The sequence below is a fragment of the Oncorhynchus tshawytscha genome, linkage group LG18 (genome assembly GCF_018296145.1).
Source record: "Oncorhynchus tshawytscha isolate Ot180627B linkage group LG18, Otsh_v2.0, whole genome shotgun sequence".
In the NCBI taxonomy this organism is placed as follows: Eukaryota; Metazoa; Chordata; class Actinopteri; order Salmoniformes; family Salmonidae; genus Oncorhynchus; species Oncorhynchus tshawytscha.
In genome coordinates, this window is record NC_056446.1 from 3,229,406 (window position 1) to 3,301,494 (window position 72,089).

The 72,089-nt window shown below is 43.0% G+C and overlaps 1 protein-coding gene and 1 pseudogene across 1 annotated transcript; one reads left to right on the forward strand and one right to left on the reverse strand.

Annotated features, from left to right (window-relative positions):
- Positions 1-12,714: 12,714 nt before the first annotated feature.
- On the forward strand, positions 12,715-24,441 carry LOC121838606. The gene is made up of 21 exons (XM_024377650.2): positions 12,715-12,823; positions 12,907-12,983; positions 17,080-17,175; positions 17,251-17,375; positions 17,600-17,743; positions 17,888-17,974; positions 18,057-18,218; positions 18,339-18,435; positions 18,664-18,881; positions 19,054-19,210; positions 19,462-19,670; positions 19,839-19,956; positions 20,115-20,317; positions 20,628-20,742; positions 20,901-21,070; positions 21,296-21,393; positions 21,470-21,600; positions 22,075-22,264; positions 23,843-23,981; positions 24,078-24,198; positions 24,281-24,441. Exons 1-21 carry the CDS (start codon positions 12,801-12,803, stop codon positions 24,358-24,360), a joined length of 2,760 nt encoding a protein of 919 aa, XP_024233418.2. The 5' UTR covers positions 12,715-12,800; the 3' UTR covers positions 24,361-24,441.
- Positions 24,442-43,313: 18,872 nt separating this feature from the next.
- Positions 43,314-54,977, reverse strand: LOC112217404 (annotated as a pseudogene).
- Between the last annotated feature and the right edge of the window lie 17,112 nt (positions 54,978-72,089).

A 72,089-nucleotide genomic window follows, 5' to 3' on the forward strand; every position in this document is an offset into this window, starting at 1 on the left:
CATTGCTTTAAGCCTCACCCTGCCACACCCACCAAATGGAAGCAAACGTACCTTAAAATCTGTTAAAGAACGTACAAGAACCTTTATGGAGAAACATGTCGTTCAGCACAAACTGTTCCGCAATGTTCCAGAATCCAATGCTATCAATTTTCAAAACATGCCTACACTGGCCCCCGTGTGAGACTAATGTAACCCACTCATTGATTTGTTGTCAAGTCTACATAGATGTGCACCGCTCACACATTTCGCTCAGCAAATAGGAGTGAAATTGGGCTCCCATAAAGATGTTCAACAATCTTGGGTAGAAGGCCAGGACATGGATTTCATCCGAATAGCTACTACTTGAGCTGTCAACCGTGAAACCTGGAACTGGGGTGTGCATGTTTTTATTGCATCTTTTGGGATTGAATTTTGAAACATACAATCTACCTGCAGTGAAGCCGCTCAACATTCACATTACATTCCAGTCATTAACAGACGCTCTCATCCAGAGCGACCCGCAGGAGTAATTGGGGTCAAGTGCCCTGCTCAAGGGCACATCCACAGATCCCCCACCCAGCCGACAAGGTCCGAACCTGCTACCTCTCAGCCACCGGCCCAACGCTCCCAACCGCCAGGCAACCTGCCGCCCCTCAACCATCCAATCCCCTTCTGAGTCACCCTCCCTGTGCAACCCATCCAAACAAGGACCAACCAACAAAAAGATCAAATAAAGCAACACAACGCAACACAAAAGACATCCAGGTCAACAATATTGAACACCGCAAGGCCAACTGTGTGTATGCATGTGTGGCACTATAAACATGTGTAACAGCCTGTGTGTGTGCTGTGTGTGTGTGCTGTGTGTGAGAGCTTGCATGGCATCAGCCCCAGGTATAGCTCCATGTAAGACACAACTCTGCCATTTCAATTTACACTACCATTTAAAAACAAAATACCCTCCTTATACGTATTTTCCATAAATTCTGGTATTTTCTCAAGCAGTACATTTGAGTTCAATCACAATATTTTTTTCTATATTTTACGGGGGATGAAATAGAAATTGAAACTAGCTCTGTATTGTCACACCCTGACCATAGTTTGCTTTGTATGTTTCTATGTTTGTTTGGTCAGGGTGTGATCTGAGTGGGCATTCTATGTTGTGTGTCTAGTTTGTCTGTTTCTGTGTTTGGCCTGATATGGTTCTCAATCAGAGGCAGGTGTTAGTCATTGTCTCTGATTGGGAACCATATTTAGGTAGCCTGGGTTTCACTGTGTGTTTGTGGGTGATTGTTCCTGTCTTTGTGTTTTGCACCAGATAGGGCTGTTTTGAGTTCTCACGTTTATTGTTTTCGTTAGTTTATTCATGTATAGCGTCGTCATTAAAGAAACATGAATAACCACCATGCTGCGTTTTGGTCCTCCTCTCCTTCACCACAAGAGAACCGTTACATGCCTGTTTAAAAAAGAGATAAGGTTTGATTGCCACTTAATTTTTGGTGAATTGAAAATCTGCATAAAGGTAAAATGGCAATTTTTAAACATGGGATGAGCTTTTACATTAACATATTTGTCATTTAGCAGATTCTCTTATCCAGAGCAATTTACAGGAGCAATTAGGACTAAGTGCCTTGTTCCAGGGAACATTGACAGATCTGTCACCTATTTGGCTCGGGGATTGGAACCAGCACTGCTAGGCTACCTGCTTCCCTTTCCTTAGTGATCCACTTGAGAACCATTTCGGTTGAAGTAAAACTTTCATAGAAGTGAAACCTTTAGTGAGAGGTTTAGTGCTTCAATATAAAAATAAATAACTCAGCCCACCCAGTTCATATTCCTTTTGTAGATAGGCAAGCTTTATCTTGTCTGACTTAGCGTCCCAGATAAGAGGGAATATTTGTTGCGTATATGATTTGAAAATCGAGTCATCATGACTAGGCAACGCCATAAGTGAGCAAACTGAGATGACTGAGTTATTCAGTGTAATTTTTCCATAAATAGACTGCTATTTATCTCTCAATGTTTTTTGTTTACAAATGTTTGTTCTATTGAAATTCATTGTGGAGAGCTCATTTATATGTTTTGTGATATGAATACCAAGTATGTCTACTTCACCTTCGGTCCATTTTATAGGTGAACGGCATGGTAATGTAAAAGTTGTCTTTTTACAGATCTAATACGTAATATGGTACACTTTTTAGTTTAGTTTATTAATTTGACCATTTAAAAAACACACATTTTTATGTGTGGTCCTCTTGAGATAAGATGGCTAGACAAGATCGAACACAGTATGGCAGTGAAATAATAAAACAGAGAAGAAGAACATCTCTCATCATTCCAGTTACATCATAGGGGTTATTCATACAGGCACAGATGACATCAAACATATTTTTACTTTATGTTTAAAGCTGCCCAGAGAGGACGTTGTTTTTATGGGCAGAGGCAACTCATTCCGTTCTGAGGCTCCAGTACACAAGAAAGTACCTTTCCCAGCATCACTCCTGAACATGTATAAGCACACATCAGCAACACCTGATCTGGTGCTGTGATTGTATGCATCCCTAACACAAGGAAAGTAATCACTTAGATATCTGGACGCAGGACCATAAATACTCCTGTAAACCAAACCTAGTCTAATCTGGGACACTCTAGCCTCAACAGGCAGCCAGTTGAGTTCCTGAAAGCAGCTCCTGCCTATGTGAGTACGTGGACTCACCTTCAATACTACCCTGATCAGCTTATTCTGGGATATCTGGCGCTTCCCCTTCATAAATGTAGGTTATCCCCCAAACCAGGAAGTACTTGCATAGTCAAAATGGCATTGAATGAGGGCAGTAGCTAGCACTTTCATGGAGTACCTATCAAGCAGCTTGGACTTTCTAGCCAAAAACGTAGTCCTGGCATTAACCTTCCCTAGCACCTTATTGGCCATGCTCACACCTCCCAAGCTTCCATCAAGGATACATCCCAAGTAGCTAACAGAGGTTTTAGTAGTCAACACCTTGCCCCCTAAATCCACACTGATTTCAGAGGACCTACTCAATTTAGGTCTGGATCCCAAAATAATTGCTTTAGTTTTCCGCAAGTGCAGAGATAGCAAATGGCTTAGAGATAATAAGCTAATGTTAGTAAGTTCTGTGCAATGTATGCTCTCCAACATAGTTTTAATTTTGTGAGACACCAGAAGCGTAGAGTCATCCGCATGAAGAAAAAGACAGCAAAAACAACCATCTTTCATTTCGTTAATATACAATAAAAACAGCACAGGTCCAAGCACTCTCCCCTGCGGAATGCCACGACTCATTGGTTTTGCCTCTGCCAGCATACTGACTATTTTGGCTGTTGCTACCTTTGCAAAAGAAAAAGAGTTTGGCTGAACCCCTAACTCTACATAATACTTTTTGACTTGGTTGCTTCCATACAAACCAGAACTGGTGGGCAGCTTGCTAACCAACTTGCTCGCAACAGAGGTAAAAAATTTGTTTTTCCATATACCATCTCCCCCGTGATGTTCAGTCCAATACTGTGTAGTTTGTTTTTGGTAGTACTACTACAGCCTAGTTCCTTAAATGATTTCCAAAGCTTTTTAGGGTCATTTTTATTCTCAATTATTTTCTCATCAAAGTAACCCCTCTTAGCTTCATCCATCCTGCTCTGTGCTTCATTTCTCTGACATTTAAATAGGACAAAATCATGCTGCTCTTGATTTTTTGTTTAAAGGCCTTATTCCTTGTGTAACAGTATAGCTTCCGTCCCTCTCCTCGCCCCAACCTGGGCTCAAACCAGGGACCCTCTGCACACAACAAGCACAGTCACTCACGAAGCATCGTTACCCATCGCGCCACAAAAGCCGCAGCCCTTGCAGAACAAGGGGAACAACTACTTCTAGGTCTCAGAGCGAGTGACGTCACCAACTGAAACACTATTAGCGTGCACCACCGCTAACTAGCTAGCCATTTCACATCAGCCACACTCACCCCCCTTTTGACCTCCTCCTTTTCCACAGCAGCCAGTGATCCAGGTCATGGCACCAATGTAACAGTATAGCTTCAGTCCCTCTCCTCGCCCCAACCTGGGCTTGAACCAGGGACCCTCTGCACACATCAACCACAGTCACTCACAAAGCATCATTACCCATCGCTCCACAAAAGCCACGGCCCGGCAGAACAAAGGGAATAACTACTTCTAGGTCTCAGTGTGAGTAACGTCACCGACTGAAACACTATTAGCGCGCACAACCGCTAACTAGCTAGCCATTTCACATCGGCCACACTTGCTTGGATAGATTCTAGAATCTCATGATTAAACCAAGGGCTAGATCTCTGCTTTAGCCTGACCCGTCTAATGGGAGCCATTACATTCACCACATCAAGGAATTAAATATTGTATACAGACTTAATTTTCTACTGTATTATTGACTGTATGTTTGTTTTACTCCATGTGTAACTCTGTGTTGTTGCATGTGTCGAACTGTTTTGCTTTATCTTGGCCAAGTCGCAATTGTAAATGAGAACTTGTTCTCAACCTGCCTACCTGGTTAATTAAAGGTGAAATAAATTTAAAAAAGGAATCTACATTTAAAGACTTCCCAGGCACTGTCTACAACTTCACTATCTAGCACAGGTGACCAGTCAATTTTACCCACTTCCTCCCTAAACTTTTCAACACAGTAGTTTTTGAGTCCTCTGATTCTAATAGTTTTGTGACACTTAAATATATCATCTTTAAAAATCCTCCTTATGCAAAATGTAATAAAAGGATCACTGATTCCATATACTATTACTCCAGTCTGCAATATTTTTTATTTTTCATACACCAATATTAAGTCAATAGTACTTTGCACTGTTTCAAATATCCTGGTGGGATCTTTTTTCATTTGGGTCAGAGCAAGTGATCTACAAAAGTGCATAAATACATTGTTTGTTGGGCTATTCTTTTTGCAGAATCAGTATTGAAATCCCCTAACATAATGATTTCCTTCAACAGGGACAACACAATTTCAAGAACTTCATAGAATGCATTCTGCTTGGGCGGCCTTTTTTATTTTGTATTTTTTTATTTCATCTTTATTTAACCAGGTAAGCTAGTTGAGAACAAGTTCTCATTTACAACTGCGACCTGGCCTGTAACACACCCACAACCAAATCGGCTTGGTTTTGGGAAGGCAGATATCCAGCCAGACAATCTCCAGATCAGCGCTTAAATCTGATGTTAAAAGCAATGTCTGATCTTACAAACGCACATATCCCTCTCACCATTCCGATCCTTCCTGACAACAGAATAATTACCAATATCAATTTCTGAGTAACAAACAGATGAATCATCCCCCATCACTTGCTTCTGGTCGCCTCCGCTCCGCTGTGGACCCCGCTTCTCCAGTGCACTCTCCACCCTCGGTAAGTCCTCTGGTCCCACTCCACCTTCAATGCTCACACACCCCATGGGTACAGCACACAGACAGCAACAGTAAGCTTCATTGACACCATGTCCAAAGCTAGGATCGCTGCATTTTAGATGAATCCACTGCGCGTATTCCAAACATACCAAAACTTTGCTGTTACTGTTTATCAAACGTTCGCAAGAGGAGCATGGGTGCATAGGCCGTTTGATGGGGTTCGTGATAAAGTGAGGTCCAGGGCATTGATGAATATCACCCGATAAGAGAAGGCATAGAGTTATTATGAGTCAACTTATAATAATTGGGTGTTAGTCCAGAGAGGCCAGAAAAGTTATCGAGATCTTCAATAAGATAATGCAGTAATCTACCTTGCGGACTTAATTTAAAACTTGAGTCATCGGCATACATGGACACCTTCATTTTTTTTGCCTTGGATTTCTAATTCCTTAAGGGTGTGATAAGTTTTTTCAAAATTGTAGCTATTTTTTTCCTTTTGACTTCCTCGAAATCATATTGCAAATGGAGATGCACAAGGTAAAAAAAAAAATTATGATAATAAAATATGACTAAAGTATATTGATACAGTTCTTATACATGTGTAATTGACACAAAAATCAAAAGAATTTCGAAAAACGGTCCAGAAAGCACTTTAAGGGTGTGATAAGTTTTTTCAAAATTTGCTAAGTTTGCTATTTTTGACTTGACTTCCTATGAAATCATATTGCAAATGGACAAAACATATGCCTTATGCACAAGTAAAAAAATATATTAAAAAATTATGATAATAACATTGGACAAAAGTATATTCATACAGTTCTTACACGTGTAATTGACAAAAAAATCGAAATAATTTCTTTTTTAAGGGGGTGATAAGTTTTTGAATTTTTTTTCAGTTTTTTCAAAATTTGTACTTTTGGATGTTGACTTGTGTTACATTTGCAATATGAAAAATCACGGTGGAGCGCACTCGCCATCTGTTGGATTTTTAAAGTGTTACACCTGGCATTTGCCATATGGCATTTGCAATCAACTTTGAATGAAACAACGCCGAATTGAGTGGTATTTGACACCGTGTTCAATAGCACCAGTCAATTTCTGACTGGTTTGTCCAGTGCCAATGACTTCCCATTCATTTTTGTACATTTCAGGGGGGTGTTCCCTTACAGTTGACCGGGGCAGCTCTAGCTCTTCAGTGAGGACATTCTTCTGCCAATGTTTGTCTATTTGTTATTTTTAACTAGGCAAGTCAGTTAAGAACAAATTCTTATTTACAATGACAGCTTAGGAACAGTGGGTTAACCTCCTTGTTCAGTGGCAGAACGATAGATTCTTACCTTGTCAGCTCAGGGATTCGATCTATCAACCTTTCGGTTACTACTCCAATGCTCTAACCACTGCCTTCTAACTGTGCTAATTTGAGAGGTTTGATGGGGTTATAGAAATGAACTATGAGAATGTTACCTCTATTCCTACATATTTCTATCTTCACACATTCTATCACCACACGGGGGGCTAGGGTCAATCTGGAGTATTTTTCCTGTCTTATCTGGTGTCCTGTGTGAATTTAAGTATGCTCTCTCAAATTCTCTCTCTCTTTTGGTCTTTCTTTCTTTCTCTCTGAGGGCCTGAGCCCTAGGACCATGCCTCAGGACTACCTGGCCTGATGACTCCTTGCTGTCCGCAGTCCACCTGGTCGTGCTGCTGCTCTAGTTTCTTTTTTTATTCTTTTTTTTCAATTTTCACCTAAAATGACGTTTTTTTAATTTTTAAATTTTTTTTATTTCACCTTTATTTAACCAGGTAGGCTAGTTGAGACCAAGTTCTCATTTGCAACTGCGACCTGGCCAAGATAAAGCATAGCAGTGTGAACAGACAACACAGAGTTACACATGGAGTAAACAATTAACAAGACAATAACACAGTAGAAAAAAAAGAGAGTCTGTGTGCAAAAGGCATGAGGAGGTAGGCGAATAATTACAATTACCCAAATCTAACTGCCTGTAGCTCAGGACCTTGAAGCAAGGATATGCATTTTCTTGACACCATTTGAAAGGAAACACTTTGAAGTTTATGGAAATGAGAAATTAATGTAGGAGAATAGGGTACCATCATCTTTGAAATGCAAGAGAAAGGCCATAATGTATTTATACAGCCCAGGTGCCATTTAGATTTTGGCCACTAGATGGCAGCAGTGCATGTGCAAAGTTGTAGACCGATCCAATGGACCATTGCCTATATGTTCAAAATGTTGTATCAAGACTGTCCAAATGTGCCTAATTGGTTTATTAATACATTTTCAAGTTCATAATTGTGCACTCTCCTCAAACAATAGCATGAGTAATATCTACTGTAAATTGGACCGTGCAGTTACATTAACAAGAATGTAAGTTTTCTGCCCATATCAGATATGTCTATGTCCTGGGAAATGTTCATGTTACTTCCAACCCCATGTTAATCGTGTTTTATTTTTGTTCATTTATAAATAATTTCCACATCTATATAATGTTCAAAAGGGGGGACTGATGGGTTCTGACTTCTAAACTTGAACATATGAAATATCCTTACTCATGTCACTGAGGGAGAGAGGGGAACGTAGAATGTTTACAATCTGTCAGAATATGTTATTGTTAGACATCAGGGATCCTATTGGAAGGAGAAGGGCCACAGTCTGGTAAAAGACAACAGGACAGCCGTGAGTTGGGGAGGAGTGAGGAATTTTGGCCGAGTTCAGGTCAGAGGAAGTGAGGAAGAACAGATATCACTAAAGTTCTGTCACCCAACAGAGGTGTACTGGCTGTTCAGATGTGTAAGGAGGATACTCAGCTTTCGGAGAAATGGTTAAATACCAGTACTTGTGTGATTCCAGCACCTTACCTTGGCCTCCACCCCACACTTGCCATATTCATGTGGTCGCCCACACCTCGCACAACGTCTCTGCCCCTTACAGATGCTAGCTGCATGTCCCACGTGCTGACTTAAAGCACCAAAGCGGTGCTGGCACAAACTCTCTAACATAAAAGCTGATGAATCCTAGATGTACTTGTTTCGGAAGATTCCCTTCAAACTCTAACAGCAGTGTAGTACTCTCTACTCCACCCTCACTTTTCTTACTGCTCATTCGCCTCACCTCAACCACTTTCCCCCCGGTCACCTCCTTCTTAAAAACCTCTACAGGATCAGTGTCCCCCCACGGGACTGTTAAGCTGATGTAGGCTAACGTGGTTAACCTTTTTGGGATAGGTGGCAGCATTTTCACTTTTGGATGAATAGCGTGCCCAGAGTGAACTGCCTCTTACTCTGTCCCAGATGCTAATTTATGCATATTATTATTAGTATTGGATAGGAAACACTCTGGAGTTTCTAAAACTGTTTGAATGATGTCTGTGAGTATAACAGAACTCATATGGCAGGCGAAAATCTGAGAAAAATCCAACCAGGAAGTGGGACATCTGAGGTTTGTAGTTTTCAAAGCTTGTCCTACCGAATACACATTGAGATGTGGATGAGGTTGCACTTCCTAGGGCTTCCACTAGATGTCAACTGTCTTTAGAAACTGGTTTGAGGATTCTACTATAAAAGAGGGGCTCAAGAGACCTCTTTGAGTCACAGGTCTGGCAGAGAGCCCCCGACAGTGTTACCTCTCGTTCCAATGCTTTTCTGAAGACAAAGGACTTCTCCGGTTGGAACATTATTGATGTTTTATGTTAAAAACATCCTAACGATTGATTCCATACATCGTTTGACATGTTTCTAATGGACTGTAACAGAACTTTTCGAGTTTTTGTCTGGACAAAATGCTTGCGCCTCATGAAGATGGATTACTGGGCTGAACACGCTAACAACAAGTGGCTATTTGGACATAAATGATGGAACTTTATGGGACAAATCAGTCATTTATTGTCGAACTGGGATTCCTTGGAGTGCCTTCTGATGAAGAGCATCAAAGGTAAGTGAATATATATGGTATTGTTTAAAACTTTGTTGATTCCAAAATGGCGGATATTCCTCTGGCTGTTTTGGGCTCTGAGCGCCGTTCTCAGATTATGCTTTTCCGTAAAGTTTTTTTGAAATCTGACACAGCGGTTGCATTAAGGAGAAGTCTCTTTAATTCTGTGAATAACACCTGTATCTTTTATCAATGTTTATTATGAATATTTCTGCAAAATCACCAGATGTTTTGGAATCAAAACATTACTGCACGTAAGGCGCCAATGTAAACTGAGATTTCTGGATATTAATATGCACATTATCGAATAAAACATACATGTATTGTGTAACATGATGTCCTATGAGTGTCATCTGATGAAGATCATCAAAGGTTAGTGATTCATTTGATCTATATTTCTGCTTTTTGTGACTCCTATCTTTGTCTGGAAAAATGGCTGTGTTTTTGTGACTTGGCTCTGACCTAACATAATCATATGTTGTGCTTTAGCTGTTAAGCATTTTTTAAATTGGACACGATGGATAGATTAACTTCTTAAGGAATAGGGGGCAGCATTTTCACTTTTGGATAAATAGCGTGCCCAATTTCAACTTCCTGCTACTCATGCCAGGAATATACGATATGCATATTATTAGTATATTTGGATAGAGAACAATCTGAAGTTTCTACAACTGTTTGAATCACGTCTGTGAGTATAACAGAACTTATGTAGCAGGCAAAACCCCGAGGACTAACCGTTCAGATTTTTTATTTTTTTGGTCTCTGTCTGTGCACTGAGCTCTCATTGGCAAATGATATTTCTTAGGAACCTGTTTTCAGTTCCTACCACTTCCACTGGATGTCACCAGTATTTGGAATTTGGTTGAGGTTATTCATTTGTGCAATGAAAAAGTAGGCGTGAGAATGCTCAAGACGTGAAAAGTAGCATGGTTTGTTGTCTTCCTGTATTGAACACAGATAGACCCGTCTACAATTTGATCGATTATTAACGTTTAAAAATACCTAAAGTTGTATTACAAAAGTTGTTTAAAATATTTTGGCAAAGTTTATAGGCAACTTTTGAAATATTTTGTAGTGACGTTGCGTTTTTTGGAAGCTGATTTTTTTTCTGGATCAAACGCATCAAATAAATGGACATTTGGATATACAGTGGGGCAAAAAAGTATTTAGTCAGCCACCAATTGTGCAAGTTCTCCCACTTAAAAAGATGAGAGAGGCCTGTAATTTTCATCATAGGTACATTTAAACTATGACAGACAAAATGAGAAGTAAAAATCCAGAAAATCACATTGTAGGATTTTTAATGAATTTAGTTGCAAATTATGGTGGAAAATAAGTATTTGGTCACCTACAAACAAGCAAGATTTCTGGCTCTCACAGACCTGTAACTTCTTCTTTAAGAGGCTCCTCTGTCCTCCACTCGTTACCTGTATTAATGACACCTGTTTGAACTTGTTATCAGTATAAGACACCTGTCCACAACCTCAAACAGTCACACTCCAAACTCCACTATGGCCAAGACCAAAGAGCTGTCAAAGGACACCAGAAACAAAATCGTAGACCTGCACCAGGCTGGGAAGACTGAATCTGCAATAGGTAAGCAGGTTGGTTTGAAGAAATCAACTATGGGAGCAATTATTAGGAAATGAAAGACATACAAGACCTCTGATAATCTCCCTCGATCTGGGGCTCCACGCAAGATCTCACCCCGTGGGGTCAAAATGATCACAAGAACGGTGAGCAAAAATCCCAGAACCACATGGGGGGACCTAGAGAATGACCTGCAGAGAGCTGGGACCAAAGTAACAAAGCCTACCATCAGTAACACACTACGCCGCCAGGGACTCAAATCCTGCAGTGCCAGACGTGTCCCCCTGCTTAAAACCTCTATGGGATAGGTGTCCCTAAACCGGGACGGTTATTGCTAACGTGCACTAATGTGACTCGAATGATGTTGTATACAACAGCCAACATTTCGGGACATAGACATGTCTATTATTAGCAGAAAGCTTAAATGATTGTTAATCTAATTGCAGTGTCCAATTAACAGTAGCTATTACAGTGCCAAAATACCATGCTATTATTTGAGGAGAGCGCACAACAACAAAACACTTTTATAACAGCAACTGGTTTGATACATTCATCTCTGAAGGTAAATAATGTACTTACATTCAGTAATCTTGCTCTGACTTGTCATACTGAGGGTCCAAGAGATAAAATGTAGCATAGCTGTGTTTGATAAAATACATTTTTATGTTCAAATGTAGGAACTGGGGTCTACAGTTTGACCCCACTGCTGTCTCTGGCTCTACACCCACCCCGCCCGGCCATCTAGATGTGTGAAAGTTAGAGTATTAACCTAAGTGTGTAAACTAAAAAATGTTATGACCATAGCATTTTTGTATGTTCTCTATAGTTAGATGTATCAACTGACCAATTGGAAAACTCCTGGCAGATTTGATACGACATATTGTGCAGTAATGTAATTCTTCACTGGATCAGTCTGAAACTTTGGACACACACTTCTGCCATCTGGTGGCCAAAATCTAAATAAGTTACAACTGGACTACTATCTGAAAGTGTGGCCTTTCTCTTGCATTTGGAACAAAAAAAAATCAGTTTTTTTTTTTAGGAGGATGCATGTTTTTGTGTTTGTACTATCTTTTACCAGATCTAATGTGTTATTCTCCTACATTAATTTCACATTTACACAAACTACAAAGTGTTTCCTTTCAAATGGTATCAAGAAAATACATATAGTTGCTTCAGGTCCTGAGCTACAGGCAGTTAGATTTGCGTATGTCATTTTAGGGGAAAATTGGAAAAAAAGGGTCCGATCCTTAATAACAGACTCAAACACAATCACGCAATAGGCTAAATACAGTTCGCTTCACAGCTTCCCCGGGAAAGACGACGTATTGTAGCAGCAAAATATGATGTGTTGGGGTGGTGCTTCGGGAGAATAGACAGAAAGAATAGATAGGTAGGGAGCAGTGGAGGCTGGTGGGAGGAGCTATAGGAGGACGGGCTCATTGGAATGGCTGGAATGGAATTAATGGAACGGAGTCAAATGTGGTTTCCATATGCTTGATACAGTTGAATGTGACATAAATTAGAATAATAAAAGGAATAATAAAAAAAGCTAGATGGAATTAAAAAGTACATTTGCAGAAATATAAAGGGAAGGCTCTCAAACACATTTACTCTACATGACAGAGAAGCATGTCAGTTCTATGTAGCACATTTCTATCTGACCGTTCTGCCATCTGATTACAGCTAACATGCTGTGAATGCGGGCTGTTAATTGCTAATGACTGTCACTTGCTGCCAGTGTGATTGGCTACCAGATAAAACACCTGGGGAGGGCCACATGCGACATCAATTACTGTGTTCCAGTGGTATAGTTTACAGCTGGGCTGCGCTTGGTTGTTGACAGTGGTGGGCCACCTACAGGCCAAAGCTCCCTTTTGATTTGGCATGATTCATGTTTTTGAATGTTTGTAAGTCTTCTGAGCTTTTCTTATGCGGTGTACTTGTTACATCTGGAAATATTAATGAGTTATATATTTTTGTGTTATCTTAGTGTGACATGGATTTTGCTAGCTGTCCCAGTCTGTGGTCTGTTCCAGAGTCCTAGTTCCAAGCCCAGTTCACATCCAGGTTAGTGCTACCTAATTTATTTTTTATTTAACCAGGTAGGCCAGTTGAGAACAAGTTCTTATTTAGAACTGCGACCTGACCAAGATCAAGCAAAGCAATGTGACAAAAACAACAGTTGTACATAAACAAATGTACAGTCAACACAATAGAAAATACGTGTATATATTTATTGTGCAAATGTAGGGAGGTAGGCAATAAATAGGCCATAGAGGTGAAGTAATTACAATTTAGCATGAATAACACTGGCATGATAGATGTGTAGATGATGTGCAAGTAGAGATACTGGGGTGCAAGAGGGTAAGTAATAATATGAGGGTGAGGTAGTTGGGTGTGCTGTTTACAGATTGGCTGTGTACATTGATTGGTAAGCTGCTCTGACAACTGATACTTAAAGTTAGAGGGAGCTGTAAGACTCAGGCTTCAGAGATTTTTGCAATTTGTTCCAGTCAAGGATTGGAAGGATAGTCAGCCAACAAGAGCGTACAGGTCGCAGTGGTGGGTAGTGTATATGGGGCTTTGGTGACAAAACGGGTGGCACTGTGATAGACTGCATCCAATTTGCTGAGTAGTGTTGGAGGCTATTTTGTAAATGATGTCGCTGAAGTTAAGGACTGGAAGGATATTCAGTTTTATGAAGGTATGTTTGGCGGCATGAGTGAAGGAGGCATTGTTGTGAAATAGGAATTTGATTCTATATTTAACTTTGGATTGGAGTTGCTTAATGTGAGTCTGGAAGGAGAGTAGTCTAACCTGACACCTAGGTAGTTGTCCACATATTCTAGGTCAGAACTGTCCAGAGTAGTGATGCTAGTTGGGCGGGAGGGTGCAAGCAGAAATCTGTTGAAGAGCATGCACTTAGTTTTACTAGCAGTTGGAGGCCACGGAAGGAGTGTTGTATGGTGTTGAAGCTCGTTTGGGGGTTTGTTAGCAGTGTCCAAAGAAGGGCCAGAAGTATACAGAATGGTGTCCTCAGCGTAGAGGTGGATTAGAGAATCACCAGCAGCAAGAGCGACATCATTGCTATATACAGAGAAAAGAGTTGTCCTGAGAACTGAACTCTGTGACACCCCCAGAGACTGCAGAGGTCTGGACAACAGTCCCTCCGATTTGACACTTAACTCTATCTGAGAAGTAGTTGGTGAGGCAGTCATTTGAGAAGCCAGAGCTATTGAGTCTGCCAATAAGAATGCGGTGATTGACAGAGTCGAAAGCCTTGGCCAGGTTGATGAATACGGCCGCACAGTATTGTCTTTTATTGATGGCGGTTATGATATCGTTTAGGACCTTGAGCATGGCTGAGGTGCACCCATGACCAGCTTGGAAATCAGTTTGCATAGTGAAGGGACTGTGGGCTTTGAAATGGTTGGTGATCTGTTTGTTGACTTGGCTTTTGTTTTTTGTTTTTTTTGAAAGGCAGGACCGGATGGATATAGGTCTATAACAGTTTTGGTCGAGTGTCTCCACCTTTTTAAGAGGGGGATGACCGCGGCAGCGTTCCAAACTTTAGGGCTCTCATACGATACCAAGGAGGTTGAATAGGGGCTGCAAAAATTTTGGCAGATAATTTGAGGTCCATATTGTTTTGCCCAGCTGATTTGCAGCTCTTTCATAATATTGGCTGTCTGGTTTTGGGTGAAGGAGAAGTGGGTGGGGGTTTGGGCAATTTGCTTCAGGGGTGCTGAGGTGTTGGCCGGCATAGGGGTTGCCAGGTGGAAAGAATGGCCAGGTGTAGAAAAATGCATATTGAAATTATCAATAATCGTAGTTTTATCAGTGGTGAGTGTTTCCTATCCTCATTGCAGTGGGCAGCTGGGAGGAGGTGCTCTTATTCTCCATTGACCTTAGTGTCCCAGATCTTTTTGGAGATAGTGCTACAAGAAGCAAATTTTTGCTTGAAAAAAGCTAGCCTTAGCGTTTCTAACCGACTGAGTATATTGGTTCCTGACTTCCCTGAAAAGTTGCATATCGTGGGGGCTATGCGATGCTAGCCCCCCCAGTTAAGTCTGGGGTGAGCTAAGGGTTATATCGGGTCTTAGTTCTACATTTTAAGAATGGGGCATGCTTATTTAAGATGGTGAGGAAAGCACTTTTGAAGAGCACCCAGGCATCCTCCACTGACGGGATGAGGTCAATATCCTTCCAGGATACCCGGGCCAGGTCAATTAGAAAGGGCTGCTCGCTGAAGTGTTTGAGGAGGGGTTTTTGTTTGAGTGTTTGACAGTGATTTAGGGGCAAGTTTTTATATCTAAGTTTGACAGTGAGGGTTTTTGTTTGACGTGGACCCACTACGGGCAATGAGGCAGTGATCACTGAGATCCTGGTTGAAGACAGCAGAGGTGTATTTAGAGGGCAAGTTGGTAAGGATTATATCTAAGAGGGTTCCCGTGTTCACGGGTTTGGGGTTGCACCTGGTAGGTTCATTAATAATTTGTGAGATTGAGGGCATCTAGCTTAGATTGTAGGATGGCTGGGATGTTAAGGATGTCCCAGCTAAGGTCACCTAACCGTACAAACTCTGAAGATGGATGGGGGGTGACCAATTCACATATAGTTTCCAGGGACCAGCTTCGGGCTGAAGGGGGTCTAACAAGCAGCAACGGTGAGAAACTTGTTTCTGGAAAGGTGTTTTTTTAAGTAGAAGCTTGACTTGTTTGGGCACAGACCTGGATAGCCTGCATAGTTCTGTCATGCTAGCTCTGTAGTAGATTAGAACTCTGCTCTCTTTGGCAGTTCTATCTTGTCGGAAATGTTATAGTTAGGGATGGACATTGGCGGCCTTCCTAAGCCAGGATTCAGACACGGCTAGGACGTACGGGTTGGCGGAGTGTGCTAAAGCAGTGAATAAATCAACTTGAGGCTTCTAATGTTAACATGCATGAAACAATGCTTTTACGGTTACAGAAGTCAACCAATGAGAGCGCCTGGGGAATGGGAGTGATGCTGGGAGCTGCAGGGCCTTCTTGGTTAACCTCTACATCACCGGAGGAGTAGGATAAAAGTATGGCTGAAGGCCAAAATAACTGGTCGTCTAGTGCATTCGGAACAGAGTAAAAGGAACAGATTTCTAGGTGTGGTAGAATGGATTCAAGGCATAATGTACCGACAAGGGTGTGGTAGGATGCGAGTACAGTGGAGGTAAGCCTAGTCATTGAGTGACGGTGAGAGGTTTTGTCTCTAAATGCTCCTTTTAAGACAGGTGAGGTCACTGCATGTGTGGGGGGTGGAACAAAAGGGCTAGCTAAGGCATATTGAGCAGGGCTGGAGGCTTTCCAGTGAAATAAGACTAACCAAAACAGCAGTAGACAAGCCATCTTGAAAATAGGGTGAGGTATGTGTAGCCGAGTGATCGTAGGGTCCAGTGAGTAACTAGGTGACCTGGAGGCATGGCAATTTCAGACAGCTAGCAGATGGGCCTCGGATGTCGCAATGGGAGAGTCTGAAGTAACCCCCTCGGACAGTTACATCGGCAGACCAGTCGTGATGGATCGGCGGGGCTCCGTGTCGGCAGCAAATGGTCCAAGTCAATTGGCAAAATGTATTGAACCCCAGGAACTGTCTGGATCTCTTCGGCTAGCCGGGAGATGGGGCCTAGCTCGAGGCTAAGTGTCGCTTGCTTCAGGACAGACGTTAGCCAAGAGTAGCCACTCGGCTAGCAGCTGGCTAGCAGCTAGCTAGCTGCGATGATCCAGAGTAAAAGTTCAGAGCTTGCAGTAGGAATCCATAGATGTAGTAGAGAAAAAGCAGTCTGATATGCTCTGGATTGATATCGAAGATGTCTGAGTCAATGGTGATGACCGCTAGCAGTGGCTAACTGACTACTAGCCGTTATCTGGCTAGCTTCTGAACGGGGTTCCAGTTCTCAAGTATAAAAAAAATATTAGGTCCATACCACATTGGGTGAGATGGGTTGCAGGAGAGCATGTTCAGTCTGTAGATTGAGATTAAAAATATATGCAAAGAAAAAATGAGACAAGACAGAAAGAACATATCTGACTGCTACCCCAAATGATCTAAGTTGTTTAATTTTTGCCTGTACTGCATCTGTACCTACTTAACACTGATCAATATGACTTACTGGCACCTTCTCTCCAAACAGATGGTGGTTTGAAGTCTGAGTGCCTTTGGAATATCATGAGGCTAACATTGGACGAAGCTCTGGCTGTGGGGAGCCAGCTAGAAATTGCTGCCATCAGTGAGTAGATTCTCCATGTTTATGTGAACGTTACACTCAAATCTGCTCTGCTCTTATCCACCACTGTGCTTTCAGATGGCACTGACATTATACCGTTGTCGCCCACCTTGGCTGCCCAGTGTGGATACAGCATGGACTCTGACCCTTGGGGGAACACAAAAGTCTTTGTGTCCTTGTTGGGCTGTTATGTTGACAACCAGGTAATCTTAAAGGGACATTGAAGTTCACATGACAACTTGAGGGGGTTTCTTGATCTGGTTATCTGGTGTCCGTTTTAACTCCTTGAATCACTAATGCGTATTCATTTAGGGACAATGTCAAAAGCTCTTGCAGCACTACCAGCGTTCTAGGTATTCAACCCCTGTTTCAGCCAGTTATGTTTAGTGCATAATGAACTTGACCCAGTACTACAATTGTTCCATAGGCGGATGAGACATTTAACCTTGGCCTGCGAATCCAAATGTATGGCGATGGCCTGTCAAAGAAGGTCCAGCATGACGTGACCGAGACATGCAGCTACTCCCGCTGGGCGTCCCGGGAAATTCTCTGTGACAGGAACTACATGGAGGTGAGGCAATCCTGATCATCCCTAGATTCAGGTGGCCATATCAATACATGGCTTTACAGTACATTTGGATTGGGGGGTGCTGGCAGGCAATGGTTGGGTTTAGAATTTACTGAGCACGCTTTGGTGACTTGCTCTGTCCCTTAGGTGTCAACCCTCATGGTCACTCCAGAAGTCCCAGTCACCATGGATGGCCAGAAAGTTCAAGAGACCTGGCAGGATGCCATCCCTGACGTATGTCTCATGAATAGATTTAGTTTGTATACAGCTGGCAAGAATGACTTGTCTGAACTGAGTTGCTATTTTCCCTTGACAGGCCGTTGCGCCAAACAGCATCTGGAAGATGACATTTCACACCCCTGACTCGAAGGTCATGGTGCTGAAGGATGCTCACCGAGCTGGCTACGGTGCAATGACTACCCCAACAAGACTGGTGTTGCGAAGCCCCTACAACATGCCGGAGACCTACGCTGAAGAAGTGAGCCTCTGCCCAAGTATCTTCTGGATCCTGGTGTATCACTTCCCTGTTAGCATGGCAGACATTTATTGGCTAGAATATGCCTGTCATGTAGAAGGATAATTTTCCTTCTCTCCCCAGGTGGCAGGAGTTCCCATGGAGGTCTTCAGTGTGTCCACTTACTACAAGCAGGTTCGCAGGCTGGCCATCATAGTTTCGGCTGCTGCCTGTCCTACAGGTATGTGTATATGCTGTTTAAATGGGACTCTCACTGTTTTCATTCCTGCTTGGAGTACTGCTGTAGCATAGGGGTTTTGTCCCAGCTTCATTTATCACACCTGACTAAACTGATTGGTGAACTCCTGGATTAGCAGTATTGGCAGGTTAGCCACTTAGCTGGGGCTACTTAGCATTGAGGATCACTAATCAATGTGCCTATGGAACTGCTCATTTGCTTCCTCTGCAGGTGGCTTGGTCTTCACTGATGAGGTGATCACCTGGTACGTGCCTCGCCGCATCCCCCCGCTGATCTCGAGCGCCTTCAAGATCCTGGAGACTCACATGGGCATCAATGGCCAGAGGTTGGACAAAACCATGATGGCCATCAGACGCTACAAGCTGTCAATCACAGAGTCTCATGTTGTCATTGAGCTTCCTGTGGGGTCACCTGATGGCTACTACAAGGTCTGACATGACTTACATCTTCATTACGGCACAACTAATAATTTGCAATGGTTAATTAGCATTTTGGACTAGTCCCTTTCAGTCAATTTTCATCTGTTTGGTGCCCACTGAACACAACCCTCTTAAGAAGACATTATTTACCTGATTTGTAATTACTTCATTCTGAGTGCAGAGTCACGCCCCAGATTATTCATACCACATAACCTACACTGTTGAACCCATGCTTGAGTTGCTGTGGAGGGCAGAAGACACACGGGCTGACACGCGATATAAAGTCCTCTTTCCCATCACTACCCCTCTGATGCCCAGACCTCCACATGTTACTGAAAGTGAGTCTGCTTCAATTGTAGTAAAGGCAGGCTGTATAGTGCTAAACTGTTTCCCAATGTCTAGTTTAAACGGGTGCTAGTCCAAGTAGGAAGTCATAGCTTGCTGGTCCCTAATACAAAAATGATGACACTGATGTAGAATATGGCATGTTGGCTCTAATTCAATTACTCTCTGCAATGTTTTGTGCATTAACACACCCCATTAAACTTAGCTGTTTAACCCATGTTGGCCTCTACCCGTTGTCTTCTAGGCAGAGTTCCTGAGCAGAAGGTGTTCAACGTCCTCTTAGGGACCTTCCTCCATGATGTGTCGCTGCTGAACATTACTTTCACTACTGGGGTGCTGACTGTCACGGAGTGCAATGCCAGAGGCTTTGACTTTCAGGAGCACCGCTTCGCCAACAGCTCAAAGACCTTCTCGCTACAAGTGCCCTTCTCAGATGAAGTTGTCCTGAAACATGTAGGTCCCTTTGGTCAAATCGATTGTAGAATGTTGTAAATATATTTATGCCAGTATAAATCTCGTAAAGTAACATTTTGGGATTTTCAGTTTAGAGTACTTGAACAGATGACATGCAGAACACTACCAACATGTAAATCTCTTTTTTTTTACTTCCACAATCTGCAGAACCCTAATCCCTTGACAACTGTCTACTTCCTCCCTCTGGTCTTCGGTCTGCTCATCCTGCCTGAACAAATCCCATTCCCCCACCCTGCAGAGCTGGAGGCCTCCCTGGAAGATGTTGGTAAGGCCACTTGGGTTAAATCTCCTCTAGCTCCCTTCAGTAGAATGACTCAAGGATGTTGGGCATCATATTGCATGCACCCAGCCAGGTGCTTCAGCTCAACTAAAGGATTAGATTATTTGTCATGACAGAACTGAATTTAAGCTTTACCCCTTTAGTTCTTCCCACGACCACTGGATTCTGTGACCAGGACAATTTCTACATTTCTGTCAAATATGGGAGCCAAGGGGATAACTTCCAGATCATGATGCTTCATGCTGGTTCATGGAGGGAGCTAGACACTGAGCTGTATAGTCTCACTGACAACAACACTCACGTCAGTATCGTAGTGCCGTACACCGCTCCTGATACAGTTTTTGAGGTATGAGGTGTCTGCTCATGTTTACTTGTAGCTCTAATACCACTACCCTTGCAAGCCAAACTTGTGTAACAATGGTGACGCATGGGGATCAGCTAACCTTTTTATTGAACTACCTAATAAGCCAGGGGTTGTCAGACTTTTGCCCCAGTTTCCAGATTTGTACATTTCCACATTGTCTTAATGTAACATGTTTTGAAGTTTAGCTTACATGGGGCCAATTAGCAGTGACTGTTCCTGACCATCAGTTTAATCTTGTCCAGCTGCTAAATCGTACTTGCCTACCCCTGAATGATTTTTTTTTTTTTTTAAGACTGTGCAGTCTGACTCTATCAGAGCCAGAGTAGACTTGTTGCTCTTGGAGACCCCTAACATGTGGCAACTCAACGACCTCTCGCTTGCCTGCTACTTCCCCTTGACCATGACTGGTTTGTTTTCAATTTTAAGTCATATGCTTTATACTTGATTAAGACTATTAGAAAGTTAAAGAGCTGATTTAAATATTACAAGAACAGCATGTTGACTTGGGTAAGGGTGCACTACCTTTTCTACACTTGCTTTGTTGAACACTTTGCTTTTATTTCAGAGTGCTACCCCAATGGCACAGTGACTGCACTGGCAGTGAAGGTGGAATCTGTTCGCAACCTAAACCCCAAATACCTGACCTTGAGTGACCAGTCATGTAAACCGGTCTTCAGCAATGACCGCTTTGCCTTCTTCTCCTTCAGCCTCAACTCCTGTGGCACCACCAGAACAGTGAGACTGTTTCTGGGCCCATAGTTGTAAAGTGTCTCAGATTAGGAGTGCTGAGCTGTGACCTGGTTTTTAATTGCAGGGGGTATTTGCGCCTATGTTAGCACTCCTGCGCTGACACAGGCCCAGTTGTCTAGACTTTACCTTTCTGTACTGTAAATGACTTGTCTAATACTGTACATGTACTGATAAGTTTGCAGCTCTAATAGGCCTCTCCTCTCTTTGTAGTTCTTTGACAATGTCATGGCGTACGAGAATGAAATCGCCATGCACCACAGCATGGGCAAACATCAAAGTAGGAAAGGTCTAATCAATCCAGACTATCGGTAAGAATGTGCCACTATGTTGTGACCACCCCTCAGTCATATGCATATCCCTCACTGGTTTGACTGCTTCTTTCAGGCACACAGTCTCCTGCTACTACCTGGTCAACGACACTGAGACCATGGCATTCCGTACTAGGCCAAGGAACAGCGACCCCAAGGCTGATCCTGGAGTGGGACAACTAGTGGTCCAAATGAGACTAGCCCAGGGTAAAACTAGACTAGTTTGGGTGCAACCCTGTCCTAATATGGGTGTTCTATTCACTGAATGTTGAGGTTAAATTTTTACCTTAAACCTAAACTTAAGTAGGCTCAATTTTTCCAACCATAGATGTCTAAATAAATCTTATGGCTGGGGGGGGTTGTTACCCCTATTCCCTGAAAGTGATGTAAAAATATTTTTGATAATTCATTAACATCTAATCACATGGCTACCCTGACTTTTTGCATTCCCCCCTTACACTACTGCTATATCTATGCATCGTCACTTTAATAACTCTACCTACTTGCACATATTACATCGACTAACCGGTGCCCCTGTACATAGCCTCGCTGCTATTTTACTGCTGCTCTTTAATTATTTGGTACTTTTATTTATTTTGTAGTTATTTTTAAAACTGCATGTTAAGTATTTGCAAGGTCTACACCTCTTGGCGCATGTGACAATCCTATTTCTGTTTTCAGAGGTTTCTTATGACTTATTCTACCAAACTGAGGACTACCCAGTGGTGAAGTACTTGCAACAGCCTCTGTATTTTGAAGTGGAGCTGATGTGGTCTACTGACCCTCGGATTGCACTGGTCTTGGAGAACTGCTGGGCAACTCTACATGAGGACAGGACCACTCTACCTAGCTGGGACCTCATTGTGAAACGGTAGCTAGCATGACTTTTGTTATACAAACTGAGACTTGTCTTGGGCAGGATAACCAAGTGACATGATTAGGGTGCAGTTACTAGGATTTAAACATTGTCTTAATTTCTTGTTGCGGGCAGTTTGCTTGTCTGCACACTGGGCAAAAAAGTAAACGTCCCATTTTCAGGGCCCTGTCTTTCAAAGAATTTGTAAAAATCCAAATCACTTCACAGATCTTCATTGCAAAGGGTTTAAACACTTTCCCCTGCTTGTTCATTGAACCCTAAACAATTAGTGAACATGCACCAGTGGAAGGGTTAAGACGCTTACAAATGTTAGACAATTAAGGTGACCATTATGAAAATGTTGGCCCCTAGAGGCCTTTCTACTGACTCTGGAAAAACACCAAAAGAGATTACCAGGGTCCCTGCTCATCTGCGTGAACGTGCCTTAGGTGTGCTGCAAGGAGGCATGAGGACTGCAAACATGGCCAGGGCAATAAATTGCGACGTCCGTACTGTGAGATGCCTAAGACGGCGCTACAGGACAGACAGCTGAACGTCCTCGCAGTGGCAGACCACGTGTAACACCTGCACAGGATTGGTACATCCGACCATCACACCTGCGGGACAGGATGGCAACCACTGCCCGAGTTACACCAAGAAAGCACAATCCCTCCATCAGTGTTCGCAGGAGGCTGAGAGAGGCTGGACTAAGGGCTTGTAGGTCTGTTTTAAGGCAGGTCCTCACCAGACATCACCGGCAACAACGTCGCCTATAGGCGCAAACCCACCATCGCTGGATAAGACAGGTCTGGCAAAGGGTGCTCTTCATTGCCGAGTCGTGGTTTTGTCTCACCAGGGGTGATGGTCAGATTCGCGTTTATTGTCACCGGAATGAGCATTACACTGAGGACTGTACTCTGGAGCGGGATAGATTTGGCGGTGGAGGGTCCATCATGGTCTGGGGCGGTGTGTCACAGCATCATCAGACTGCGCTTGTGAGATTGCCTACAATGACGTCAATGCTGTGTATTACAGGGAAGACATCCTCCTCCCTCATGTGGTACCCTTCCTGCAGGCTCACCCTGACATGACAATGCCATACTGCTCGTTCTGTGCGTGATTTCCTGCAAGACAGGAATGTCAGTTCTGCCATGGCCAGCAACGAGGACGGATCCCATTGAGAACGTCTGGGACCTGTTGGATCGGCGGGTGAGGGCTAGGGCCCCCCCCTTTGTTTAAGGACGCGCTATTCCATTTCTGTTAGTCACATGTCTGTGGAACTTGTTCAGTTTGTCTCAGTTGTTGAATCTTATGTTCATACAAATATTTACATGTTAAGTTTGCTGAAAATAAATGCAGTTTTTATATGAACCTGACAACTCACCCTGAATTCTTGCTGCTATATCAATCTCCATTCATTGTGGGGGATGGCCTATGGCTGGAGTGATGTGGATGGGTAGCCAGGCTAAAAATGATTAGAACCCAGGGTCAGTCACTACACACCAAACAGGGAGAGGCTACTTGAACTTAACCAAGAAATTGGTGTTCTGTTGCCTAACATTTAAAGCAAATGTATTCTCTTTCTCACCTCAGGTGTGAGAATCTTGATGACCGCTACATAGTCTTCCATCCAGTTGTTGCAGACGCCAGGATTCATATACCCGCTCACGTCAAACGCTTCTCAGTCAAGATGTTCACCTTCACCACGGATGAGACAGTCCTGAAAGAACAGGTAATTTAGACCAGTTGCTCTGAAGGGCTTACGTTCTTTGACGCTAGCTTGAGTCATTTAAAAACAATCTATATTAAAACTGACTCCTCTCCATAGATCTTTGTTCATTGTGATGCAGACCTCTGCGACACCACCAAACCTGATGGCATCTGCTCTGGCCAGTGTGCAAGCCCCCTTAGGGACGCAAAGCCTCTCAAACCAACTGGCTCAAGAAGAGGTATGTCCATAAGTCAACCCCCCCCCCACATTAGTATGAACTTCATCCTGTCCTCCTGACCCTTTGTATGATCTTGTTCTAGGTCGTAGAGCTGCAGACATCAGCCAGCATCAGATCTCATCTGGACCTATTCTTCTGTCTGACTCATCCAACTTTGTTTAGAAAATGTAATAAAAGTGTTCCATTTATTTGTTTATGCTTCATTGTACAATTTTAAATAAATTCCGATTGGTTTAGTCAGCACCTTTTTTAAGAACTCATTGCTTTCAAACTCTAACGTGGTGCTGAGTAATGAGCTAGCTAGTCCAGGAATAACTTGACAAATGGTGTGCCCCCTCAACAGAGGTTGTTGGGACACTGACACTTGGTCATGGCAGTGAAGCTATTTTTCAATAAAGTAATATCAAATTTATTTATATAGCCCTTCGTACATCAGCTGGTATCTCAGTGCTGTACAGAAACCCAGCCTAAAACAGCAAGCAATGCAGATGTAGAAGCACGGTGGCTAGGAAAAACTCCCTAGAAAGGCCGAAGCCTGGTTCCTCTAGGTTATGTGGGGTGGCCAGTCCTCTTCTGGCTGTGCCGGGTGGAGATTATAACAGAACATGGCCAAGATGTTCAAATGTTCATAAATGACCAGCGTGGTTGACTAAGGCAGAACAGTTGAAACTGGAGCAGCAGCACGGCCAGGTGGCCTGGGGACAGCAAGGAGTCATGTCAGGTGGTCCTGGGGCATGGTCCTAGGGCTCAGGTCCTCCGAGAGAAAGAGAATTAGAGAACGCACACTTAGATTCACACAGGACACCGAATAGGACAGGAGAGGTACTCCAGATATAACAAACTGACCCTAGCCCCCCCCGACACATTAACTACTGCAGCATAAATACTGGAGGCTGAGACAGGAGGGGTTGTAATACAATTGTATTAACATTTTAACACTGGTTCAACTCTTTCCAACATTTCAGGACCAGTGCTAACACTAACACAATACCTAAATATTCTAATTAAGACTTGACATTCTTGGTGACCCAGGTACATGGCATCAAGGCCTTCTCCCATGCACTGTAAGGCTTTGTCTCAAAGTGGTGCACAACAGTATTCCCACTGGAAGTAGGAGGGTTGCCCCTTTCACATTGCCAATGCATCCTGTGACAAACTAACCAGGGGAATGAAGTGTGTACTTTTCCCATTGGCTTCTGACATTATGCCAAATATTTGACAACTTTCTCTTGCAATGTAAATCCCTTGCTACTTAAATTTCCAGGTGTTTTTAAAGGGGCACTGCACCTGTTGACTTTGCTTTTTTGGGGGGGGGGGCTTGCTCCTGCAGAATTGCTGGCAGAAGCCAAATCTGAGTTGGCTTGGTCTCTTGGCAAGTACACACCAGTCAAACCTTGCCTACAGCTTCTTCCTCCTACTCAAACCTGCAGGTTGAGTTCAGTTACTACAGCTGTATGAGATTCCAGAGGAAGCTTTGACTAGGTCAGTAGCGTAATGTAAATGTAGTTGCTGAATGTTAAATCCTTTTACCTACATCTGGACCAGGTCTCTTAGAAGGAAAAAAAGCCAGCAGCAGGTTGGAACAATGAGACAAATCACAACTTTGAATTGGACGGAAAAGCATCCAACAAGTGCTCAGCATATGTGGAAACTCCTTCAAGACTGTTGGAAAAGTCTTTGTCCTGTCGTGTCCCTTGTATATATCGTTTAACATATTTTTCGTCGCATACCCTTTAAAATATTTTGCTAAACCTCAACATCTAAATACTCTCCTGCAACCCGCCTCACCCATCTGCTTTTTTTTTTCCTAAAGTATTTACTTCGGGTCCGGAATCCCTCAACTGAACCTAGCCAGCTAACTACCAGCTATCAGTCAGCAAACCATTGCCAGCGGTCATCAGCTAACCTTCAGCACGGAAAGCTCTCGTCAGGTCGAACAACGTGACTCTAACCAGAGCATAACGGACCTGTTATTTTTATCCCCGGATTCCTACCGCAAACTGAACATTTTCATCTGGATCTTCACAACTAGCTAACCGCAATCATGGATGACTACTCCTGACTGGCATTTCCATCCCAGAGCAAGCACCAATTTGCTTGAAGCTAGCCCGTCCAGGGCTCCTGTGCTACCACCGAAGTATACTCCTGGGCTACAATATCCGGACCCCTTCTACAGCCGGTACGGAGCATGGAACCCCGCAGATCCCCTACGACCGGAATATGGACATAATCTGCCCGAGGACTCCAACAGGCCCCTCAGACGCGACGCCCGCTGAAGGCCCATTATGCTAACCAGCTAGGCCTGCTAGCTACCTAGAGCTACCTGGAACCCTACTAATTCCACGACCGGTCTATCGATATCACCGCACGAAGAGGCAAAAACAGACTTACCCCCATCGTGAGGTCCCCCAAAGGCTAACTATCTAGCCCCTGCTATCTGCTTGCTTGCTAACCCGGTCTGCTAACTGCTAGCTTGCCGGGCCCGGTCTGCTAACTGATAGCTTGCCTGCCCGGTCTGCTAACTGCTAGCCCTTGCTAACTGCTTGCCTGCTAACCCGGTCTGCTAACTGCTAGCCCCTGCTAACTGCTTGCTAACCCGGCCTGCTAACTGCTAGCTTGCCCCTGGTCTACTAACTGCTAGCTGCCTGCCCTGGCCTGCTAACTGCTAGCTTACCTGCCCGGTCTGTAACTGCTAGCCCATGCTAACTGCTTGCTTGCTAACCCGGCCTGCTAACTGCTAGCTTGTTTAGCCCCGGCCTACTAACTGTTAGCTTGTTAGCCTGCTAACTGTCTGAATCGCCGTGTCCCCAGCCAGCCCAACCACTCACTGGACCCATATGTTCACTTGGCTACGCATGCCTCTCTCTAATATCAAAATGCCTTGTCCATTACTGTCCTGGTTAGTGATTACTGTCTTATGTCACTGTAGAGCCTCTAGCCCAGCTCAATATGCCTTAACCAACCATGTTGTTCCACCTCCTACATATGCGATGACATCACCTGGTTTAAACATCTCTAGAGACTATATATCTCTCTTCAATACTCATTGCCTAGGTTTACCTCCAAGGTACTCACATCCTACCTTACCTTTGTCTGTACACGATGCCTTGAATCTATGCTATCGTGCCCAGAAACCTGCTCCTTTTACTCTCTGTTCTGAACGTGCTAGACGGCCAGTTCGTATAGTCTTTAGCCGTACCCTTATCCTACTTCTCCTCTGTTCCTCTGGTGATGTGGAGGTTAATCCAGGTCCTGCAGTGCCTAGCTCCACTCCCACCCCCCAGGTGCTCTCATTTGATGACTTCTGTAAATGTAAAAGCCTTGGTTTCATGCATGTTAACATTAGAAGCCTACTCCCTAAGTTTGTTTTACTCACTGCTTTAGCACACTCTGCCAACCCAGATGTCTTAGCCGTGTCTGAATCCTGGCGTAGGACAACCTCCAAAAACCCTGAAATCTCCATTGCTAACTATAACGTTTTCCGCCAAGATAGAACTGCCAAAGGGGGCTTTGTCTGTACCCAAACAATTTGAGCTTCTACTTCTAAAAATTCACCTTTCCGGAAACAAGTCTCTCACTGTTGCCACTTGCAATAGACCTCCCTCTGCCCCCAGCTGTGCCCTTGATACCATATGTGAATTGATTGCCCCCATCTATCTTCTGAGCTCGTGCTACTAGGTGACCTAAACTGGGACATGCTTAACACCCGGCCATCCTACAAACTAAGCTTGATGCCCTCAATCTCACACAAATTATCAATGAACCTACCAGGTACAACCCCAAATCAGTAAACATGGGCACCCTCAAAGATGTCATCCTAACTAATTCGCCCTCCAAATACACTTCTGCTGTTTTCAATCAAGATCTCAGCGATCACTGCCTCATTGCCTGCATCCGTAATGGGTCTGCGACCAAACAACCACCCCTCATCACTGTCAAACGCTCCCTGAAACACTTCTCAGAGCAGGCCTTTGTAATCGACCTGGCCGGGGTATCCTGGAATGACATTGACCTCATCCCGTCAGTAGATGATGCCTGGCTATTCATTAAAAGTGCCTTCCTCACCATCTTAAATAAGCATGCCCCTCTCTAAAAAATGTAGAACTAGGAATACATATAGTCTTGGTTCACTCCAGACCTGTCTGCCCTTGACCAGCACAAAAACATCCTGTGGCGTTCTGCATTAGCATCGAATAGCCCCCGTGATATGCAACTTTTCAGGGAAATTAGGAACAAATATACACAGGCAGTTAGAAAAGCTAAGGCAAGCTTTTTCAAACAGAAATTTGCATCCTGTAGTACTAACTCAAAAAAGTTCTGGGACACTGTAAAGTCCATGGAGAATAAGAGCACCTCCTCCCAGCTGCCCACTGCTCTGAGACTAGGAAACACTGTCACCGATAAATCCACTATAATTGAGAATTTCAATAAGCATTTCTCTACGGCTGGCCATGCTTTTCACATGGCTACCCCTACCCTGGTCAACTGCCCGGCACCCTCCACAGCAACCCGCCAAAGCCCCCACCATTTCTCCTTTACCCAAATCCAGATAGCTGATGTTCTGAAAGAGCTGCAAAATCTGGACCCCTACAAATCAGCCGGGCTAGACAATCTGGACCCTCTCTTTTTAAAATTATCTGTCGAAATTGTTGCAACCCCTATTACCAGCCTGTTCAACCTCTCTTTCGTATCGTCTGAGATTCCCAAAGATTGGAAAGCTGCCGCGTTCATCCCCCTCTTCAAAGGGGGTGACACTCAAACTCAAACTGCTACAGACCTATATCTATCCTACCCTGTCTTTCTAAGGTCTTCGAAAGCCAAGTTAACAAACAGATTACTGACCATTTCGAGTCCCACCATACCTTCTCCGCTATGCAATCTGGTTTCAGAGCTGGTCATGGGTGCACCTCAGCCACGCTCAAGGTTCTAAACGACATCATAACCGCCATCGATAAGAGACATTATTGTGCAGCCGTATTCATCGACCTGGCCAAGGCTTTCGACTCTGTCAATCACAACATTCTTATTGGCAGACTCGACAGCCTTGGTTTCTCAAATGATTGCCTCGCCTGGTTTACCAACTACTTCTCTGATATAGAGTTCAGTGTGTCAAATCGGAGGGCCTGTTGTCTGGACCTTTGACAGTCTCTATGGGTGTGCCACAGGGTTCAATTCTCGGGCCGACTCTCTTTTCTGTATACATCAATGATGTTGCTCTTGCTGCTGGTGATTCTCTGATCCACCTCTACACAAACGACACCATTCTGTATACTTCTGGCCCCTCCTTGGACACTGTGTTAACTTCTTGCGTCGAGCCATCCCGGATCCGGGATCGTGAATACAGCCTCAAGCTCATTACCGTAACGCAACGTTAACTATTCATGAAAATCGCAAATTAATTTAAATTAATATGCTAGCTCTCAAGCTTAGCCTTTTGTTAACAACACTGTCATCTCAGATTTTCAAAATATGCTTCTCAACCATAGCAAAACAAGCATTTGTGTAACAGCTAGCGCAGCTAGCGTAGTATTTAGCGTTAGCATCAGCAGGCAACATTTTCACAAAAACCAGAAAATCATTCAAATAAAATAATTTACCTTTGAAGAACTTCAGATGTTTTCAATGAGGAGACTCTCAGTTAGATAGCAGATTATTTGTTTTGGAGAAATTGCTCTGTTTGGTGCGTCACGTTTGGCTATCAAAAAAAAACGAAAATTCAGTCTTCAAAACGCCAAACTTTTTTCCAAATTAACTCCATAATATCGACTGAAACATGGTAAACGTTGTTTAGAATCAATCCTCAAGGTGTTTTTCACATATCTCTTCATGATATATCGTTCGTTGAAAGCCTCTTCTCTCCTCTCAATCACTGGATGACTGCGTGCAGCTTGTAGATTACGCACCAATTTAGACAAAGGACACCGGGCGGACCCCTGGTAAATGTAGTCTCTTATGGCCAATCTTCCAATGATATGCCTACAAATACGTCACAATGCTGCAGACACCTTGGAGAAACGATAGAAAGGGCAGGCTCATCCCCGGCGCATTCACAGCCATATAAGGAGACAATGGAAAACAGAGCTTCAAAAATTCTGCCAATTTCCTGGTTGAAGTTTCATCTTGGTTTCGTCTGTAGCATGAGTTCTGTGGCACTCACAGATAATATCTTTGCAGTTTTGTAAACGTTAGTGTTTTCTTTCCAAAGCCGCCAATTATATGCATAGTTGAGCATCTTTTCGTGACAAAATATTGCGCTTAAAACGGGCACGTTTTTTTTATCCATAAATTAAAAGAGCGCCCCCTATATCCAAGAAGTTAACTAACCTCCAGACGAGCTTCAATGCCATACAACTCTCCTTCCGTGGCCTCCAACTGCTCTTAAACGCAAGTAAAACTAAATGCATGCTATTCAATCAATCACTGCCCGCAAATGCTCGACCGTCCAGCATCACTACTCTGGATGGCTCTGACTTAGAATACGTGGACAACTACAAATACCTGGCTGTCTGGTTAGACTGTAAACTCTCCTTCCAGACTCACATTAAGCATCTCCAATCCAAAATTAAATCTAGAATCGGCCTCCTATATCGCAACAAAGCATCCTTCACTCATGCTGCCAAACATACCCTCGTAAAACTGACCATCCTACCGATCCTCGACTTCGGTGATGTCATCTATAAAATAGCCTCCAACACTCTACTCAACAAACTGGATGCAGTCTATCACAGTGCCATCCGTTTTGTCACCAAAGCCCGATACACTACCCACCATTGCGACCTGTACGCTCTCGTTGGTTGGCCCTCGCTTCTCACTCGTCGCCAAACCCACTGGCTACAGGTTATCTACAAGTCTCTGCTAGGCCTTAGCTCACTGGTCACCATAGCAGCACCCACTCGTAGCGCGCGCTCCAGCAGGTATATCTCACTGGTCACCCCCAAAGCCAATTCCTCCTTTGGTCGTCTTTCCTTCCAGTTCTCTGCTGCCCATGACTGGAACGAATTGCAAAAATCTCTGAAGCTGGAGACTCACATCTCCCTCACTAGCTTAAGCACCAGCTCTCAGAGCAGTTTACAGATCACTGCACCTGTACATAGCCCATCTGTAAACAGCCCATCTACAGTGCCTTGCGAAAGTATTCGGCCCCCTTGAACTTTGCGACCTTTTGCCACATTTCAGGCTTCAAACATAAAGATATAAAACTGTATTTTTTTGTGAAGAATCAACAACAAGTGCGACACAATCATGAAGTGGAATGACATTTATTGGATATTTCAAACTTTTTTAACAAATCAAAAACTGAAAAATTGGGCGTGCAAAATTATTCAGCCCCTTTACTTTCAGTGCAGCAAACTCTCTCCAGAAGTTCAGTGAGGATCTCTGAATAATCCAATGTTGACCTAAATGACTAATGATGATAAATACAATCCACCTGTGTGTAATCAAGTCTCCGTATAAATGCACCTGCACTGTGATAGTCTCAGAGGTCCGTTAAAAGCGCAGAGAGCATCATGAAGAACAAGGAACACACCAGGCAGGTCCGAGATACTGTTGTGAAGAAGTTTAAAGCCGGATTTGGATACAAAAAGATTTCCCAAGCTTTAAACATCCCAAGGAGCACTGTGCAAGCGATAATATTGAAATGGAAGGAGTATCAGACCACTGCAAATCTACCAAGACCTGGCCGTCCCTCTAAACTTTCAGCTCATACAAGGAGAAGAATGATCAGAGATGCAGCCAAGAGGCCCATGATCACTCTGGATGAACTGCAGAGATCTACAGCTGAGGTGGGAGACTCTGTCCATAGGACAACAATCAGTCGTATATTGCACAAATTTGGCCTTTATGGAAGAGTGGCAAGAAGAAAGCCATTTCTTAAAGATATCCATAAGAAGTGTTGTTTAAAGTTTGCCACAAGCCACCTGGGAGACACACCAAACATGTGGAAGAAGGTGCTCTGGTCAGATGAAACCAAAATGGAACTTTTTGGCAACAATGCAAAACGTTATGTTTGGCGTAAAAGCAACACAGCTCATCACCCTGACCACACCATCCCCACTGTCAAACATGGTGGTGGCAGCATCATGGTTTGGGCCTGCTTTTCTTCAGCAGGGACAGGGAAGATGGTTAAAATTGATGGGAAGATGGATGGAGCCAAATACAGGACCATTCTGGAAGAAAACCTGATGGAGTCTGCAAAAGACCTAAGACTGGGACGGAGATTTGTCTTCCAACAAGACAATGATCCAAGACATAAAGCAAAATCTACAATGGAATGGTTCAAAAATAAACATATCCAGGTGTTAGAATGGCCAAGTCAAAGTCCAGACCTGAATCCAATTGAGAATCTGTGGAAAGAACTGAAAACTGCCGTTCACAAATGCTCTCCATCCAACCTCACTGAGCTGTAATCACAGCAAAAGGTGGCGCTACAAAGTATTAACTTAAGGGGGCTGAATAATTTTGCACGCCCAATTTTTAAGTTTTTGATTTGTTAAAAAGTTTGAAATATCCAATAAATGTCGTTCCACTTCATGATTGTGTCCCACTTGTTGTTGATTCTTCACAAAAAATACAGTTTTATATCTTTATGTTTGAAGCCTGAAATGTGGCAAAAGGTCGCAAAGTTCAAGGGGGCCGAATACTTTCGCAAGGCACTGTATCTACCTACCTCATCCCCATACTGGTATTTATTTATTTTGCTCCTCTGCACCCCAGTATCTCTACCTGCACATTCATCTTCTGCCGATCTACCAATCCAGTGTTTAATTGATATATTGTAATTACGTTTTCCACCATGGCCTATTTATTTCCTTAACTTATCTCATTTGCACTCACTGTATATAGACTTTTTGTTTTCTTTTGTTCTACTGTATTATTGACTGTATGTTTTGTTTATTCCATGTGTAACTCTGTGTTGTTGTATATGTCGAATTGCTACGCTTTATCTTGGCCAGGTCGCAGTTGCAAATGAGAACTTGTTCTCAACTAGCCTACCTGGTTAAATAAAGGTGAAATAAAAATAAATAAATACATTCGTAATTATTTGTAATCTTTAGAGTAGTCTGTGTCTCTGAACATTTGGTTATCAATATACAGTTTATCGACTATGAAAGCTATGCATTTCCCTTTCAATCTATTTTCCTTTCAATCTAAGACTGGATACAGAACTTTACGCCGTTCTGCAATTTCCTTCGGGAATTGATCGTTCATGCCTATTTTTGTGCCAGCAAGTCTTTTACCCAGGATTTTAACCATTATTTTATCTTTAAAGAAAGCACATTTGGTAACGATTGGGCATTCATACCTCTGCCCTCTTTGTCCGAAACAGTGTACATGTTCCAGTTGGATTTTGGACAGCTTCGAGTGGGATCTGAAACGCTGTAAGGAGGAACTCCCTAACTACACATTTAGTAACTTCTTCTTTCTCTTGGATACCTGTAAGTACCAGATTTTCTCTCGTGGATCTAATCTGTATGTCAAGTAAGGCTTCAGTAAATCTAACTTACCAATATTAAATATTACGTTTTTATCTTGAAGTGATCTTATTTTTTACTCTAAGGGTAAGACTTTGCTTGTTTACAACTGCGGAAAGAAGGGACATTTCGCCAGAGCATGTCAAAACAAACCTACCAAACAGAGGGCAGCTAGGGGAGGTTGGAAAACCAGACCTACACCGAAAACAACCCTTTACAACCCACATATGGACTGACCTGAGGTAGAGACAGTTGACACCCTTGGACAGTATTTAAAGATTTTTTTAAACCGCCGTGAGGAGCCGATGGTTTGTCTCTTCATCAACGAGCACTCTCGTCAATGTACCAGAGCACAGAATAACTGATGAATTTACGAATGCTCAACACTCGTTGAATATGGCCAGTCTCAGTAAATGTCTGGGAAAAATAACATCATTAAATTGTTGCAAGCAGCACAGTTAGTCACCAAACACTTTGGATAATATGAAAAAAGCCTTACCAACTCTGCTAGGGTGAGGAAAGTGGTCAGAGTGAGGTGTTCTCTTATTTGTGTCTGGAAGTAACTAGCAATCTAGCCAACTTTAGCCAGTTAGCTAGGGTGCTTAACTGCGAAACACCCAAAGTCGTAAAATGTATAAACTAGTAATTTATTATGCTTACAAGCTAGCAAGAGGCTGCATAGCAACAACATCAACTTCCTGTAAACATGTGAAGCTCAAACTGAAATGTTATGGTGTGTTTTACAGTATACTAAAATGAACTAATAGTATGAAGTATATACTCATTCAGTATGTAGTACAAAATATATTAGTAAGGGTATTCGAGCACAGCTTGTGTATGTGAGTATATTGATAAAATGTGTATTTTTTTGATGGCAGGTTTCAAAATGTATATTGCGGGGGTAGTGGAAAACTACCGAAGCATAGTGTGTGGGGCCGTTGGTCATTGGAAAAGTGAGTGTAGAGGCAATAGAGCTCGAAATTGGCTAAAATTAAGAAAAGTAGTATGTTTAGTGGGGTAACGGGAAGAATCGGAAGCCGATTTTGGGGTTGGATAATAAATAATAATAAATACAAAATAATAAGCTGGATATTAGGTAACATTATTAGGTAACATTTATTAATAAATAAAAACTGGATATTAGGTAACATATTAAAATTGGCAGTATATATATGGACGAGAGCACGAATACTGTTTACACATAGTCCAACTTTGTATCACGCCGCATTTAAACAATCGCTAAAGTGTTCAAATTTGCGGGTTCCGTGTTGATACAGTATGTGAATTTGTTATTGGCATAAAAAGACAAGCTCATATGCCAGACATCACAATCACAAGAACCGGTGAAACAGATCAGGGCCTGACAAAGAGAACATATTTGGAAGTCACGAAGCACATTACACGTGATCGAGTAGGAACAATAGTGGAAGTGCATCTAAAATGTACTTGAAATAAACATCTGCATAAGAGTCTATTGTCCTGCTACTACTATAGGGCTACACCTGCTACAGTACTACAGTACACTTGTCAAAACCTGTTTTCTATCAAAACAAAGAATCACACTCTCCACACATGAAATCCCAATAATTTATTAGGTATTTACCAACATTTGGCCATCACTGTGCCTTCTTCAGGTTAATGTCATGAATACTTGAGCCAGGTTATGTAGCCAACAGTGAAATTAGTGTAACTAATGACAATAGTGAGGGGTGTGTCATAATTATTAACTTAATTAGTATGAATTAGTGAAACTGTTAAAAACAATAGTTTATGGCATATTAAATATATATATTAAATTACTGGGAGTTTGTGTGGAGTGTGCGACTCCCTTTGTTTTGAAAGTTGAAAGTTTATTCTCCATTTATGCACCTCCACACAAAATATTTTTTCTGGGTGTGCGCCAGCTTGTGTTTTTTATTCATGAAAACCTGTTTTCAAACTGCCACTGCTGTAAATAGTTTACATCTTGTTTACACTCTTTATTGTAACCACAATGTCACAAATAATTTGTATTTACCTTTCCAATTATTTTTAGAGTTTGGAATTTACAAATATGTGCTTTTCATGTCATTTTTCGTTAATTCCAGTTTGGATTAAAGTAAGACTTTTGACTGACACCTTTAGTGAGAGGTATAATGCTCTATTTTTTTTTTAAATTTCTCCCCTCCGAATTCATATCTAAGAGGCATTTTTCGCACCATTATTAGTTACATTGTTTTGGTTTGAAATTGTGGACAGACACTAAGAACAGCGGGAACGTTTCCCTTGTCAGTGCCATTATAAATGCAATGCCCCTTAAAGTGTAGCTCTGTGCTACCCAGTGGGGGTCCACCCCCCCACTCCTTTTTCTCCTTTCCCCATGGGCAAGGTCTGTCTTCTGTGCGCTGCTCTGTGGCCCTTCCCGTGACTCCTGCCTTGAAACTTGTGCACCTACCGCTATCTCAGTGGATAAAGCTGGAGCACAGCAAGGCAATCCCATTGTGCGCAAAGATGTCACAATGTCCTTTCTCTTAGTTGTCTGTTTCCTTGCACTCGTTCTGTGAGAGTGGTCTTCCGAGGACGGCTAATCAGCCAGGGGTAAGAAGGCCATGTAGACAACCGGTGACTTGAAAAGAACAACCGGATGGTCCTGCTTGAATTCACCTTCCTAGATACAGCAATCAACCGTAGCATTGATTGTTAAGAGGTTCCTTTGTCTTCCTCAACCTCGTTTTGGGATCGTGACTAATCGTGGACCCTGGCTGCAGACTAGAGGACCGCGTGCTATGTAAATTCTTAACTCGCATGTTTTATACCCCAGGGTAGAAGGGGGCGTTCCTGTATTTATGAAACGCTCTCTGGATTCCTTGGGGCATAGCTAGTTACAAGGCAAGGTATTAGGACTTACTATGATCTTGTTTAGACAACTAAAATCACAGTTCATCATTACAAAAACATTCTCTTTGATCTGGATATTCTATCTTCATATTCCATCTATCATTGTTACCACCGTTTTGGCTGAATAAATTTGATGTCCTGTAGTTTTGGGCTGTGAAACATAGTTTTGGGCTGACAAACATTCCAGTCTCGCACGCTAGAGATGGCTGCTGCCTTATAACTTCCGATGGGCATGAGGTCATAACCCCCATCAATCTCTCTGCTGGAGGGAGAGATTTCTGTAGAACTGTAATCCACTGTAACCTGATCCTCGGTCATGAAACCGGGAAGAGAATGGGGATCACTAATAAATACGGTTGAAAATTAGCCGGTTGGCTAAAACCGGCACTTTTACTGAAACATTGATTAATGTCCACTGTCCTGTAAAAATAAAAATAAAATAACAAATAACAATAAACAAATACCTCTGTAGGCCATTATTGTTAGTACTTCAGTCTTCCCTGCTTTCTCAGCGGCAGCTGTAAGTGGCGTTCTCGTCGCAACACTAAGACCATCGCCGAAACAAAGACGGTTCTGCGGAGTCCCTCGAAGGCTCCACACCACTCTCACTTTAGTGTCTTACCTAGATAAGAGACACCGATGGCATTACCCGTATAGTTGATGAGGATCTCCATTTTGCAAATGTACATGCCATTAACTTAACTAGGGTAGGGGGCAGCATTCGGAATTTTGGATGAAAAGTGTGCCCAAATTAAACTGCCTGCTACTCAGGCCCAGAAGATAGGATATACCTATAATTAGTAGATTTGGATAGAAAACACTCTAAAGTTTCCAAAACGTTAAAATAATGTCTGTGAGTATAACAGAACTGATATGGCATGCAAAAACCCGAGGAAAATCCAACCAGGAAGTACTATTATTTTGAAAGGCTGTTTTTCCATTGAAAGCCTATCCATCATACAAAGACTTAGGACCCAGTTCACGAGATCTGTGGCTTCCTCTACATGTGGCCATTCTTTATGCGTTGTTTCAGGCTTTAACTCTGAAAAATGAGGGAGAAACAGCACTTTCAATCAGAGGCCAGTGGAAATTTCCAAACATCAGCCATGCGCCTGATCGGGAACGCGCCTTTCTTGTTTCTCCTTTCCTATTGACAAAGCTTTTGTCCGGTTGAAATATTATTGATTATTTATGACAAAAACAACCGGAGGATTGATTTTAAACATCATTTGGCATGTTTCTACTAACTTTAATTGTACTTTTTAAAAACTTTTAGTCTGGACATAAGCATTTGAATTACTGGACAAAATGCACAAACAAAAATATGGTTTTTGATCATAAAGAGGGACATTATCGAACAAAACAAACATTTATTGTCTAACATGGAGACCTGGGAGTGCCACCAGATGAAGATCATCAAAGGTAAGTGATTAATTTTAATGCTATTTCTGACTTTTGTGACACTCTCCTTGGAAAATGGCTATATGGGTTTCTGTGGACTAACATAATCGCAAAGTGTGATTTCGTCGTAAAGCCTTTTTGAAATCTGACACAGCGGTTGCATTAAGGAGAAGTTTATCTTTATTCGTATGTTAAACACTTGTATCATTTATCAGTGTTTATGATGAGTATTTCTGTAATTTGATGTGGCTCTTTGCACTTTCACCGGATGTTTGTTTGACACAATACATTTCTAAACATAAAGAGCCAATGTAAACTGAGATTTTTGGATATAAATATGAACTTTATGGGACAAAACATACATGCATTGTGTAACATGAAGTCCTATGAGTGCCACCTGATGAAGATCATGAAAGGTTAGTGATTCATTTCATCGCTATTTCTGACTTGTGAGCACTCTCCTTGGTTGGAAAATGGCTGTATGGTTTTCTGTGACTAGGTGCTGACCTAACATAATCGCATGGTGTGCTTTCGCAGTAAAGCCTTTTTGAAATCGGACACTGTGGTTGGATTTACAAGTAGTTTATCTTTAAAATGGTGGATAATACTTGTTTGTTTGAGGAATTTTAATTATGGGATTTCTGTTGTTTTTCATTTGGCGCCCTGCAATTTCACTGGCTATTGTCGAGGTGGGACGCTAGCTTCAAACTTATACCAGAGAGGTTAACTTCTTGGTGACAGGGTGCAGTATTTTCACGTCCGGATGAAATGCATGCCCAAATTCAACTGCCTGCTCCTCATCCCCAGAAGATAAGATATGCATATTATTAATGGATTTGGATAGAAAACACTCTGAAGTTTCTAAAACTGTTTGAATCATGTCTGTGAGTATAACAGAACTTATTTAGCAGGCGAAACCCCAAGGACAAACCATTCAGATTTTTTTTTTGAGGTCACTCTTTTCAATGGGTTAGATTTCTAAGGGACCTCCATGCAGTTCCTATCGCTTCCACTGGATGTCAACAGTCTGTAGAAATCCTTTGTGTAATGAAGAAGTACGGCCATCTTGAAAAAGGGTAACTTGAAGTTTACTGTTAGATAGAGGCACGTGACCTGAAAGCATGCTACAGTTTGTTTTCCTCCTGTATTGAACACAGATCATCCAGTCTTCAATTTTATTGATTATTTACGTTAAAAAACACCTAAAGTTGTATTACAAAAGTAGTTTGAAATGTTTTGGCAAAGTTTACAGGTAACTTTTGAGATATTTTGTAGTCACTTTGCACAAGTTGGGACCGGTGTTTTTCTGGATTAAACGCGCCACAAACATGTCAAACGTTTTTTATAATCAATCCTCAAGTTGTTTCACAATATGTATTCGATAATATATCAACCGAGTGTGTAGCTTTTTCAATAACAGCGGGAGAAACAATGGCCGCTTTACTCAGTTGCGCAAAACTCACTCTGAGAGCCCCCACCTATCCACTTACGCAATGTGATCCTTCACGCTCATTTTTCAAAATAAAAGCCTGAAACTATGTTAAAAGACTGTCGACACCTTGGGGAAGCCATAGAAAAAGGAATCTGGTTGATATCCCTTTAAATGGAGGATAGGCATGCTTAGGAAAAGAGAGGTTTCAAAATAAGAGGCACTTCCTGATTTGATTTTCCTCAGGCCTTCGCCTGCAATATCAGTTCTGTTATACTCAGACAATATTTTGGCAGTTTTGGAAACTTTAGAGTGTTTTCGATCTTAACCTGACAATTATATGCATATTCTAGTTTCTGGGGCTGAGAAATAGGCAGTTTCGAATGGGTACATTTATTTTTTTACAAAAACTAAAATACTGCCCCCTACACGCAAAAGGTTAAGCATGTCCCAGTTTAGGTCACCTAGTAGCACAAGCTCAGAAGATAGATGGGGGGCAATCAATTCACATATGGTATCGAGGGCATAGCTGGGGGCAGAGGGAGGTATATTGCAAGCGGCAACAGTGAGAGACTTGTTTCCGGAAAGGTGAATCTTTAGGAGTAGAAGCTCAAATTGTTTGGGTACAGACTTAGCCTGCAGAGTTCTGTATTACTATCTATCTTTGCAGTAGATTGCAACACCGCCCCCTTTGGCAGTTCTATCTTGGCGGAAAACATTATAGTTAGCAATGGAGATTTCAGGAGGTTTTCCTACGCCAGGATTCAGACACGGCTATGACATCTGGGTTGGCAGAGTGTGCTAAAGCAGTGAGTAAAACAAACTTAGGGAGTAGGCTTCTAATTTTAACATGCATGAAACCAAGGCTTTTACATTTACAGAAGTCATCAAATGAGAGCACCTGGGGGGTGGGAGTGGAGCTAGGCACTGCAGGACCTGGATTAACCTCCACATCACCAGAGGAACAGAGGAGAAGTAGGATAAGGGTACGGCTAAAGACTATACGAACTGGCCGTCTAGCACGTTCAGAACAGAGAGTAAAAGGAGCAGGTTTCTGGGCACGATAGCATAGATTCAAGGCATCGTGTACAGACAAAGGTAAGGTAGGATGTGAGTACCTTGGAGGTAAACCTAGGCAATGAGTATTGAAGAGAGATATATAGTCTCTAGAGATGTTTAAACCAGGTGATGTCATCGCATATGTAGGAGGTGGAACAACATGGTTGGTTAAGGCATATTGAGCTGGGCTAGAGGCTCTACAGTGACATAAGACAGTAATCACTAACCAGGACAGTAATGGACAAGGCATTTTGATATTAGAGAGAGGCATGCGTAGCCAAGTGAACATATGGGTCCAGTGAGTGGTTGGGCTGGCTGGGGACACGGCGATTCAGACAGTTAGCAGGCTAACAAGCTAACAGTTAGTAGGCCGGGGCTAAACAAGCTAGCAGTTAGCAGGCCGGGTTAGCAAGCAAGCAGTTAGCATGGGCTAGCAGTTACAGACCGGGCAGGTAAGCTAGCAGTTAGCAGGCCAGGGCAGGCAGCTAGCAGTTAGTAGACCAGGGGCAAGCTAGCAGTTAGCAGGCCGGGTTAGCAAGCAGTTAGCAGGGGCTAGCAGTTAGCAGACCGGGTTAGCAGGCAAGCAGTTAGCAAGGGCTAGCAGTTAGCAGACCGGGCAGGCAAGCTATCAGTTAGCAGACCGGGCCCGGCAAGCTAGCAGTTAGCAGACCGGGTTAGCAAGCAAGCAGATAGCAGGGGCTAGATAGTTAGCCTTTGGGGGACCTCACGATGGGGGTAAGTCTGTTTTTGCCTCTTCGTGCGGTGATATCGATAGACCGGTCGTGGAATTAGTAGGGTTCCAGGTAGCTCTAGGTAGCTAGCAGGCCTAGCTGGTTAGCATAATGGGCCTTCAGCGGGCGTCGCGTCTGAGGGGCCTGTTGGAGTCCTCGGGCAGATTATGTCCATATTCCGGTCGTAGGGGATCTGCGGGGTTCCATGCTCCGTACCGGCTGTAGAAGGGGTCCGGATATTGTAGCCCAGGAGTATACTTCGGTGGTAGCACAGGAGCCCTGGACGGGCTAGCTTCAAGCAAATTGGTGCTTGCTCTGGGATGGAAATGCCAGTCAGGAGTAGTCATCCATGATTGCGGTTAGCTAGTTGTGAAGATCCAGATGAAAATGTTCAGTTTGCGGTAGGAATCCGGGGATAAAAATAACAGGTCCGTTATGCTCTGGTTAGAGTCACGTTGTTCGACCTGACGAGAGCTTTCCGTGCTGAAGGTTAGCTGATGACCGCTGGCAATGGTTTGCTGACTGATAGCTGGTAGTTAGCTGGCTAGGTTCAGTTGAGGGATTCCGGACCCGAAGTAAATACTTTAGGGAAAAAAAAAAGCAGATGGGTGAGGCGGGTTGCAGGAGAGTATTTAGATGTTGAGGTTTAGCAAAATATTTTAAAGGGTATGCGACGAAAAATATGTTAAACGATATATACAAGGGACACGACAGGACAAAGACTTTTCCAACAGTCTTGAAGGAGTTTCCACATATGCTGAGCACTTGTTGGATGCTTTTCCGTCCAATTCAAAGTTGTGATTTGTCTCATTGTTCCAACCTGCTGCTGGCTTTTTTTCCTTCTAAGAGACCTGGTCCAGATGTAGGTAAAAGGATTTAACATTCAGCAACTACATTTACATTACGCTACTGACCTAGTCAAAGCTTCCTCTGGAATCTCATACAGCTGTAGTAACTGAACTCAACCTGCAGGTTTGAGTAGGAGGAAGAAGCTGTAGGCAAGGTTTGACTGGTGTGTACTTGCCAAGAGACCAAGCCAACTCAGATTTGGCTTCTGCCAGCAATTCTGCAGGAGCAAGCCCCCCCCCCCAAAAAAGCAAAGTCAACAGGTGCAGTGCCCCTTTAAAAACACCTGGAAATTTAAGTAGCAAGGGATTTACATTGCAAGAGAAAGTTGTCAAATATTTGGCATAATGTCAGAAGCCAATGGGAAAAGTACACACTTCATTCCCCTGGTTAGTTTGTCACAGGATGCATTGGCAATGTGAAAGGGGCAACCCTCCTACTTCCAGTGGGAATACTGTTGTGCACCACTTTGAGACAAAGCCTTACAGTGCATGGGAGAAGGCCTTGATGCCATCCTGGGTCAAAGAATGTCAAGTCTTAATTAGAATATTTAGGTATTGTGTTAGTGTTAGCACTGGTCCTGAAATGTTGGAAAGAGTTGAACCAGTGTTAAAATGTTAATACAATTGTATTACAACCCCTCCTGTCTCAGCCTCCAGTATTTATGCTGCAGTAGTTAATGTGTCGGGGGGCTAGGGTCAGTTTGTTATATCTGGAGTACCTCTCCTGTCCTATTCGGTGTCCTGTGTGAATCTAAGTGTGCGTTCTCTAATTCTCTTTCTCTCGGAGGACCTGAGCCCTAGGACCATGCCCCAGGACTACCTGACATGACTCCTTGCTGTCCCCAGGCCACCTGGCCGTGCTGCTGCTCCAGTTTCAACTGTTCTGCCTTAGTCAACCACGCTGGTCATTTATGAACATTTGAACATCTTGGCCATGTTCTGTTATAATCTCCACCCGGCACAGCCAGAAGAGGACTGGCCACCCCACATAACCTGGTTCCTCTAGGTTTCGGCCTTTCTAGGGAGTTTTTCCTAGCCACCGTGCTTCTACATCTGCATTGCTTGCTGTTTTAGGCTGGGTTTCTGTACAGCACTGAGATACCAGCTGATGTACGAAGGGCTATATAAATAAATTTGATATTACTTTATTGAAAAATAGCTTCACTGCCATGACCAAGTGTCAGTGTCCCAACAACCTCTGTTGAGGGGGCACACCATTTGTCAAGTTATTCCTGGACTAGCTAGCTCATTACTCAGCACCACGTTAGAGTTTGAAAGCAATGAGTTCTTAAAAAGGTGCTGACTAAACCAATCGGAATTTATTTAAAATTGTACAATGAAGCATAAACAAATAAATGGAACACTTTTATTACATTTTCTAAACAAAGTTGGATGAGTCAGACAGAAGAATAGGTCCAGATGAGATCTGATGCTGGCTGATGTCTGCAGCTCTACGACCTAGAACAAGATCATACAAAGGGTCAGGAGGACAGGATGAAGTTCATACTAATGTGGGGGGTTGACTTATGGACATACCTCTTCTTGAGCCAGTTGGTTTGAGAGGCTTTGAGTCCCTAAGGGGCTTGCACACTGGCCAGAGCAGATGCCATCAGGTTTGGTGGTGTCGCAGAGGTCTGCATCACAATGAACAAAGATCTATGGAGAGGAGTCAGTTTTAATATAGATTGTTTTTAAATGACTCAAGCTAGCGTCAAAGAACGTAAGCCCTTCAGAGCAACTGGTCTAAATTACCTGTTCTTTCAGGACTGTCTCATCCGTGGTGAAGGTGAACATCTTGACTGAGAAGCGTTTGACGTGAGCGGGTATATGAATCCTGGCGTCTGCAACAACTGGATGGAAGACTATGTAGCGGTCATCAAGATTCTCACACCTGAGGTGAGAAAGAGAATACATTTGCTTTAAATGTTAGGCAACAGAACACCAATTTCTTGGTTAAGTTCAAGTAGCCTCTCCCTGTTTGGTGTGTAGTGACTGACCCTGGGTTCTAATCATTTTTAGCCTGGCTACCCATCCACATCACTCCAGCCATAGGCCATCCCCCACAATGAATGGAGATTGATATAGCAGCAAGAATTCAGGGTGAGTTGTCAGGTTCATATAAAAACTGCATTTATTTTCAGCAAACTTAACATGTAAATATTTGTATGAACATAAGATTCAACAACTGAGACAAACTGAACAAGTTCCACAGACATGTGACTAACAGAAATGGAATAGCGCGTCCTTAAACAAAGGGGGGCCCCTAGCCCTCACCCGCCGATCCAACAGGTCCCAGACGTTCTCAATGGGATCCGTCCTCGTTGCTGGCCATGGCAGAACTGACATTCCTGTCTTGCAGGAAATCACGCACAGAACGAGCAGTATGGCATTGTCATGTCAGGGTGAGCCTGCAGGAAGGGTACCACATGAGGGAGGAGGATGTCTTCCCTGTAATACACAGCATTGACGTCATTGTAGGCAATCTCACAAGCGCAGTCTGATGATGCTGTGACACACCGCCCCAGACCATGATGGACCCTCCACCGCCAAATCTATCCCGCTCCAGAGTACAGTCCTCAGTGTAATGCTCATTCCGGTGACAATAAACGCGAATCTGACCATCACCCCTGGTGAGACAAAACCACGACTCGGCAATGAAGAGCACCCTTTGCCAGACCTGTCTTATCCAGCGATGGTGGGTTTGCGCCTATAGGCGACGTTGTTGCCGGTGATGTCTGGTGAGGACCTGCCTTAAAACAGACCTACAAGCCCTTAGTCCAGCCTCTCTCAGCCTCCTGCGAACACTGATGGAGGGATTGTGCTTTCTTGGTGTAACTCGGGCAGTGGTTGCCATCCTGTCCCGCAGGTGTGATGGTCGGATGTACCAATCCTGTGCAGGTGTTACACGTGGTCTGCCACTGCGAGGACGTTCAGCTGTCTGTCCTGTAGCGCCGTCTTAGGCATCTCACAGTACGGACGTCGCAATTTATTGCCCTGGCCATGTTTGCAGTCCTCATGCCTCCTTGCAGCACACCTAAGGCACGTTCACGCAGATGAGCAGGGACCCTGGTAATCTCTTTTGGTGTTTTTCCAGAGTCAGTAGAAAGGCCTCTAGGGGCCAACATTTTCATAATGGTCACCTTAATTGTCTAACATTTGTAAGCGTCTTAACCCTTCCACTGGTGCATGTTCACTAATTGTTTAGGGTTCAATGAACAAGCAGGGGAAAGTGTTTAAACCCTTTGCAATGAAGATCTGTGAAGTGATTTGGATTTTTACAAATTCTTTGAAAGACAGGGCCCTGAAAATGGGACGTTTACTTTTTTTGCCCAGTGTGCAGACAAGCAAACTGCCCGCAACAAGAAATTAAGACAATGTTTAAATCCTAGTAACTGCACCCTAATCATGTCACTTGGTTATCCTGCCCAAGACAAGTCTCAGTTTGTATAACAAAAGTCATGCTAGCTACCGTTTCACAATGAGGTCCCAGCTAGGTAGAGTGGTCCTGTCCTCATGTAGAGTTGCCCAGCAGTTCTCCAAGACCAGTGCAATCCGAGGGTCAGTAGACCACATCAGCTCCACTTCAAAATACAGAGGCTGTTGCAAGTACTTCACCACTGGGTAGTCCTCAGTTTGGTAGAATAAGTCATAAGAAACCTCTGAAAACAGAAATAGGATTGTCACATGCGCCAAGAGGTGTAGACCTTGCAAATACTTAACATGCAGTTTTAAAAATAACTACAAAATAAATAAAAGTACCAAATAATTAAAGAGCAGCAGTAAAATAGCAGCGAGGCTATGTACAGGGGCACCGGTTAGTCGATGTAATATGTGCAAGTAGGTAGAGTTATTAAAGTGACGATGCATAGATATAGCAGTAGTGTAAGGGGGGAATGCAAAAAGTCAGGGTAGCCATGTGATTAGATGTTAATGAATTATCAAAAATATTTTTACATCACTTTCAGGGAATAGGGGTAACAACCCCCCCCAGCCATAAGATTTATTTAGACATCTATGGTTGGAAAAATTGAGCCTACTTAAGTTTAGGTTTAAGGTAAAAATTTAACCTCAACATTCAGTGAATAGAACACCCATATTAGGACAGGGTTGCACCCAAACTAGTCTAGTTTTACCCTGGGCTAGTCTCATTTGGACCACTAGTTGTCCCACTCCAGGATCAGCCTTGGGGTCGCTGTTCCTTGGCCTAGTACGGAATGCCATGGTCTCAGTGTCGTTGACCAGGTAGTAGCAGGAGACTGTGTGCCTGAAAGAAGCAGTCAAACCAGTGAGGGATATGCATATGACTGAGGGGTGGTCACAACATAGTGGCACATTCTTACCGATAGTCTGGATTGATTAGACCTTTCCTACTTTGATGTTTGCCCATGCTGTGGTGCATGGCGATTTCATTCTCGTACGCCATGACATTGTCAAAGAACTACAAAGAGAGGAGAGGCCTATTAGAGCTGCAAACTTATCAGTACATGTACAGTATTAGACAAGTCATTTACAGTACAGAAAGGTAAAGTCTAGACAACTGGGCCTGTGTCAGCGCAGGAGTGCTAACATAGGCGCAAATACCCCCTGCAATTAAAAACCAGGTCACAGCTCAGCACTCCTAATCTGAGACACTTTACAACTATGGGCCCAGAAACAGTCTCACTGTTCTGGTGGTGCCACAGGAGTTGAGGCTGAAGGAGAAGAAGGCAAAGCGGTCATTGCTGAAGACCGGTTTACATGACTGGTCACTCAAGGTCAGGTATTTGGGGTTTAGGTTGCGAACAGATTCCACCTTCACTGCCAGTGCAGTCACTGTGCCATTGGGGTAGCACTCTGAAATAAAAGCAAAGTGTTCAACAAAGCAAGTGTAGAAAAGGTAGTGCACCCTTACCCAAGTCAACATGCTGTTCTTGTAATATTTAAATCAGCTCTTTAACTTTCTAATAGTCTTAATCAAGTATAAAGCATATGACTTAAAATTGAAAACAAACCAGTCATGGTCAAGGGGAAGTAGCAGGCAAGCGAGAGGTCGTTGAGTTGCCACATGTTAGGGGTCTCCAAGAGCAACAAGTCTACTCTGGCTCTGATAGAGTCAGACTGCACAGTCTTAAAAAAAAAAAAAAATCATTCAGGGGTAGGCAAGTACGATTTAGCAGCTGGACAAGATTAAACTGATGGTCAGGAACAGTCACTGCTAATTGGCCCCATGTAAGCTAAACTTCAAAACATGTTACATTAAGACAATGTGGAAATGTACAAATCTGGAAACTGGGGCAAAAGTCTGACAACCCCTGGCTTATTAGGTAGTTCAATAAAAAGGTTAGCTGATCCCCATGCGTCACCATTGTTACACAAGTTTGGCTTGCAAGGGTAGTGGTATTAGAGCTACAAGTAAACATGAGCAGACACCTCATACCTCAAAAACTGTATCAGGAGCGGTGTACGGCACTACGATACTGACGTGAGTGTTGTTGTCAGTGAGACTATACAGCTCAGTGTCTAGCTCCCTCCATGAACCAGCATGAAGCATCATGATCTGGAAGTTATCCCCTTGGCTCCCATATTTGACAGAAATGTAGAAATTGTCCTGGTCACAGAATCCAGTGGTCGTGGGAAGAACTAAAGGGGTAAAGCTTAAATTCAGTTCTGTCATGACAAATAATCTAATCCTTTAGTTGAGCTGAAGCACCTGGCTGGGTGCATGCAATATGATGCCCAACATCCTTGAGTCATTCTACTGAAGGGAGCTAGAGGAGATTTAACCCAAGTGGCCTTACCAACATCTTCCAGGGAGGCCTCCAGCTCTGCAGGGTGGGGGAATGGGATTTGTTCAGGCAGGATGAGCAGACCGAAGACCAGAGGGAGGAAGTAGACAGTTGTCAAGGGATTAGGGTTCTGCAGATTGTGGAAGTAAAAAAAAAAAAGAGATTTACATGTTGGTAGTGTTCTGCATGTCATCTGTTCAAGTACTCTAAACTGAAAATCCCAAAATGTTACTTTACGAGATTTATACTGGCATAAATATATTTACAACATTCTACAATCGATTTGACCAAAGGGACCTACATGTTTCAGGACAACTTCATCTGAGAAGGGCACTTGTAGCGAGAAGGTCTTTGAGCTGTTGGCGAAGCGGTGCTCCTGAAAGTCAAAGCCTCTGGCATTGCACTCCGTGACAGTCAGCACCCCAGTAGTGAAAGTAATGTTCAGCAGCGACACATCATGGAGGAAGGTCCCTAAGAGGACGTTGAACACCTTCTGCTCAGGAACTCTGCCTAGAAGACAACGGGTAGAGGCCAACATGGGTTAAACAGCTAAGTTTAATGGGGTGTGTTAATGCACAAAACATTGCAGAGAGTAATTGAATTAGAGCCAACATGCCATATTCTACATCAGTGTCATCATTTTTGTATTAGGGACCAGCAAGCTATGACTTCCTACTTGGACTAGCACCCGTTTAAACTAGACATTGGGAAACAGTTTAGCACTATACAGCCTGCCTTTACTACAATTGAAGCAGACTCACTTTCAGTAACATGTGGAGGTCTGGGCATCAGAGGGGTAGTGATGGGAAAGAGGACTTTATATCGCGTGTCAGCCCGTGTGTCTTCTGCCCTCCACAGCAACTCAAGCATGGGTTCAACAGTGTAGGTTATGTGGTATGAATAATCTGGGGCGTGACTCTGCACTCAGAATGAAGTAATTACAAATCAGGTAAATAATGTCATCTTAAGAGGGTTGTGTTCAGTGGGCACCAAACAGATGAAAATTGACTGAAAGGGACTAGTCCAAAATGCTAATTAACCATTGCAAATTATTAGTTGTGCCGTAATGAAGATGTAAGTCATGTCAGACCTTGTAGTAGCCATCAGGTGACCCCACAGGAAGCTCAATGACAACATGAGACTCTGTGATTGACAGCTTGTAGCGTCTGATGGCCATCATGGTTTTGTCCAACCTCTGGCCATTGATGCCCATGTGAGTCTCCAGGATCTTGAAGGCGCTCGAGATCAGCGGGGGGATGCGGCGAGGCACGTACCAGGTGATCACCTCATCAGTGAAGACCAAGCCACCTGCAGAGGAAGCAAATGAGCAGTTCCATAGGCACATTGATTAGTGATCCTCAATGCTAAGTAGCCCCAGCTAAGTGGCTAACCTGCCAATACTGCTAATCCAGGGAGTTCACCAATCAGTTTAGTCAGGTGTGATAAATGAAGCTGGGACAAAACCCCTATGCTACAGCAGTACTCCAAGCAGGAATGAAAACAGTGAGAGTCCCATTTAAACAGCATATACACATACCTGTAGGACAGGCAGCAGCCGAAACTATGATGGCCAGCCTGCGAACCTGCTTGTAGTAAGTGGACACACTGAAGACCTCCATGGGAACTCCTGCCACCTGGGGAGAGAAGGAAAATTATCCTTCTACATGACAGGCATATTCTAGCCAATAAATGTCTGCCATGCTAACAGGGAAGTGATACACCAGGATCCAGAAGATACTTGGGCAGAGGCTCACTTCTTCAGCGTAGGTCTCCGGCATGTTGTAGGGGCTTCGCAACACCAGTCTTGTTGGGGTAGTCATTGCACCGTAGCCAGCTCGGTGAGCATCCTTCAGCACCATGACCTTCGAGTCAGGGGTGTGAAATGTCATCTTCCAGATGCTGTTTGGCGCAACGGCCTGTCAAGGGAAAATAGCAACTCAGTTCAGACAAGTCATTCTTGCCAGCTGTATACAAACTAAATCTATTCATGAGACATACGTCAGGGATGGCATCCTGCCAGGTCTCTTGAACTTTCTGGCCATCCATGGTGACTGGGACTTCTGGAGTGACCATGAGGGTTGACACCTAAGGGACAGAGCAAGTCACCAAAGCGTGCTCAGTAAATTCTAAACCCAACCATTGCCTGCCAGCACCCCCCAATCCAAATGTACTGTAAAGCCATGTATTGATATGGCCACCTGAATCTAGGGATGATCAGGATTGCCTCACCTCCATGTAGTTCCTGTCACAGAGAATTTCCCGGGACGCCCAGCGGGAGTAGCTGCATGTCTCGGTCACGTCATGCTGGACCTTCTTTGACAGGCCATCGCCATACATTTGGATTCGCAGGCCAAGGTTAAATGTCTCATCCGCCTATGGAACAATTGTAGTACTGGGTCAAGTTCATTATGCACTAAACATAACTGGCTGAAACAGGGGTTGAATACCTAGAACGCTGGTAGTGCTGCAAGAGCTTTTGACATTGTCCCTAAATGAATACGCATTAGTGATTCAAGGAGTTAAAACGGACACCAGATAACCAGATCAAGAAACCCCCTCAAGTTGTCATGTGAACTTCAATGTCCCTTTAAGATTACCTGGTTGTCAACATAACAGCCCAACAAGGACACAAAGACTTTTGTGTTCCCCAAGGGTCAGAGTCCATGCTGTATCCACACTGGGCAGCCAAGGTGGGCGACAACGGTATAATGTCAGTGCCATCTGAAAGCACAGTGGTGGATAAGAGCAGAGCAGATTTGAGTGTAACGTTCACATAAACATGGAGAATCTACTCACTGATGGCAGCAATTTCTAGCTGGCTCCCCACAGCCAGAGCTTCGTCCAATGTTAGCCTCATGATATTCCAAAGGCACTCAGACTTCAAACCACCATCTGTTTGGAGAGAAGGTGCCAGTAAGTCATATTGATCAGTGTTAAGTAGGTACAGATGCAGTACAGGCAAAAATTAAACAACTTAGATCATTTGGGGTAGCAGTCAGATATGTTCTTTCTGTCTTGTCTCATTTTTTCTTTGCATATATTTTTAATCTCAATCTACAGACTGAACATGCTCTCCTGCAACCCATCTCACCCAATGTGGTATGGATCTAATATTTTTTTTATACTTGAGAACTGGAACCCCGTTCAGAAGCTAGCCAGATAACGGCTAGTAGTCAGTTAGCCACTGCTAGCGGTCATCACCATTGACTCAGACATCTTCGATATCAATCCAGAGCATATCAGACTGCTTTTTCTCTACTACATCTACGGATTCCTACTGCAAGCTCTGAACTTTCTCTGGATCATCGCAGCTAGCTAGCTGCTAGCCGAGTGGCTACTCTTGGCTAACGTCTGTCCTGAAGCAAGCGACACTTAGCCTCGAGCTAGGCCCCATCTCCCGGCTAGCCGAAGAGATCCAGACAGTTCCTGGGGTTCAATACATTTTGCCAATTGACTTGGACCATTTGCTGCCGACACGGAGCCCCGCCGATCCATCACGACTGGTCTGCCGATGTAACTGTCCGAGGGGTTACTTCAGACTCTCCCATTGCGACATCCGAGGCCCATCTGCTAGCTGTCTGAAATTGCCATGCCTCCAGGTCACCTAGTTACTCACTGGACCCTACGATCACTCGGCTACACATACCTCACCCTATTTTCAAGATGGCTTGTCTACTGCTGTTTTGGTTAGTCTTATTTCACTGGAGAGCCTCCAGCCCTGCTCAATATGCCTTAGCTAGCCCTTTTGTTCCACCCCCCACACATGCAGTGACCTCACCTGTCTTAAAAGGAGCATTTAGAGACAAAACCTCTCACCGTCACTCAATGACTAGGCTTACCTCCACTGTACTCGCATCCTACCACACCCTTGTCGGTACATTATGCCTTGAATCCATTCTACCACACCTAGAAATCTGTTCCTTTTACTCTGTTCCGAATGCACTAGACGACCAGTTATTTTGGCCTTCAGCCATACTTGTATCCTACTCCTCCGGTGATGTAGAGGTTAACCAAGAAGGCCCTGCAGCTCCCAGCATCACTCCCATTCCCCAGGCGCTCTCATTGGTTGACTTCTGTAACCGTAAAAGCATTGTTTCATGCATGTTAACATTAGAAGCCTCAAGTTGATTTATTCACTGCTTTAGCACACTCCGCCAACCCGTACGTCCTAGCCGTGTCTGAATCCTGGCTTAGGAAGGCCGCCAATGTCCATCCCTAACTATAACATTTCCGACAAGATAGAACTGCCAAAGAGAGCAGAGTTCTAATCTACTACAGAGCTAGCATGACAGAACTATGCAGGCTATCCAGGTCTGTGCCCAAACAAGTCAAGCTTCTACTTAAAAAAACACCTTTCCAGAAACAAGTTTCTCACCGTTGCTGCTTGTTAGACCCCCTTCAGCCCGAAGCTGGTCCCTGGAAACTATATGTGAATTGGTCACCCCCCATCCATCTTCAGAGTTTGTACGGTTAGGTGACCTTAGCTGGGACATGCTTAACATCCCAGCCATCCTACAATCTAAGCTAGATGCCCTCAATCTCACAAAATTATTAATGAACCTACCAGGTGCAACCCCAAACCCGTGAACACGGGAACCCTCTTAGATATAATCCTTACCAACTTGCCCTCTAAATACACCTCTGCTGTCTTCAACCAGGATCTCAGTGATCACTGCCTCATTGCCCGTAGTGGGTCCACGGTCAAACAAAAACCCCTCACTGTCAAACACTCCCTCAAACACTTCAGCGAGCAGCCCTTTCTAATTGACCTGGCCCGGGTATCCTGGAAGGATATTGACCTCATCCCGTCAGTGGAGGATGCCTGGGTGCTCTTCAAAAGTGCTTTCCTCACCATCTTAAATAAGCATGCCCCATTCTTAAAATGTAGAACTAAGACCCGATATAACCCTTAGCTCACCCCAGACTTAACTGGGGGCTAGCATCGCATAGCCCCCACGATATGCAACTTTTCAGGGAAGTCAGGAACCAATATACTCAGTCGGTTAGAAACGCTAAGGCTAGCTTTTTTCAAGCAAAAATTTGCTTCTTGTAGCACTATCTCCAAAAAGATCTGGGACACTAAGGTCAATGGAGAATAAGAGCACCTCCTCCCAGCTGCCCACTGCAATGAGGATAGGAAACACTCACCACTGATAAAACTACGATTATTGATAATTTCAATATGCATTTTTCTACACCTGGCCATTCTTTCCACCTGGCAACCCCTATGCCGGCCAACACCTCAGCACCCCCTGAAGCAAATTGCCCAAACCCCCACCCACTTCTCCTTCACCCAAAACCAGACAGCCAATATTATGAAAGAGCTGCAAATCAGCTGGGCAAAACAATATGGACCTCAAATTATCTGCCAAAATTTTTGCAGCCCCTATTCAACCTCCTTGGTATCGTATCAGAGCCCTAAAGTTTGGAACGCTGCCGCGGTCATCCCCCTCTTAAAAAGGTGGAGACACTCGACCAAAACTGTTATAGACCTATATCCATCCGGTCCTGCCTTTCAAAAAAAACAAAAAACAAAAGCCAAGTCAACAAACAGATCACCAACCATTTCAAAGCCCACAGTCCCTTCACTATGCAAACTGATTTCCAAGCTGGTCATGGGTGCACCTCAGCCATGCTCAAGGTCCTAAACGATATCATAACCGCCATCAATAAAAGACAATACTGTGCGGCCGTATTCATCAACCTGGCCAAGGCTTTCGACTCTGTCAATCACCGCATTCTTATTGGCAGACTCAATAGCTCTGGCTTCTCAAATGACTGCCTCACCAACTACTTCTCAGATAGAGTTAAGTGTCAAATCGGAGGGACTGTTGTCCAGACCTCTGCAGTCTCTGGGGGTGTCACAGAGTTCAGTTCTCAGGACAACTCTTTTCTCTGTATATAGCAATGATGTCGCTCTTGCTGCTGGTGATTCTCTAATCCACCTCTACGCTGAGGACACCATTCTGTATACTTCTGGCCCTTCTTTGGACACTGTGCTAACAAACCCCCAAACGAGCTTCAACACCATACAACACTCCTTCCGTGGCCTCCAACTGCTAGTAAAACTAAGTGCATGCTCTTCAACAGATTTCTGCTTGCACCCTCCCGCCCAACTAGCATCACTACTCTGGACAGTTCTGACCTAGAATATGTGGACAACTACCTAGGTGTCAGGTTAGACTACTCTCCTTCCAGACTCACATTAAGCAACTCCAATCCAAAGTTAAATATAGAATCAAATTCCTATTTCACAACAATGCCTCCTTCACTCATGCCGCCAAACATACCTTCATAAAACTGAATATCCTTCCAGTCCTTAACTTCAGCGACATCATTTACAAAATAGCCTCCAACACTACTCAGCAAATTGGATGCAGTCTATCACAGTGCCACCCGTTTTGTCACCAAAGCCCCATATACACTACCCACCACTGCGACCTGTACGCTCTTGTTGGCTGACTATCCTTCCAATCCTTGACTGGAACAAATTGCAAAAATCTCTGAAGCCTGAGTCTTACAGCTCCCTCTAACTTTAAGTATCAGTTGTCAGAGCAGCTTACCAATCAATGTACACAGCCAATCTGTAAACAGCACACCCAACTACCTCACCCTCATATTATTACTTACCCTCTTGCACCCCAGTATCTCTACTTGCACATCATCTACACATCTATCATGCCAGTGTTATTCATGCTAAATTGTAATTACTTCACCTCTATGGCCTATTTATTGCCTACCTCCCTACATTTGCACAATAAATATATACACGTATTTTCTATTGTGTTGACTGTACATTTGTTTATGTACAACTGTTGTTTTTGTCACATTGCTTTGCTTGATCTTGGTCAGGTCGCAGTTCTAAATAAGAACTTGTTCTCAACTGGCCTACCTGGTTAAATAAAAAATAGGTTAGGTAGCACTAACCTGGATGTGAACTGGGCTTGGAACTAGGACTCTGGAACAGACCACAGACTGGGACAGCTAGCAAAATCCATGTCACACTAAGATAACACAAAATTATATAACTCATTAATATTTCCAGATGTAACAAGTACACCGCATAAGAAAAGCTCAGAAGACTTACAAACATTCAAAAACATGAATCATGCCAAATCAAAAGGGAGCTTTGGCCTGTAGGTGGCCCACCACTGTCAACAACCAAGCGCAGCCCAGCTGTAAACTATACCACTGGAACACAGTAATTGATGTCGCATGTGGCCCTCCCCAGGTGTTTTATCTGGTAGCCAATCACACTGGCAGCAAGTGACAGTCATTAGCAATTAACAGCCCGCATTCACAGCATGTTAGCTGTAATCAGATGGCAGAACGGTCAGATAGAAATGTGCTACATAGAAATGACATGCTTCTCTGTCATGTAGAGTAAATGTGTTTGAGAGCCTTCCCTTTATATTTCTGCAAATGTACTTTTTTAATTCCATCTAGCTTTTTTTTATTATTCCTTTTATTATTCTAATTTATGTCACATTCAACTGTATCAAGCATATGGAAACCACATTTGACTCCGTTCCATTAATTCCATTCCAGCCATTCCAATGAGCCCGTCCTCCTATAGCTCCTCCCACCAGCCTCCACTGCTCCCTACCTATCTATTCTTTCTGTCTATTCTCCCGAAGCACCACCCCAACACATCATATTTTGCTGCTACAATACGTCGTCTTTCCCGGGGGAAGCTGTGAAGCGAACTGTATTTAGCCTATTGCGTGATTGTGTTTGAGTCTGTTATTAAGGATCGGACCCTTTTTTTTCCAATTTTCCCCTAAAATGACATACGCAAATCTAACTGCCTGTAGCTCAGGACCTGAAGCAACTATATGTATTTTCTTGATACCATTTGAAAGGAAACACTTTGTAGTTTGTGTAAATGTGAAATTAATGTAGGAGAATAACACATTAGATCTGGTAAAAGATAGTACAAACACAAAAACATGCATCCTCCTAAAAAAAAAAAACTGATTTTTTTTGTTCCAAATGCAAGAGAAAGGCCACACTTTCAGATAGTAGTCCAGTTGTAACTTATTTAGATTTTGGCCCCCAGATGGCAGAAGTGTGTGTCCAAAGTTTCAGACTGATCCAGTGAAGAATTACATTACTGCACAATATGTCGTATCAAATCTGCCAGGAGTTTTCCAATTGGTCAGTTGATACATCTAACTATAGAGAACATACAAAAATGCTATGGTCATAACATTTTTTAGTTTACACACTTAGGTTAATACTCTAACTTTCACACATCTAGATGGCCGGGCGGGGTGGGTGTAGAGCCAGAGACAGCAGTGGGGTCAAACTGTAGACCCCAGTTCCTACATTTGAACATAAAAATGTATTTTATCAAACACAGCTATGCTACATTTTATCTCTTGGACCCTCAGTATGACAAGTCAGAGCAAGATTACTGAATGTAAGTACATTATTTACCTTCAGAGATGAATGTATCAAACCAGTTGCTGTTATAAAAGTGTTTTGTTGTTGTGCGCTCTCCTCAAACAATAGCATGGTATTTTGTCTCTGTAATAGCTACTGTTAATTGGACACTGCAATTAGATTAAGGAGAAAGCATGCAACAGTTTGTTTTCCTCCTGTATTGAACACAGATCATCCCATCTTCAATTTTATCGATTATTTACGTTAAAAGAAACCTAAAGTTGTATTACAAAAGTAATTTGAAATGTTTTGGCAAAGTTTACAGGTAACTTTTGAGATTTTGTAGTCACGTTGCACAAGTTGGAACCGGTGTTTTTCTGGATCAAATGTGCCAAATAAATGCACATTTTGGATATATATCGACGGAATTAATCGAACAAAAGGACCATTTGTGATGTTTATGGGACATATTGGAGTGTCAACAAAAGAAGCTCGTCAAAGGTAAGGCATGAATTATATTTCTATTTCTGCGTTTTGTGTCGCGCCTGCAGGGTTGAAATATGCTCTCTTTGTTTACGGAGGCGCTATCCTCAGATAATAGCATCGTTTTCATTCGCCGAAAAGCGTTTTTGAAATCTGACATGTTGGCTGGAGTGTAGCTTTAATTTGGTATCTTACATGTGTGATTTCATGGAAGTTTGATTTTTATAGCAATTTATTTGAATTTGGCACTCTGCATTTTCACTGGCTTTTGGCCAGGTGGAATGCTAGCGTCCCACATATCCCAGAGAGGTTAATAGATGTCCGCGAGTGTTATTAAAATAGGCCAACAGACTCAGGTCGTCATCAAATAAAGTCTCTCGTACACTTGGTTTCCATTTTATAAAATACATGTTTGGACATTTTTCCGCTGTTCCGGAAAATTCCACCAGATGGCGACTGGCTGCTTATTGCAAATGGACAAAACATCACCAAACGGACATGGCCATTTCTCCTAAACGGAAAAGACTTCGAAGACGAAACTTGGTGAGCACAGGTTTGACCAAATGGGCTCTTAGCCCAGAAAAAAAGATGGTGTCGAAGTCTCAACGCTTTCTGAGTTAATCTTTAGGATAGGGGACGTTTGCGTCCCACTTGGGCAAAAAACAGGGAAAATGCAGCGCGGCAAATTAAAAAAAGTTATATAAAAATCAAACTTTCATTAAATCACACATGTAAGATACTCAATTAAGCACATAATAGTCGAGAATGTCATTATTAGCTGCAGCATTAACATTTCCCTTCATTGGAACTAAGGGGACTAGCCAGACCCGTGAAAAACATCCCTAGACCACTATTCCTCCTCCACCAAACTTTACAGTTGGCACTATGCATTTGGAGTCCAATGGTGGCGCACTTTACACCTCTTCAGCAGACGCTTGGCATTGCGCATGTGTGCAGCTGCTCGGTCATGGAAACCCATTTCATGAAGATCCCAACGAATAGTTCTTGTGCTGACGTAAACTTCCGTAGAAAATGTGCAACACTGTAGTGAGTGTTGCAATTTTTAAACTCTACACCCCTCAGCGGTCCCATGCTGTCAGCTTGTGTGGCCTACCACTTTGTGGCTGAGCCATTGTTGCTCCTAGACGTTTCCACTTCACAATAACAGCACTTACAGTTGACCGGGGCAGCTCTAGAAGGGCAGAAATTTGACAAACTGACCGGTTGGAATGGTGGCATCCTATGACAGCTCTTCAGTGAGGACATTCTTCTGCCAATGTTTGTCTATTTGTTATTCTTAACTAGGCAAGTCAGTTAAGAACAAATTCTTATTTACAATAACAGCTTAGGAACAGTGGGTTACAGATTCTTACCTTGTCAGCTCAGGGATTTGATCTATCAACCTTTCAGTTACTACTCCAACGCTCTAACCACTGCCTTCTAACTGCGCTAATTTGAGAGGTTTGATGGGGTTATAGAAATGAACTATTAGATCGTTATCTCTATTCCTACATATTTCTATCACCACACATTCTATCACCACACGGGGGGCTAGGGTCAATCTGGAGTATTTTTCCTGTCTTATCCGGTGTCCTGTGTGAATTTAAGTATGCTCTCTCTAATTCTCTCTTTTTTTCCTCTGAGGACCTGAGCCCTAGGACCATGCCTCAGGACTACCTGGCCTGATGGCTCCTTGCTGTCCGCAGTCCACCTGGTCGTGCTGCTGCTCCAGTTTCTTTTTTTTCTTCAATTTTCACATAACATGACATACCTAAATCTAACTGCCTGTAGTCCAGGACCTTGAAGCAAGGATATCCATTTTCTTGACACCATTTGAAAGGAAACACTTTGAAGTTTCTGGAAATGAGAAATGTAGGATAATAGGGTACCATCATCTTTGAAATGCAAGAGAAAGGCCATAAAGTTTTATACAGCCCAGGCACAGTTTTGGCCACTAGATGGCAGCAGTGCATGTGCAAAGTTTTAGACCGATCCAACGGACCATTACATATATGTTCAAAATGTTGTATCAAGACTGTCCAAATGTGCCTAATTGGTTTATTAATACATTTTCAAGTTTATAATTGTTACGGTTTTCTTCTGGTGAAAGAGAGGACCACGCTGCATTTATCTTTACAAATCTTTAATGAAAGATGAAAAATACAAACAATATACAAAAACAAGAAACGTGAAAAACCGAAACAGCCCTATCTGGTGCAACGAACACAGAGACAGGAACAATCACCCACGAAATACTCAAAGAATATGGCTGCCTAAATATGGTTCCCAATCAGAGACAACGATAAACACCTGCCTCTGATTGAGAACCACTCTAGGCAACCATAGAATTACCTAGAATACTATACTAAACACAATCCCATAAACTACAAAACCCCTAGATAAAACAAACCACATAAATCACCCATGTCACACCCTGGCCTGACCAAAATAATCAAGAAAACACAAAATACTACGGCCAGGGCGTGACAATAATTGTGCACTCTCCTCAAACAATAGCATGGTATTATTTCACTGTAATATCTACTGTAAATTGGACAGTGCAGTTACATTAACAAGAATGTAAGTTTTCTGCCCATATCAGATATGTCTATTTCCTGGGAAATGGTCATGTTACTTCCAACCCCATGTTAATCGTGTTTTATTTTTTGTCCAAGTCTATATAATGTTCAAAAGTGGGGACTGATTGATGGTTTCTGACTTCTAAACTTGAACATATGAAATTTCCTTACTCATGTCACTGAGGGAGAGAGGGGAACATAGAACATTTACAATCTGTCAGAATATGTTATTGTTAGACATCAGTTTTGGCACAAACTCTCTAACATAAAAGCTGATGAATCCTAGATGTACTCATTTAGGAAGATTCCCTTCAAACTCTAACAGCAGTGTAGTACTTTCTACTCCACCCTCACTTTTCTTACTGCTCATTCGCCTCACCTCAACCACTTTCCCCCCGGTCACCTCCCTCTTAAAAACCTCTACAGGATCAGTGTCCCCCCCACGGGACTGTTAAGCTAACATAGACTAATGTGGTTAACATTTACAGTATATTACTATGTTTACAACTCCAAGACTTATGGCCTCTATTCTATAATCACACTATGCACACTCTCTTATTTCCATTTCTCGTTGAAAAAAAAAGACATTTCAGCTGGAGCTTTTGACTTCATCCATTTCATCTTCTGGTTCCTAAGAGAGTGATATCACAAGACTTGAAAAGTAAAAAACAAAACAAAACATAACAGTATTAATAATGTGTTATTATATATACAAAGACACAACCAAAGTTTGATATCATGACAATTCCCACTCTCTCTTCACTTGACTGTCTTCAGTATACTTTTCTGCTGGTTTCCACAAAAATGAAGTCCCTAAAAAAAACTCATGCATTCACCATGTCTTCCCTGTTAAGACCACAGGCTCCAAGGGGTGTTCCCAAGCCATGTAATTTTCACTTTGCTCCTCATCTCCTTCCTCCATAGCCACCTGATATACAATTGTGTTGGCCTTATTCAACTCAAATCAAATCAAATCAAATGTTTGTCACATACACATACACAATATTTGTCACATACACATGGTCAGCAGATGTTAATGCGAGTGTAGCGAAATGCTTGTGCTTCTAGTTCCGACAATGCAGTAATAACCAACAAGTAATCTAACTAACAATTCCAAAACTACTGTCTTATACACAGTGTAAGGGGATAAAGAATATGTACATAAGGATATATGAATGAGTGATGGTACAGAGCAGCATAGGCAAGATACAGTAGCTGATATCGAGTACAGTATATACATATGAGATGAGTATGTAAACAAAGTGGCATAGTTAAAGTGGCTAGTGATACATGTATTACATAAGGATGCAGTCGATGATATAGAGTACAGTATATACGTATGCATATGAGATGAATAATATAGGGTATGTAAACATTATATAAGGTAGCATTGTTTAAAGTGGCTAGTGATATATTTACATAATTTCCCATCAATTCCCATTATTAAAGTGGCTGGAGTTGAGTACCTCCTCTTGAGGTAACTCAGCACTGTATACATTTCAACATCAATGCCCTCAGAAGATGATATCCCAACAATGCTACCAAAGTAACCCCGACTACTATTAACACTGCCCATAACGCATACTTCACAATACCACTCATTTGCGCCATAGTCCAGTTCCCATGCTGTTAAAACGTCTTTTGGATAGGGGGCAGCATTTTCACGTTTGGATGAAAAGCATGCCCATAGTAAACTGCCTCCTACTCAGTCCCAGATGCTCCTCTATGCATATTATTAGTAGTATTGGATAGAAAGCACTCTGAAGTTTCTAAAACTGTTTGAATGATGTCTGTGAGTAAAACAAAACTCATATGACAGGCAGAAACCTGAGAAAAAATCCAACAAGGAAGTGGGAAATCTGAGGTTCGTAGGTTTTCAACTCATTCCCTATTGAATATACAGTGGGATATGGGTCATCTTGCACTTCCTAAGGCTTCCACTAGATGTCAACAGTGTTTAAAACATTGTTTCAGGCTTCTATTGTGAAGGGGGCAGAATGAGTCAGAGGTCTGCCAGCAGCCTCGGTCTCGTGACGCGCGGTCATGAGAAAGTTACCTCTCGTTCCATTGCTTTTCTACAGACAAATGAATTCTCTGGTTGGGACATTATTGAACATTTATGATAAAAACATCCGAAAGATTGATTCTATACATCGTTTGATCTGTTTCTACGACCAGTAATATAACTTGTTGGAATTTTCGTCCGACATTTCCGCTGGGCTTGCCCGCGCCTCATGAGTTTTGAGTTGTTTACTATACGCCCTAACAAAAGGAGGAATTTGGACATAAATCAAATCAAATCAAATAAATTTATATATCCCTGCGTACATCAGCTGATATCTCAAAGTGCTGTACAGAAACCCAGCCTAAAATCCCAAACAGCAAGCAATGCAGGTGTTGAAGCACGTTGGCTAGGAAAAACTCCCTAGAAAGGCCAAAACCTAGGAAGAAACCTATAGAGGAACCAGGCTATGTGGGGTGGCCAGTCCTCTTCTGCCTGTGCAGGGTGGAGATTATAACAGAACATGGCCAAGATGTTCAAGACAGTTTTATTTGAGACGACTGTACAACCATTAAGATTAATTGTCAGATTCAACAGAAGATCTCTTTGTTTCTTGGGACCTAGAACAAGCATCTCTGTTTTGTCCGAGTTTAAAAGTAGAACGTTTGCAGCCATCCACTTCCTTATGTCTGAAACACATGCTTCTAGCGAGGGCAATTTTGGGGCTTCACCATGTTTCATTGAAATGTACAGCTGTGTGTCATCCGCATAGCAGTGAAAGTTAACATTATGTTTTCGAATGACATCCCCAAGATGTAAAATATATAGTGAAAACAATAGTGGTCCTAAAACGGAACCTTGAGGAACACCGAGATTTACAGTTGATTTGTCAGAGGACAAACCATTCACAGAGACAAACTGATATCTTTCCGACAGATAAGGTCTAAATCAGGCCAGAACTTGTCCGTGTAGACCAATTTGGGTTTCCAATCTCTCCAAAAGAATGTGGTGATCGATGGTATCAAAAGCAGCACTAAGGTCTCTATTCTGTCAGGGTCAAGAAGTATGCCTTCTCTGTCGTGATAATCTTGAATGTACTTGTCTTTGTCACTTCCTGACCTTAGTTCCTTTTTTATGTCTCTATTTTGGTTTGGTCAGGGCGTGAGTTGGGGTGGGCATTCTATGTTTGTCATTATATGTTTTTCATGATATGTTTTGTTCTGTGTGTTGTATTTCTATGTGTTTGGCCTGGTATGGTTCCCAATCAGAGGCAGCTGTCAATCGTTGTCTCTGATTGAGAACCATACTTAGGTAGCCTGTTTCCACCTGTGTTTGTGGGTAGTTGTTTTCTGTTTTTGTATTCTGTACCAGACAGAACTGTTTCGGTTTCATTCATTCTCTTTTGTTGTTTTTCCATTCAGTGTTCAATTCATAAAAAAAGACAATTTTTGCTGTGCCATCTATTCGAGATGAAATGAGCACTGTGGACAGTTATCAGCAAGTTGCAACATTGAAATACAGAAATAACCTTTTTTCCATAAACAAGCTCTAAATCATGTTTGATGCACTCTGGATGTACAATTTTTGCTGTGCCGTCTATTCGAGATGAAATGAACACTGTGGACACTTTTCAGCAAGTTGCAACATACAGAAATAACCTTTTTTTCCATAAACAAGCTCTAAATCATGTTTGATGCACTCTGGGTGTACAATCTTTGCTGTGCTGTTTATTTGAGACGATATGAACACTGTGGACACTTTTCAGCAAGTTGCAACATTGAAGTACAGAAATAACCTTTTTTCCATAAACAAGCTCTAAATCATGTTTGATGCACTCTGGATGTACAATTTTTGCTGTGCCGTCTATTGGAGATTAAATGAGCACTGTGGACAGTTTTCAGCAAGTTGCAACATTGAAATACAGAAATAACCTTTTTTCCATAAACAAGCTCTAAATCATGTTTGATGCACTCTGGATGTACAATTTTTGCTGTGCCGTCTATTGGAGATGAAATGAGCACTGTGGACAGTTTTCAGCAAGTTGCAACATTGAAATACAGAAATAACCTTTTTTTCATAAACAAGCTCTAAATCATGTTTGATGCACTCTGGATGTACAATTTTTGCTGTGCCGTCTATTGGAGATGAAATGAGCACTGTGGACAGTTTTCAGCAAGTTGCAACATTGAAATACAGAAATAACCTTTTTTTCATAAACAAGCTCTAAATCATGTTTGATGCACTCTGGATGTACAATTTTTGCTGTGCCATCTATTCGAGATGAAATTAGCACTGTGGACAGTTATCAGCAAGTTGCAACATTGAAATACAGAAATAACCTTTTTTCCATAAACAAGCTCTAAATCATGTTTGATGCACTCTGGATGTACAATTTTTCTGTGCCGTCTATTCGAGATGAAATGAACACTGTGGACAATTTTCAGCAAGTTGCAACATACAGAAATAACCTTTTTTCCATAAACAAGCTCCAAATCACGTTTGACCATAGAATTTTTGATATCTGTTATACTGTTTCCGATTTTCAATTTCTTGTCCTCTTTATGTCCTCCTTCCGCTTTCATTGGATCTCTCAAGAAACTCAAGTGCCCCATTGTGACATCATCACTTCCAAGTGACATTCTTGGTAAGTGAAATCAAGCATTTTTTGACACAAAACAGCTAATAAATCCACTTTGCAACCACTTTGACAAGAAATGTCAAGTGTTACAGCTTCGTCTACTTCTCTGCTACTCAAATCTGGAGTTTGGAGACAAAAATGATATTCGCATCAAAAGTTACAGGAGTTTAAGTAATGGCACCAACATCAGTTTCTGTAACATTTTGGCAAGCAGTGTCTATTTTGACCAATACTGCAACAAGTTAGACAAGAAGTTAGAGTGAATGGGATATTTGTCTACTTCTCTGCTATTCATCGCTGTGTGCAGAATCAAAATATTCCATATGGAATTTACCGTACAGCTGTTTTTGTAACTGCATTACCACGTGTTTTTCAACCTACCCAAACAATGGTCGTTTTGACCACTTTCGGAGCATTTTTGAGGAAAAAAGTTCCGCAAGCTAAAATCTTCCCCTGCTTCTCTGCTCTTCATAGAAAAAGGCGGATTTCAAATCGGGGCTACCAATCTGTAACTATAGCCGTTTTTGTAACCCATCGCCTCACTTTCAAGTGTCTGTAAATCATGCCACAGCAGCAAGGCAATTTATTACTTTCCCAAACAACTATCGTTTTGACCACTAAACAAACAGTTACACAAACATAGTTTGGCATAAAATCTTCCTCTACTTCTCTGCTTCTCAAGGGCGGAAACGCTTTTAAAATTGGGTCTACAGTTCTCGAGGGTGAGCGATTTAAGAAACCCCTCACCTGCTCTTCACTAACAGCTCTCTGTGTCAATACTGATATTCCAAACGGAACCGTTGGCTAGGATACTCGCAGACACTGCAGGGCTAAAATCATGAGGAGACACTCCTCCTACACCGTTTAAGCTAGAAATGCCGTTCCAATATCAACAAATTCGCAACGGTCTCGATCAAGTTGTTTGTATATAATTTTTGATATCTGTTATACTGTTTCCGTTTTTCACTTTCTTGTCCTCTTTATGTCCTCCTTCCGCTTTCATTGGATCTCTCAAGAAACTCAAGTGCCCCATTGTGACATCATCACTTCCAAGTGACATTCTTTGTCAGTGAAATCAAGCAATTTTTGACACAAATCAGCTAATAAATCCACTTTGCAACCACTTAGAAAATAAATGTCAAGTGTTACAGCTTCGTCCACTTCTCTGCTACTCAAATCTGGAGTTTGGAGACAAAAATGATATTCGCATCAAAAGTTACAGGAGTTGAAGTAACAGCACCAACATCAGTTTCTGTAACATTTTGGCAAGCAGTGTCTATTTTGACCAATACTGCAACAAGTTAGACAAGAAGTTAGAGTGAATGGGATATTCGTCTACTTCTCTGCTATTCATCGCTGTGTGCAGAATCAAAATATTCCATACGGAACTTAAGGTACAGAGATCCAAGGTGTGGATTGAAAACACTCTGAAGTTTCTAAAACTGGTTCAATCATGTCTGTGACTATAACAGAACTTATGTAGCAGGCAAAACCCCAAGGAAAAACTATTCAGAATAAAAAAAATGTTTTCCCTCTGACAGTTCCCTCACTTGTCTTTGTCAAGGGAAATTAGATGGCACCCATTTTACAGTTCCTACGACTTCCACAGGATGTCACCAGTCTTTGGAATTGGGTTGAAGTTAATCATTGGTGAAATGAAGAAGAGGCACTTCCTGGTACACGTTACACTTTTGATAGTTACGCAAGAGGGAAAAAGGAGCATGTTTTGTTTACTTTCTCTATCGAATACAGTTTGCCCCGTCTACAATTTGATCGATTATTAACGTTTAAAAATACCTAAAGTTGGATTACAAAAGTAGTTTGAAATATTTTGGCAAAGTTTATTGGCAACTTTTGAAATGTTTTGGAGTGACGTTGTCTTTTGGAAAGCTGTTTTTTTCCGGATCAAACCTGCTTTATAAATGGACATTTTGGGTATACATGGACGCATTTAATCGAAAAAAAAGGACCAATTGTGATGTTTATGGGACATATTGGAGTGCCAAATAAGAAGCTCGTCAAAGGTAATGCATGTTTTATATTTTATTTCAGCGTTTTGTGTAGCGCCGGCTACGCTAATTATTTTATTTACATCTGTTTTCAGCTGGTTCAGGGGGGTGCATGCTATCAGATAATAGCTTTTCATGCTTTCGCTGAAAAGCATTTTTAAAATCTGACATGTTGGCTGGATTCACAACGAGTGTAGCTTTAATTGAGTATCTTACATGTGTGATTTAATGAACGTTTGAGTTTTATCGCTTTTTATTTGAATTTGGCGCTATTGCATTTCCCGAGGCTATTGGCCACTTGAGACGCTAGCGTCTCACTATCCCTAAGAGGTTTAACCAACACAAAAACATCCTATGGCGTTCTGCATTAGCATCGAACAGCCCCCGTGATATGCAGCTGTTCAGGCAAGCTAGAAACCATTATACACAGGCAGTTAGAAGGGCCAAGGTTAGCTTTTTCAAGCAGAAATTTGCTTCCTGCAACACTAACTCAAAAATGTTCTGGGACACTGTAAAGTCCATGGAGAATAAGAACACCTCCTCCCAGCTGCCCACTGCACTGAAGATAGGAAACACTGTCACCACTGATAAATCCACCATAATTGATCATTTCAATAAGCATTTTTCTACGGCTGGCCATGCTTTCCACCTGGCTACTCCTACCCCGGTCAACAGCACTGCACCCCCCACAGCAACTCGCCCAAGCCTTCCCCATTTCTCCTTCTCCCAAATCCGTTCAGCTGATGTTCTGAAAGAGCTGCAAAATCTGGACCCCTCCAAATCAGCCGGGCGAGACAATCTGGACCCTTTCTTTCTAAAATTATCTGCCAAAATTGTTGCCACCCCTATTACTAGCCTGTTCAACCTCTCTTTCATGTCGTCTGAGATTCCCAAAGATTGGAAAGCAGCTGCGGTCATCCCCCTCTTCAAAGGGGGGGACACTCTTGACCCAAACTGCTACAGACCTATATCTATCCTACCATGCCTTTCTAAGGTCTTCGAAAGCCAAGTCAACAAACAGATTACCGACCATTTCGAATCTCACCATACCTTCTCTGCTATGCAATCTGGTTTCAGAGCTGGTCATGGGTGCACCTCAGCCACGCTCAAGGTCCTAAACGATATCTTAACTGCCATCGATAAGAAACATTACTGTGCAGTCGTATTCATTGATCTGGCCAAGGCTTTCGACTCTGTCAATCACCACATCCTTATCGGCAGACTCGACAGCCTTGGTTTCTCAAATGACTGCCTCGTCTGGTTCACCAACTACTTCTCTGATAGAGTTCAGTGTGTCAAATCGGAGGGTCTGCTGTCCGGACCTCTGGCAGTCTCTATGGGGGTGCCACAGGGTTCAATTCTTGGACCGACTCTCTTCTCTGTGTACATCAATGATGTCGCTCTTGCTGCTGGTGAGTCTCTGATCCACCTCTACGCAGATGACACCATTCTGTATACTTCTGGCCCTTCTTTGGGCACTGTGTTAACAACCCTCCAGGCAAGCTTCAATGCCATACAACTCTCCTTCCGTGGCCTCCAATTGCTCTTAAATACAAGTAAAACTAAATGCATGCTCTTCAACCGATCGCTACCTGCACCTGCCCGCCTGTCCAACATCACTACTCTGGATGGCTCTGACTTAGAATACGTGGACAACTACAATTACCTAGGTGTCTGGTTAGACTGTAAACTCTCCTTCCAGACCCATATCAAACATCTCCAATCCAAAGTTAAAACTAGAATTGGTTTCCTTTTTCGCAACAAAGCATCCTTCACTCATGCTGCCAAACATACCCTTGTAAAACTGACCATCCTACCAATCCTCGACTTCGGTGATGTCATTTACAAAATAGCCTCCAATACCCTACTCAACAAATTGGATGCAGTCTATCACAGTGCAATCCGTTTTGTCACCAAAGCCCCATATACTACCCACCATTGCGACCTGTACGCTCTCGTTGGCTGGCCCTCGCTTCATACTCGTCGCCAAACCCACTGGCTCCATGTCATCTACAAGACCCTGCTAGGTAAAGTCCCCCCTTATCTCAGCTCGCTGGTCACCGTAGCATCTCCCACCTGTAGCACACGCTCCAGCAGGTATATCTCCTAGTCACCCCCAAAACCAATTATTTCTTTGGCCGCCTCTCCTTCCAGTTCTCTGCTGCCAATGACTGGAACGAACTACAAAAATCTCTAAAACTGGAAACACTTATCTCCCTCACTAGCTTTAAGCACCAACTGTCAGAGCAGCTCACAGATTACTGCACCTGTACATAGCCCACCTATAATTTAGCCCAAACAACTACCTCTTTCCCTACTGTATTTAATTAATTAATTTATTTTGCTCCTTTGCACCCCATTATTTTTATTTCTACTTTGCACATTCTTCCACTGCAAATCTACCATTCCAGTGTTTTACTTGCTATTTTGTATTTACTTTGCCACCATGGCCTTTTTTTTTGCCTTTACCTCCCTTATCTCACCTCATTTGCTCACATTGTATATAGACTTGTTTATACTGTATTATTGACTGTATGTTTGTTTTACTCCATGTGTAACTCTGTGTCGTTGTATGTGTCGAACTGCTTTGCTTTATCTTGGCCAGGTCGCAATTGTAAATGAGAACTTGTTCTCAACTTGCCTACCTGGTTAAATAAAGGTGAAATAAAAAATTAATATATATATTTTTTTTTTGCATCGAATAGCCCCCGTGATATGCAACTTTTCAGGGAAGTTAGGAACAAATATACACAGGCAGTTAGGAAAGCTAAGGCTTTCTCAAACAGAAATTTGCATCCTGTAATACAAACTCAAAAAAGTTTTGGGACACTGTAAAGTCCATGGAGAATAAGAGCACCTCCTCCCAGCTGCCCACTGCTCTCTGAGGCTAGGAAACACTGTTACCACCGATAAATCCACTATAATTGAGAATTTTAATAAGCATTTCTCTACGGCTGGCCATGCTTTCCACCTGGCTACCCCTACCCCGGTCAACTGCCCGGTACCCTCCACAGCAACCCGCCAAAGACCCCACCATTTCTCCTTCACTCAAATCCAGATAGAAAGAGCTGCAAAATCTGGAAAGAGCTGTTCTGAAAGAGCTGCCAAATCTGGACCCCTACAAATCAGCCGGGCTAGACAATCTGGACCCTCTCTTTCTAAAATTATGTGCTGAAATTGTTGCGACCCCTATTACTAGCCTGTTCAACCTCTCTTTCGTATCATCTGTTATTCCCAAAGATTGGAAAGCTGCCGCAGTCATCCCCCTCTTCAAAGGGGGTGACACTCTAGACCCAAACTGCTACAGACCTATATCTATCCTACCCTGTCTTTCTCAGGTCTTCGAAAGCCAAGTTAACAAACAGATTACCGACCGTAATTAATCCTTCCGCTATGCAATCCGGTTTCAGAGCTGGTCATGGGTGCACCTCAGCCACGCTCAAGGTCCTAAACGACATCATAACCGCCATCGATAAGAGACATGACTGTGCAGCCGTATTCATTGACCTGGCCAAGGCTTTCGACTCTGTCAATCACCACATTCTTATTGGCAGACTCGACAGCCTTGGTTTCTCAAATGATTGCCTCGCCTGGTTCACCAACTACTTCTCTGATAGAGTTCAGTGTGTCAAATCGTAGGGCCTGTTGTTCAGACCTCTGGTAGTCTCTTTGGGGGTGCTACAGGGTTCAATTCTCGGGCCGACTCTCTTCTCTGTATACATCAATGATGTCACTCTTGCTGCTGGTGATTCTCTGATCCACCTCTACGCAGAGGACACCATTATGTATACTTCTGGCCCTTCGTTGAACACTGTGGTAACTAACCTCCAGACGAGCTTCAATTCCTACAACTCTCCTTCCGTGGCCTCCAACTGCTCTTAAATGTAAGTAAAACTAAATGCATTCATTCAATCACTGCCTGCACCTGCCCACCCGTCCTACTCTGGACGGTTCTGATTTAGAATACGTGGACAACTACAAATACCTAGGTGTCTGGTTAGACTGTAAACTCTCCTTCCAGACTCACATTAAGCATCTCCAATCCAAAATTAAACCTAGAATTGGCTTCCTTTATCGCAACAAAGCATCCTTCACTCATGCTGCCAAACATACCCTCGTAAGACTGACCATCCTACTTTGGCGATGTCATTTATAAACACTCTACTCAACAAATTGGATGCAGTCACAGTACCATCCGTTTTGTCACCAAAGCCCCATACACTGCCCACCACTGCGACCTGTACGCTCTCGTGTTCGTTGGCCCTCGCTTCATACTCATCGCCAAACCCACTGGCTACAGGTTATCTACAAGTCTCTGCAAGGTAAATCCCCACCTTATCTCAGCTCACTGGTCACCATAGCAACACCCACTCGTAGCACGCGTTCCAGCAGGTATATCTCACTGGTCACCCCCAAAGCCAATTCCTCCTTTGGTCGCCTTTCCTTCCAGTTCTCTGCTGCCAATCACTGGAAAGAACTGCAAAAATCACTGAAGCTGGAGACTCATATCTCCCTCACTAGCTTTAAGCACCAGCTGTCAGAGCAGCTCACAGATCACTCCACCTGGACATAGCCCATCTGTAAACAGCCCATCCAACTACCTCATTCCCATACTGTATTTATTTATCTTGCTCCTTTGCACCCCAATATCTCTACTTGCTCATTCATCTTCTGCGCATCTACCATTCCAGTGTTTAATTGCTATATTGTAATTACCTCGCCACCATGGCCTATTTATTTCCTTAACTCCCTTATCTTACCTAATTTGCAGTCAGTGTATATAGACTTTTTGTTTTCTTTTGTTTCTACTGTATTCTTGACTGTATGTTTTGTTTATTCCATGTGTAACTCTGTGTTGTCGTATGTGCGAAATTGCTACGCTTTATCTTGGCTAGGTTGCAGTTGCAAATGAGAACGTGTTCTCAAATAGCCTACCTGGTTAAATAAAAGTGAAATATATATATTTTTTAAAGCCTGCCACCATTGTTCCTGCTGGCAAGAAAGCTAAGGTAACTGAACTATATTACTATCGCCCCATAGCACTCACTCCTGTCATGATGAAGTGCTTTGAGAGACTAGTCAAGGATCATATCACCTACACCTTACCTGTCACCCTAGACCCACTTCAATTTGCTTACTGCCCCAATAGGTCCATGATGATGATGCAATCGCCATCACACTGCACGCTGCCCTAACCTATCTGGACAAGAGGAATTCCTACATTAGAATGCTGCTAATGGACTATAGCTCAGCATTCAACAACATAGTACCCTCCAAGCTCATCATTAAGCTCGAGGCCGTGGGTCTCAACCCTGCTCTGTGCAACTGGGTTCTGGACTTCCTGATGGGCTGCCCCCAGGTGGTGAATGTATGAAACAACATCTCCACTACCCTGATCCTCAACACAAGGGTGCATTCTCAGCCCCCTCCTGTACTCCCTGTTCACCCACGAGTTCGTGGCCATGCACGCCTTCCAACTCAATCATCAAGGTTGCAGACGACACTACAGTGGTAGGCTTGATTACCAACGACGACGAGACAGCCTACAGGGAGGAGGTGAGGGCCTTCAGAGTGTGGTGTCAGGAAAAAACACTCTCACTCAATGTCAGCAAAACAAAAGAGATGATCGTGGACTTCAGGAAACAGCAAAGGCAGCACCCCCCCTATCCACATCGATGGGACAGCAGTGGAGAAGGTGAATAGTTTTAAGTTCCTCAGTGTACATATCACTGACAAACTGAAATGGTTCACACACACAGACAGTGTGGGGAAGAAGGCGCAACAGCACCTCTTCAACTTCAGGAGGCGGAAAAATGTGGCTTGCCACCAAAAACCTTCACTACCTTTTACACAATTGAGAGCATCCTGTCGGGCTGCATCACCGCCTGGTACGGCAACTGCACCGCCCACAACCGCAGGGCTCTCCAGAGGGTGGTGTGGTCTGCACAACGCATCGTTGGGGGCAAACTACCTGCCCTCCAGGACACCTACAACACCCAATGTCACAGGAAGGCAAAAAAGATCATCAAGGACAATAACCACCTGAGCCACTACCTGTTCACCCAGTTTCCATCCAGAAGGTGAAGTCAGTACAGGTGCTTCAAGGCTAGGACAGAGATTGAAAAACAGCTTCAATCTCAAGGCCACCAGATTGTTAAACAGCCACCACTAGCACAGAGAGGCCTACCTACCTACACAGACTTGATATCATT

Bases quoted from the DNA above. Each gene is read 5' to 3' on its own strand.
- LOC121838606 (XM_024377650.2), top strand. From the start codon at position 12,801: ATGATTCATGTTTTTGAATGTTT. The intron at 17,176-17,250 runs GTGAGTAGATTC...CTGTGCTTTCAG, and splicing joins GCTAGAAATTGCTGCCATCA to ATGGCACTGACATTATACCG. The intron at 21,601-22,074 runs GTAAAACTAGAC...TTCTGTTTTCAG, and splicing joins CCAAATGAGACTAGCCCAGG to AGGTTTCTTATGACTTATTC.